The sequence below is a fragment of the Neovison vison genome, chromosome 2, assembly GCF_020171115.1.
Source record: "Neovison vison isolate M4711 chromosome 2, ASM_NN_V1, whole genome shotgun sequence".
NCBI lineage: Eukaryota > Metazoa > Chordata > Mammalia > Carnivora > Mustelidae > Neogale > Neogale vison.
This window is the reverse complement of record NC_058092.1, coordinates 203,414,606-203,486,694: the sequence shown is the minus strand read 5'-3', so window position 1 is coordinate 203,486,694 and position 72,089 is coordinate 203,414,606. Positions and strand designations below refer to the sequence as shown.

At 38.9% G+C, this 72,089-nt stretch overlaps 1 protein-coding gene across 3 annotated transcripts; it reads left to right on the top strand.

The window, feature by feature from the left end:
- The first annotated feature begins 15,963 nt into the window (after positions 1-15,963).
- On the top strand, positions 15,964-62,481 carry BMS1 (BMS1 ribosome biogenesis factor). 3 transcript variants are annotated; one of them, XM_044240051.1, is made up of 23 exons: positions 15,964-16,032; positions 17,570-17,779; positions 18,745-18,935; positions 20,721-20,800; positions 24,659-24,847; positions 25,483-25,625; positions 26,333-26,454; positions 26,769-26,962; positions 28,816-28,955; positions 30,474-31,219; positions 31,420-31,521; positions 32,223-32,380; positions 37,957-38,038; positions 51,773-51,843; positions 52,457-52,630; positions 55,545-55,733; positions 55,823-56,003; positions 56,206-56,264; positions 57,257-57,379; positions 58,339-58,486; positions 58,833-59,008; positions 61,259-61,420; positions 61,942-62,481. In XM_044240051.1, exons 2-23 carry the CDS (start codon positions 17,604-17,606, stop codon positions 62,170-62,172), a joined length of 3,837 nt encoding a protein of 1,278 aa, XP_044095986.1. In that variant the 5' UTR covers positions 15,964-16,032; positions 17,570-17,603; the 3' UTR covers positions 62,173-62,481. The 3 variants fall into 3 exon arrangements, with proteins under 3 accessions (XP_044095986.1, XP_044095984.1, XP_044095985.1); XM_044240049.1 differs by having other exon boundaries at positions 51,770-51,843; XM_044240050.1 differs by lacking the exon at positions 15,964-16,032 and adding an exon at positions 16,280-16,298 and having other exon boundaries at positions 51,770-51,843.
- The last annotated feature ends 9,608 nt before the right edge of the window (positions 62,482-72,089 follow it).

Below are 72,089 nucleotides of genomic sequence, written 5' to 3'. Positions count from 1 at the left end.
TATCTGTTCAGAAGTGCCTGTGGGAAGGGAAAAGTAAAGATTGGAAAGTATACTTTAAAAGTGTAAATTTCAGAGAGAATTTCTGAATAAACTTAGCCCAATTAAGTTATATCAAAAACAGTGTGGGGGAAATTGCAAGAGAAAATAAATCTAATAAAAATTAAAAATTTCAAAGGATGATACTAATGGTTGCATTTTATTTGTAATGTAAGTTTTAAATGATTTATGAAATGGGATTTACTCTAAGGAATATGTTTTAGGCAGGATTTTTGTTGTGTGAGGCTCCTTTGAATTGAGTGAGAGCTTAGTTTGCAGATAAGGGAAATTGGAATAAATACTGTGGTGTTGCCCTCTTACCAATGTGAATTTATGGTTTCTAATATTAATAGATAAAAGTAATATACGAAAGTGCACATATGGAAGTAAACAAACACATTTCTTAGCTCTGTCCACTAGAGATGGCATAGCAGCAGCAAAAAACCAGTAGAAATAGATATAGCTAGTTCCTGCATTTTGGTTTCTAAATGCATTTTCTGCATTCTTCACTAAAAGGAACCAGAGTTCTTAGAGAAATAGCTGATTCCAGGAGTGGTTCAGGGACATTACATGAAGAGCCCGGAACATTTTTTGTATGAGAAAGAAATGCTAAAAAATAGTGGGACCATGTCAAAAGGACATGGCTTAAAAACAAAGGGACTTATACTAGCAGATTCTGTGACAATATAAGAATTGAAATAACTGTACAACATTGAGCAAAATAGGAATCCAGGAGTCTATACTAATATAAATGGATAAATGGGGGAAAATAATATGTTTTTCCTTAGAGAATAGTATCAATAAATGTAGAAGGATCGTTTCTCAGCCTTTTGGTTAAGATCAAGTGTAATAAATGTAGAAGGAAATAATAGAACTGAGGAATTACTGAGGCACCTGGGTGGCTCAGTGAGTTCAAGCGTCTGCCTTTGGCTCGGGTTGGGGTCCTGGGGTCCTGGGATCGAGCCCGGCGTCGGGCTCTCTGCTCAGTGGGGAGCCTGCTTCCTCCTCTCTCTCTCTCTCTCTCTCTCTCTCTGCCTGCCTCTCTGCCGACTTGTGATCTCTGTCAAATAAATAAATAAATAAATAAACAAACAAACAAATAAATAAATAAATATCTTTTAAAAAAAAAGAAAGAAAGAACTGAGGAATCACCATGTGGTTAACACAGTAATGGTGACTTTGGCTAAGTATCAGTGGATACTAGAAAAAGCTAATGGATGAAGAATCATATGGTCTCAAAGTATCTCCCTACAAAATATTTAATTATAAAAGGTGAAAAATATAACTCAAGAGAAAAACGTGGTAGACTCCCTCTTAATCAAGTAATCAAAGTTGACCCTATCAGTAATGGTTTAATCAATAGCATGGGCCACCTGTAAGCAATGTTATGTTCACCTGAGTGGATGTAGTGAGAAAACTCAATATTATAGTGACAATCCAGCCAATGGATAATCTGGGTCTAGTCCCAAGAAAATACCAGGAAAAGCAAAATTGAAGTACATTCTGCAAAATAGATTATAATCCTCAAAATCCCAAAGTAATCAAAGTCCAGGAAATCGAACTGTTTCAAATTGAGGGAGACTAGAAAGATTGGACATGTGAGTAAACTACATGACCCTTGAAGAATCCTTATTAAAAGGGCATTATTAGAACAATTGGTGAAACTTGAATTTGGTCTTTAAGTAAGATATATGCATGGGTTTTTGTACTGTTCTTTCCTAAAGATTAAAAGGTTTTTTTTGTAATTCAAAGAATAAACAGGGGAGTGAACCTTAACATCATGGCAGCATAAGACATCCCTTGTTATCGCCCTTTCAGCACCTAAAATTCAGCATCTAGCCATGACCAAAAGTACCTTTGTGGGAGCTGTGAGATTGAGCACAATTGTCCAAGGGACCAAGGAGGAGTCTTCCCCACCTGTGTATCATGTAATAAGCAGATCCCCATGTGGTCTCTGGAACTGACAGGAACCTGTGAAATGATTCTAACACCTCTTGGCTGCAGTCCAGGAACACCTGGAAAACACTGAATTGGGCAGACACCCACTGAGGAGCGAGCTTTGGTAGAAGGCTGGGTTTCCAGAGAAGAGATCCCAGTACTCTCTTGCACCAACAAAACAAATAAATTTGGACACATTTGTAAGAGGAAATTTCTTGCCTCACCCCTTTCCACAAGGCAGCGCAACTTAGAGAAAGAGGAGGCTAGGGATCCTCCCACAGGAGCAAAGGGAGAGGAGCAAGTGAGTACCCAGCTTCCCCAGCTGTGTGGGCTGGGGCTAAAGAAACTCATTTGTCCAGTATCACCCAGAGTAGAGCTCCAAGGCAGGGAGGGAGGAGATCTGGAAAGATGGAGATAACAATATCAAAGGGCTTTAAAGGGATGCAGTTCCTGCTGACAGCATTCTAGACTTTAGCAAGAAGCCCACTCATGAATCATTGGGAAAGTGTCAACTGAGATTCCCTCAACTGGTGTGTGGGCACCACTAATGCCCCAAGTGCCAAACCCACACCTTCCCCCACTTTGCAGCCAGCTTCTTGTGTGGACTTCGAGGGCAGTAGCAAGAGCAAGCTGCGTGGATGGGGTATGTGCAGAAAATAAGCCAGTGTCCGCAGGTATGGGAGAAACCACAAACTTAAGCTCTTTTGCCACATTTGGAAAACAAAAGATGTTACTGTCCGCTGAACTGGTAAGTTTTGAGGTCAAAAGGAGATATACAGACTTAAGAATTCTGCTAGAAGAGGGAGCAAGATGTGTGGAGCAGATGTATTCATACAGGAGCAGGGAAAGCACCAAAATAAAAACAGGACAAACAAAAAGTATCTTCCATCTAAAGGCAGCTAGTAGACATTGGAGGAGATGACTGCTGCTTCAAATGCAAACACAGCAAAGCAAACCCCCCAAGGAATATGAAGAATCAGGGAAACAACATCACCAAAAGATCATAATAATTCTCCAATACTAAATACAAAGACAAGGAGATATGCAATCCACCAGGTAAAGAAATCAAAATAGCTGTTTTGAGGAAACTCCTTGAACTAGAAGAAAACACAGAAACACAATTCAAAATCAGGAATCAATACATGAGCAAAATGAGACATTTAAGAAAAATAATAAGAAGGACCAAACAAATTCTGAAGCAGCAGAATTCAATGAATGAAATAAAGTAATAAAGAACATCAACGGCAGAACTGGTCAGGTGAAAGCTGGAGGACAGACACTTTGAAATAACCCAATCAGAGGAGCACAAAGGGTGAATAAGGGCAAAGAAAACCTATGTGACCTCTTGGAAACCATGAAAAGAACCAATAACAGAATTGGAATTCAGAAGGAGAAGAGAAGGAGAATGGGACAATAAGCTTATTTAAAGAGAATAATGGCCGAGAACTTCCCAAACCTGGGGAAAGACTTGGATATCCAGGTTCATAAAGCTAATCCATTAACCTATTATTTCAATTCCAAATGATCTTCTCCAAGACACATTAAACTGTCAAAATTCAAAGAGAGAGACCCGGCAAGCAGCTAGAGAAAAAAAAGTTCAGGCTATCAACAGATATATTCAAAGTGTTGAAAGAACAGTTACCAGTTAAGAATATTCTGTTGGGCAAAGATAGCCTGCAAAAATGAAGGGGAAGCAAAGAATTTCCTAGGCAAAAGCTGAGGGAGTTCATCACTACTGGACTTGCCTTTTAAGAAATAGTGAAAGGAGATCTTCAAACTAAAATGAAAAGACACTAAGTAACATGGACACCTGAACATATACAACACACTGGTAAGGTGTTGTAAGCGAGATTCAGAAAACTCTTAATTCTGTAATAGGATGTTGTGTTACTGCTTGACTAATATAAAGGTGAAAGGAAAAGAGTATGAAAATAACTTTCACTACTATAATTTGTTAATGAATATACAACGTAAAAAGGTAAATTGTGACATCAAAAACAAAAGAGAATAAAAGAGTAGAAATTTTTTTAAAGAAAAAAATTTATTTATTCACCCATTTGACACACACACACAGGGAGAGAGCACAAGTAGGGGGATAGCAGAGGGATAGGGAGAAGCAGGCTCTCCACTGAGCAGGAAGCCCAATGTGGGGCTCAATCCCAGGACCTCAGGACCATGACCGGAGCTGAAGGCAGATGCTTAACCTACCGAGCCACCCAGGCATCCCAATAGCACAAATAATTTTTGTGTTTTTTTTGTTTAATTTTATTTCTTTATTTGACAGAAAGAGAGATCACAAGTAGGCAGAGAGGCAGGCGGGGGCTGGGGTGGAGGGAGAAGCAGGCTCCCTGCTGAGTAGAGAGCCCAATGCAGGGCTCCATCCCAGGACCCCGAGATCACGAGCTGAAGGTAGAAGCCCAACCCACTGAGCCACCCAGGCATCCCCAGCACAAATAGTTTTAAATGAGATAGTTTGGTTTGGAATCATGGTAAACCAAGACACACATCTGTGGGAATCACCTTGGTTTGTAATTTAAACTACAAAACATTCCATTTTGGGGTCTATTTTAGAATGTTCAAAGAGTTCCAGAATAGGTTCCTTTAGCACATTAATGAAAGGATATAAAGATCAACAAAAAGTTGAATAAATAATAGGTTATTAGAAAGATGGATAATCCTTGATAAGTAAATTTGTAAGTACAGTAAAATGTACAAAATATCACTAAGTGATAGGATGCCGAGATTAGGTTTTGTTTCATTTGGAGGGTTTTTTTTTTTTTAGCTTATTTGGAGTACTAAACCCCACTGTTCCATTTCAACACAGTTAATAGTTCTTGGTTTATGGAGACAATTATGTGAAGATGAAGGTGATTTAGCATCTATATTGGATGAATTAGCTGAGCTATCTATACTAGGTAAAAGAAGGAAAGAGATGGTTACACAGCAGCCAGTCATTGAGATCTCTGTGTAGGGTTGTTAATGCAGAAAAACTTCAATCTTGGCCACTGTTGTAATAGGCTAAATATGTAAAAAGACATAAAAACTAGAATTTTAAATTCTTTTTTTTTAAAGATTTTATTTATTTATTTGACAGAGATCACAAGCAGGCAGAGAGGCAGGCAGAGAGAGCAGGGGAAGCAGGCTCTCTGTTGAGCAGAGAGCCTGATGCGGGGCTTGATCCCAAGACCCTGAGACCATGACCTGAGCTGAAGGCAGAGGCTTAACCCACTGAGCCACCCAGGCGCCCCCCAAAACTAGAATTTTATTCAAACATTTTCTGCAACTAATGCTAAAATATTTTAAGTTAAACTTTTAAGCAAAATAAGTTTATCTATTTCTTTAAAGATTTTACTTATTTATTTGACAGAGAGAGACACAGTGACAGAGGGAACAACAAGCAGGAGGAGTGGGAGAGGGAGAAGAAGACTTCCCGCTGAGCAGGGAGCAGGATGTGGCGCTTGATCCCAGGACCCTGGGATCATGACTGGAGCCAAAGGCAGATGCTTAAAACTGAGCCACCCAGGCACCCAGCAAAATGAGTTAAAAGGAAATCTGTGGCATTCCATTCCTCTGATAAAGAGAAGATCACTAAGAGTTGGAAAAAAGCTGCTCTTAGAGCTCACCTCCTCTCAGTAAGAGCACTACATTCCTAACCCTAAGGCAGCACATAGAGTCCAAATAAAAGGCTTTGTAAGATCAGACTCCATATTGGCTTAAGACACTTAAAAATCAAACGTATGCAGTACAGGCTGCAAATACTGGAGTCTTTGTCCCACAAAGTATAGTAATTACATTAAACGAACAAGCCAGACATTGAGATGTGACTTCCACTGATTTATGCCTGCCCCAAACAGTCTTCACCAGGCAGATCTCATGTGGTTTTAACAGTGGTGGCCTCTCAATGGCAGTGCTGCAGACCCTCTTTCTGTCCAAGCAAATCTGTTGTTATAATGCAAATTTTTGTTGATTCACACAAATACTTTGGCAAGGGTATCAGCCCCGGTACTGGTAATACATGCTTTTGATGGAGCGCAAACAACATATGTTGATTTATCTAATTTCTTCCTATGTACTGTCTAAATTCCACAATCTAATGAAACAGCCATGGCTCCAGACAGCAAATAGATTCTGTTAGGGTCTACTACTAGACTTGTAACAGCATCCACATGAAAAATCATAGAATGGGCCATTTTACCTATTTTATTGTCAAAAATTTGATGTGTCTATCTTCATTAGCAGTTTTTTTGTAACAGGAAGTGTGGGATGACTTACTACTCTGTTAATGTGTTTATTGGATTGTAAACCAGAATCTATTTGTGATGAAATCATCACCAGTGACTGATAATTCTAAATCATAAATTAACTGTACTTTCAGTGTTGAAAGAGGTTATCATATGAACTGGATCCCAGCTACTGGGTGAACTGATGTCGGTATTATACACACCTTGTCTCTAAGTGAAACTACATGGCAGTTTCTCCCAGATTCCATAAGCTAACAGTGCCATCTGCTGAACAAGATAGTAACTGATTTTTTTTTAGAATAGAAAAAGTAAGGAATATAACAGCTCAGTGTAAATTAAGAGAGAACAGGAAATTGATAGTATTGTAAAATGCAAGAGAACAAGGAATTATTCTTCATCAAAATTTGTCAAAGGTTATTCTTATAGCATGAATGAGAGAAATTGATTATAGGAGTATTTAGGAAGTATTTATTTTTTTTCTAAAGATTTTTTATTTATTCATTTGACAGACAGAGGTCACAAGCAGGCGGAGAGGCAGGCAGAGAGAGAGGAGGAAGCAGGCTCCCTGCCGAGCAGAGAGCCCGATGCGGGACTCGATCCCAGGACCCTGAGACCATGACCTGAGCCGAAGGCAGAGGCTTTAACCCACTGAGCCACCCAGGCGCCCTTAGGAAGTATTTAAAGATACTCGATTATAACATAAAATGTGATGGTTTCTCTTTTAAACTTAGCAGTGCATATCTCAATGACCTGGGGAATATATAATCTAAATAATTAAGCCCAAGGTGTCCCTTAGGTTGTTTTTTTTTTTTAAATTTTATTTATTTATTTGACAGAGATCACAAGTAGGCTGAGAGGCAGGCAGAGAGAGAGAGAGGTGGAAGCAGGCTCCCCATTGAGCAGAAAGCCCCATGCGGGGCTCAATCCTAGGACCCTGGGATCATGACCTGAGCTGAAGGCAGAGGCTTTAACCCACTGAGCCACCCAGGCACCCCCCCTTAGGTTGTTTTAATGAGAATTTCAGATAAAAGAATAAGACAGACATATGGATTGTCAAAAGAAATTAAAACTAAAAAATTAAAATTAAATCAGATAATTTTGATGACTTCCTCTTTAAGTACTATTATCCTAAAAATAGTCACTATAATTTAAAAAATAAAATATCAAGAGTCAAGATCAACCTAGCAACAAGAAAGCATAAAGAAGTAGAACATATAAAATGGGTCAGATAATATGTAAAATGTAATATAGTACTAGCAAAACATATACATTAATATTTTATTGATTTTTGATAAATTAGATATACATATGTAAGATATATTTGGGAATCCAGTCTTCTGTGCTCATGTCTCCCAAGGACTGTGATGCCCAAGCTCTCCTCAGCTGGTGAAATCTTGCATTGAAGAGTAAGCTGGTGGGCCTTCTCTGCATACAAGCTGTGTCCTTTCAGGGCGCCTGGGTGGCTCAGTGGGTTAAAGCCTCTGCCTTCAGCTAAGGTCATGATTCCAGGGTCCTGGGATCAAGCCCTGCATGGGGCTCTCTGCTCAGCAGGGAGCCTGCTTCCCCCTCTCTCTTTGCCTGCCTAACTACTTGTGATCTCTGTCAAATAAATAAATAAAAATCTTAAAAAAAAAAAAAAGCTGTGTCCTTTCTCAAACCTACATGTACCTGGTCAGATGCCAGGAGACGTAGCCTGCTTCTCTGAGGACCAGAGTGCATTTGGACCTGATGGTGCTCCAGTGGGTAATGGTTGACGATTCAACAACTGAAGTGGCTCATTGACCAACCTCAGATCTTTGAGTTTAAAAATGTGCAAGGTGATATCTCAATGTAGTTTTAATTTGAATCTCCCTGATGGCTAGTGATGATGAACATTTTTTCACGTGTCTGATAGCCATTTGTATGTCTTCATTGGAGAAGTGTCTGTCCATATCTTCTGCCCATTTTTTGATGATTGTCTGTTTTGTGTGTGTTGAGTTTGAGGAGTTCATTATAGATCCTGGATATCAACCTTTTGTCTGTACTGTCATTTGCAAATATCTTCTCCCATTCCATGGGTTTCCTCTTTGTTTCCTTGACTGTTTCCTTTGCTGTGCAGAAGCTTTTGATTTTGATGAAGTCCCAAAAGTTCATCTTCGCTTTTGTTTCCTTTGCCTTCGGAGACATATCTTGAAAGAAGTTGCTGTGGCTGATATCGAAGAGATTACTGCCTATGTTCTCCTCTAGGATTCTGATGGATTCCTGTCTCACATTGAGGTGCATGATCAGTTCAAAGTGGCCTTTGAATCCATCAGAGATTTGTTTGTTGATTTGCTTTGGTATCATGAAGCATAGTGTTTCTCTTGTGCACACGTTTGGAGCTTGCGGGGCTCAGATGAACTGCTGTGTACAGGGCACCCCAAAACCCTCAGAGAACACCTGTGCAGAGCATTGCTGGGCAACAGCTCCCATTCCATAATGTCTACTATTACAAAACAAGGAGACTGATTGCTTTTGTTCTTCTGTTATTTAAGGAGATGAGCACAGTAAATATGGTCTCAGGCTTTAGGTGCCTGGGTTTGAATTCAGCTTGATCATCTACATCTGCTGTGATGTGGAGCACATTACCACTTAGCCAAGCCTCAGTCCCTTGGCTGTAAGATGCAGGTAAAATTTCCAAGAAATGGTGGGTGAAAGAATTAAAGAAGATGTTAAATGAAAAACTGTTAGCACATTGCCCATTGCAAGGTATGCTGTCAAAATAAAATTAAGCAAAAGTGTTTTCCTTTACAAACATCCTATGACCCTATGAGAGGTGACCTGGCAAAACCAAAACCAATATAGTCACCTCCATGTAAGCCTGTCTGTACTCCCTAATCCTCCCAAGGGATCAGAGAGGAGTAAGAGCTCCTGTCCAGGAGTTGGGCCGTCTACTTTGCTTTTGAAAGGAATACAGTTGAACAAAGTTAACCACGTAGAAAAAACTATTATTGCTTATTATTGGCAAATCACTTATGGAATGGCCTGGGTTATTTGCCATTCCAACCTTCTTTTGCAAGGAGAACTCTTCAAGGGGGGGATCTTAGACTTCATCTAGTCCACATTTTCCTTTTATAAAACAGAGAACAAGTCCAGAAAGGTCAAAAAACTATCTCAAGTTCATTCACTCCTATTTCCCTGCTTTCCTTGTAATAGAATATTATGGGACTAGGAAGCTCAAATGCCCATGCTTGCTTTTCACCCAGGATTTCCTAGAGGCCAGGACTCCAAGACCCCACGACCACTTCCTCAGGTAGGACATGCTGGGCTTTCGGAGGGAAGGAGTTGATCAGTGGGAGGGGTGGGGAAACTCAGCACAGTAAACCCTGACCAGAGAATATGGCTTCCTAGCATATTCTTTTGTCTTCACCCCAGTCTGCTGGTTCAGCACTGGGAAAGGCTGCAGCTAGCGAGTGGGAACACTCATGGTGTTCTTGGTAGTATTTGAGGGCAGGCCCAGCCTATGGAGCACATTTGTGGACTCCTTCCTGCAGGTGTCCATTCCCTGCTGTGGCCCCGCCCAGGCTGCTAGAATGTGCTCCGGGTGGTGTGGGGGTGTCCCTCATATATGTCTATGATCTTTACCAGAGCTCCGTCCCCCAGAACTGAAATGAGAGCCTAATAGCAAAAGCACTTTTAACCTGCCTCTCAAAAATCTGAGTTATCTATAACAAAATCTTGCTCTACAACCATTAGCTCCCTGACCCCAGGAGGTCAGCTCCTATTACCTGCAGCTGCCAACTTGGTGGCCACAGATACGGAAGGCAGAGCCCAACCTGTGCGGAGCATGTGGTGTTTGCACTTGCAACGTTTTTTTCTTTAGTTGGCACTTTTGACTATCACTTTCTGCTGTATTTGTCCCAGGTCGAGGATTGGGTTCCTTCTCACCCCTTCAGGTTAGACCATGGGGAATAAGATCTGAACTGCAGATCTGCGGGGTCCTTTGGGAGTGCTCTGTGATGGCTCTTCCCACATGGACAGGGGAACACACAGAGTGAAGTGGAGGCAGAATGAGTCACCAGATTCTGGGATGCAAAGGCAAACTTGACCCAAGCAGCTCTTCTGCCAGCAAGGCATTAGACTGAAACTTGACTGCCCTTGCTTCAGCTGCTAATTTGTCCAGTCTTCCCTGCTGTTCTTAGGACCCAAAGCCTTACCCCCAGCAAGGCCACTCCACTGTGGTATTGTCTCCCTGGCACAGAGAGCACCTTTGCCATTCACCCCAGCTCCCTCACTGACTCAGTCCAGCATCTCGGCACTGCCTAAGTCTAAGTGGCTGTCCTGGGTATAAATAGAAACAAAGCACTAAATCAAGGTGACAGATTATTAAGTTTTCCTTGGACTTGGACCTTTTATCACAGAAAGATAGTTTTTTAATTAGATTTTCTGGGGCCCTCATTATAGCCACCAGCACAATGAGATCAACATAAGGTTGGCTCAAATTTCCATCAACTGTGGCAGTGAAAGCACACCCTGAGATGTTTGTGAATTCTTGGGGGATTAATGTGCTCACGATCGTGTGTGAGAAATGTTCCTCTGGCAAGCTCCCTGCACATGCGAGGTTGGAAGGCCACTGGCTCCCACTGCCCCTACACTTGGTGGAGTCCAGCCTCTGCATGGTAAGAACCCACTGTGTGGCCCAGAGGGAGTGCTGTGACCTGGGCAAGCCCTGGGCAGAGACACCAGCCTGGACTTGAGAATATCCAAATCCCCCCGTGTGGGATAACTTCGGAAGGTATAGTTATATTCTGAGGTAGTAGGGATTAGGACTTCCATATATGAATTTTAGAGGGACACAATTCAGCTCATATCAGGGCTATAGGCCCCAGCTTTGGAACAAGCTTATTAATGGTTTCTAAGGATCTAAGTACAAAGTTGGAGATAAAGATTCCCAAATGGAAAGCAGACAGGCTTGAACACTTTAAAATTCTGTACATAGGGATGCCTGGTGCCTGGGTAGGTTAATCCTCTGCCTTGGGCTCAGGTCATGATCTCAGGGTCCTGGGATTGAGCCCCACATCAGGCTCTCTGCTCAGCGGGAAGCCTGCCTCCCCCTCCACCTGCCTCTCTGCCTACTTGTGCTCTCTCTGTCAAATAAAGAAATAAAATCTTTAAAATTCTGTACATAACCTTCAGCCTGTCTGCCTGGGTTAGGAAGGGCTGGAACTGGCTGACACAGAGAATACTTAAAAAGTAAAATCAAGGGCGCCTGGGTGGCTCAGTGGGTTAAGCCGCTGCCTTCGGCTCAGGTCATGATCTCAGGGTCCTGGGATCGAGTCCTGCATCAGGCTCTCTGCTCAGCAGGGAGCCTGCTTCCCTCCCTCTCTCTCTGCCTGCCTTTCTGCCTACTTGTGATCTCTGTCTGTCAAATCAATCAGTCAATCAATCAATCAATCTTCAAAAAAAAAAAGTAAAATCAAGAACATCATCAAGGCCTGGGTACTAGTCACATGTGAAAGGCCCTCGAGGTGATGGGTGCATATGTGGCCAGGAGGGGGCACTGTCCCCTGCTCCCCCTAGACCAGAAACTATATAGGTATAGTGGGCCAGACAACAGCAGAGGATCTCCCAAAGCGACCTGCTGTTAAGTCAATGGCTGAACTCTAAGGCACATTTCAAGGCCAGAGTGGTGACGGACCCTTCCTGGGGGCTGCTGCTGGGGGCCAGGTGCTCTCCCCTTCAGGAGTCAAGCAGGGACCTCTGGGCAGAACCTCCCACACAGGTCTGTCTGGGCAGTCTCTAGATGCTGTAGGACAAGGAGGGCACTGTGGTCACAGTTCTGCCTTGCCCTCTCTAAAGTCTGCTGTTGCCAGTAGTGGTGGCATCACCAGTCCCTGGAGCTCCCACTCAGGGGGAGAAGAGACCCAGGACTTTGAGGGAAATGGCTCTACAACTTAAGGACATCAGAGTTGAATGGCCCTAGGCCACAGCCATTTTATCCTCTTGTGCTCTCAACAAGAAAAGTGAGACCTAGAGAGGGAAAAGATGTGCCCAGACCCCGTGAATCAGGCTTTCCGGACTGCTCCAGCCCTGGTGCAGAGACCATGTTGGGGGCTGAAGAAAGGCCTCCTTGCTGATGAAGTGGGTTTGGATGGACACACAGGATGTGGTAAGGGATGAGATCAGAGAATGAGCCATGGTGACTTGAGAGGTAAGAGAGCTGATCAGTGAGGGGATGCTTCTTCCAGAACTCTCTAGGTCAACCACAAATGTTTGCACATGTCAGGGATCACCCTGGGCTCTTCTCTTTTATTGATATTACATCTAATGGTTTCAGGAGACATGTCTTGAAAAGAGAAAGAATTAGATTTCCAAAGTGAGTCATAATTATTGTATACGTAATGTGTTACGTATAATGGAGTGTATCTAAGATCTGATATGCTCAGAAACGGCCCTTGTGCCAGGTGGTACAATTTTGACTTTCCAGCTGATCCAGGCCACCTCTCCATCTTCTTGTTGCTTTTCAAGAGAAAGCTCCTCCATCATTATGGACAAACCTCTAGGGCCAGCAAGACTCGGATTCTGTTTCCACAGAATGCTGGGTCTTCTTCTAAATATGGAAAATAACAACAGGAATGCCATATTCTTATACATTTTTGGTCTATATAATTTTAAAACCAAAGTTATAAGGTTGAAGGTAAAAGAAGGTAAAGAAGTGGGGTGGGGGTGCCTGGGTGGCTCAGTAGGTTAAAGCCTCTGCCTTCGGCTCGGGTCATGGTCTCAGGATCCTGGGATCAAGCCCCGCATCGGGCTCTCTGCTCAATGCGGGAAGCCTGCTTCTCCCTATCCCATTCCCCCTGCCTGTGTTCCCTCTCTCGCTGTGTCTCTCTGTCAAATAAATGAATAAAATTAAAAAAAAAAAGAAAGAAAGAAAGAAAGAAAGGAGAAGTCAAGACTGTGAGTGGGTGTGCTGGGAGCAAAGAGAACCAAGAGAATAGAAGAGGAACTGGAGACTATTCCTTTGTGAAATTTTGCTACAAAGAGGCACGGAGAAAAGGTGTAGTATCTGTTATAGGAAATGGGCCAAGAGGAGTTTGTTATGAAGATGGGAGAAATAACTACATATTGTACGGTGATGGAAACAGTCCAGTAAAAAACTGATGATATTGCGGGGAGGGAGCGCCTGGGTGACTCCTGGATGGCTCAGTGGGTTAAAGCTTCTGCCTTTGGCTTGGGTCATGATCTCAGGGTCCTGGGATCGAGCCCCACATCAGGGTCTCTGCTCTGCGGGGAACCTGCTTCCTCCTCTCTCTCTGCCTGCCCCTCTGCGTGATCTCTGTCTGCCAAAAAAAAACCCCCCAAAAACTGATGATGTTGGGGGAGAGAATAGACTGGGAGGAGTGACACCCTGGAGATGAAGGGATCTTGCACTCAAGAACAGGATTCCTTTCGGTGGACATAGCGGTAGTTCACCTGCAGAGGGGGGCATGAGTGGATGTGGTGGTGAAAGTCTGACATGGTAGAAGTCTCCAGTTCCATTTTTTTGTGTGTGAAATCAGAAGCAAGGAAGGGAGAGGTGGTGGGAAGGACTGAAGAGAGAAGAGGAGATGTGAAATACTCACTTGGAAGAATGGCACAGTTGAGGCAAAGTTAGCATTACTGAGCTGAGGGTGGTCAGTATGGTTCTGGGTTTCCCCCCAGCCATTCATTGTAGTGTGCAGTAGATGCAGAATTGGGTTTACCCACGGCTCTTATTTTACCAAGCAGATATGATGAGGTGACAGAGAGGTGAGGCAGTATACAAGAGACTGACAAGGATTGCCCATAGAGTTTAAGTTAATTTACTAGGGAAGGAAAAGTCATCAAGGGAGGAAGGTAATAAGATCTGGGTCGGAGATGCTGGATTACAGTTGGCTTTAGGGCGTTAGAGGGAGTAACCTGGTAAGATAGAAGGCGGCAGTCAGTGTGGGATGCTTTGGGGACTGCGACGCTTAGACCTAACAAGGTCTAGGGTCTGATCACAGGCAGAGTGAGGGGCTGATTTTAAGACAGGACAAGAGTGCGACTCATGGAGTCAAGAGAATGTTGGGATTATCTACCAGTATACTGAAAGCTCCAAGAAGTGAGAGGGATACTGTTGGAGGGAGTTAAATAGTTATGATGAAGTTCTCGAACCTAAGTCAGGTTCGGTGGGGTGAGGTTCGGAGCCGACGGCTAAAGAAAGAATTCTTAAGACGTCTCTGGTGCAAAAAGGTGGTTTATTAGAGCACGGGGACAGGACCCATGGGCAGGCGGAGATGCGGCTGCCCCGAGTTGTTAGGGTAGGCGTGTTATATACCTTGCGGTTGGGGGGAGGTGGTGAAGGGATGGGAGATTTCGACAGAGCTCTCACGTGCTAAGGTGGGCCTACAAGGTGCGGGGGGGAGTCCTTGCCCTTATGGCTTGATCAATGTCGTTTTTAGGTCAGGCATTAACATCAAGATAGTTGGGAGATTCTTAGTGGGGTATTATGACCCTGCTGTCATTCACATTCCCTTCTACCTCAGTCTCCTCCAGTTTATGGTGGGGAGGGGGACATTAGGGCTTCAGGAAATGAGAGTTATTTGCCTCTGGAAATTTGTGCTATTGATAAGGTAACCTCCCTGTTTTGATCTCTAGGATACCTGTAGAGCAAGGGAGATTCCTGTTCTGCAGGATTGCGATCCCTGCAAGTTAACTATTTATCATTTTATGGCAGTCAGGGGTGCCTGAGGAATGCTACACATATGGAGGGGAGCGGGTGAAGAGGGGGTGTAAGGCGCCAGCTTCTACTCTGTCCTCAGCCAGCCTCCTGCTCCCTCATCAGTTATACACTCTTGGCAGATGAGAGAAGTGTGTGCCCTGTAGGGTAGCCCTCCCTAGCACCGCAGAGTAAATACTTGTGGGATACTGAGGGACAGAATGAGCTCACGGGGAACAGCATGAAGCATGAAGGAGTAAGCCTAGGTTCGTGAGGGTAGAACTGAGTCTCAGGAGCACTGGTGAGATCATACTGAAAAGAAAACCTCCCCGACAAGAGGGAGACATACACTCTGAAAATGTACCCATCTTTGTAGCCACGAGGACATCCCAGCTCATCTGAGATGGGGGTTAGATGAACTTCAAGGCAGGCCCTCAGGTGGGAACGGGCAGGGCCCTGGCAAGGTAAACCTGTGTCGGAAGAAACTACAGGAGGCTGCGTTCTTCCAAGGAAAACCCCCTTCTCAGGAGCAGAGAACGGGCTGAGTCAGTTTGTCCCTGCCTTCAGTCTTGGTGCGGGCAAAAGAGGGAATTACAGCATTAAAGAGGTCCGAGAATGTCCAGCTCTTTGAGGATGAGCAGGCAGATGAGCCAGACAGACTTCCGACCATCGGATATTCCAAAAGGCCATGGAGGAACCCGACGCCGGCGGCATTCGGGGGGACGGAGGGGAGCCATGACTCCGGTTGACCGAGACTAAATATGTCACTTCGTCTTTCGTCCTACACCAAGGAATGGGCTCCAGGCCGCACTGTCGCCACGGCCTCCGGGGGAACTGGAATGTGCTCCGCGAAACGACTCGGAGTCCCAATGCAAGGCTGGCGACGCCACCGCCGGCCCATCGGCCTGGAAAGGGCGAGGCGACCCGCGGCCCTCAGGTTGGCTCGCTTCGCGCAGTCGTCGCCTGCGCCCGTCCTCAACCAATCAGGAGCCTCCTTCTGGCTTTCCCTCGAGTCGTCCTTTGGCCGGTCTCTTTCTTCTGCCCCCTTGTTTCCTGCCGGACTGTGGAGTCCGCGCGTAGGGTAAACTTCCGTTTCCGGCGCTGTCCATGCGGGCCTGAGAAGTAGCAGTTGTGAACCCGGTAACGGCCGCGGTAGGGGAGGCGGTGGCGGTGGGTTTCCGGGGACTGGGGCTCTGAGAGTTTTGCGAATCGTGCAAGGTCGGCCAGGACAGTCTTTGCCCCTGAAGAGCGCCTCAGGCGCTGGCCCAGTCGCACACAGTACCTGCCGGAGTCTTGCTCCGAGGTCGTTGGGAGCGGCGGAATGAATTCGTGCCGAGAGCCCAAACAGGGTGGGGAGGTGGCAGGGAGAAGAGAGAGGTCGTGTCTTGGCGGGATAATCCTAGCAGGTGACTCAGACCTGGGCCAGATCTGTTGATTCCAAGTTGTGCGTTTTCCATCCCTCTCCCCGCCCCCAAAGAGGGAGAAAAGTGTCAGTACAAGTTTGGAATCAAAATGTAGTAGGGAAGAAAAATAAGGTCCTGAAATCACATAGCTGTTTAGTTTCAAAACAGTTCCTAGAACTCGGCTCTCCGAACTCCTGGCTGCTGTTTCATGACATTGTGCTGGTATATGTGGGCTTCCTATTTGCGCTGGTGTGTCTCTGACCGATCTAAGTGCAGCCTTCTCCTGTGGTCCCTTCACTACAGGGCATGAAAGATACTCTTTGGATTTCCTTCGCTGCTAGATCACAGCTGTTGTCCTCTCTTGGCAAAATGCCTAGTACCTCATAGGCAGACACAAATATTTATATAACTAAAATTAATTTAGTACCCTGAGTGAAGTGACCTTTTTTTTTTCCTCTTTTCTTAGTTTCTTTCTTTCTTTTTTTTATTAGCCAAATACTCAGATTGTATGTAGCCTGGTTTCCCAAGAAAGCTCACTAATTCAGTGGTTCTCAGTGTATGGGCCATGACCTCCTGGGACACTCATAAATCTTTGTTAGGTTTCTGCAGATCCATGTGATTGATCTCCAGGCATTGTTCACAACCAACCATATCTCACACATCTAGAAGTTACTGGTTTTTTTAAATGCATATAAGTGGTTATTATAATTTAAAAGTTTTATAGAATCCACAGGTACTAAAAGTAACACATGCTATCATGTGGGAGGATTATTAAAATGCTTTAATCTGTTAAAATGTCTTAAAGATGGTTTAAGTTTGGAAACCACTTCATTAGTCTAATTGATATTTTGGGCTGAGCAGTCCTGTATGGTAACTACTTGTCACGTATGGCTATTTAAATTTAGAATGGAATTAATTAAAATTATATTCAATTTCAGTTTCTCAGTTTCAATGAGTACATTTTAAGTTCTCAGAAGCCACATGTGGTAAGTGGCCACTGTGTTGAAAAGTATAGGTATAGAGTATTTTCATTATTACAGAAATAGTGCTGATATAGACACTTAAGATGAATAAAAAGTAACTTAAGCAGAAGTAACTAACAAATCTAATTTATAACATAACAGAAATGAAATTGGGAATAGTATTAAGCAGCGTCTATCCTTGTTGCAGGAATACCTTATCTCTTCGTAAAGAAAGAAATGAAATTTACTCTTTTTCCTTGGGTGTTTTCTGGATTGTAAAATGCTTCCCACATCCCTGCCTCACCAATGTAGGTTAGAGTTACTTGTGAATTGGTAAAAAGCCACTATGGAGACTAAGGACCAGAAGAAACACAGAAAGAAAAACAGTGGGCCCAAAGCTGAGAAGAAAAAGAAACGACATCTGCAGGATCTCCAGCTTGGAGACGAGGAAGATGCCCGGAAAAGAAATCCCAAAGCTTTTGCAGTCCAGTCTGCTGTGCGGATGGCTCGATCCTTTCACAGGTATGTTTAGCTGGAGTCTAGTTGTTCATTCCATTTATTCTTTTTAAACAGTAGGAACCTCCCCAGATGATGTTTGGATTCATGAGTCTTTAGCAGCTTTGAGGGACATGCTGTATTCCTTTCACTAAAATGTGACCAGGACGCCTAGGTGTGACTCAGTTGATTAAGGATCCAACACTTGATCTCTGCTCAGGTCTTGATCTCAGGGTCGTGAGTTCAAGCTCTGCATTGGATCTGTGTTAGGCATGGACCCTACATTAAAAAAAATTTAAAAATAGATAAAATGTGAGCAAGTAGTCTTTCTGTGGAAGCTGCCTTGTCTCCATTATCAGCCCACCGATTGGCTTTTTTTGTCCAAGAGAAAAAAGCTTGAGAGCTTTTCTTTATAGAATTTCTCTTTGGGACTGGTAGGTGGCTCTGTCGGTTAAGCATCTGACTCTTGATGTGAATTCAAGCCTGGCATAGGACCCCACACTGCGCATGGAGCCTACTAGAAAGAAAGAAAGAATTTGTAAAATTTCAACAGTTTCTGTGGTAATAGGTGTGCTTGTATTTTTTTTCTGGATATGTTTCATGTAATATGTAATAATAGCTTTATTTAATGAGTTCTTATTATATGTCAGGCAGTGTACTTTAAACATTATTGAATTAAATTCTATTAAGAGAGCCAAATTTAACTCCAGAGCTCCTACTGTTATTCATTATGATACACTATTAAACTATTTTTAATATTATAGTCAGGTAATAAAGCAATCAGATTTAAGCTGTGTAGATTTTTTAATACTCTACTGTTGAAGTCAGTCTGTTACATGTTTACTAAAGGGGTTATTTGGATTGGGTCTAGAAGTTATCAAGTTAATTGTATCCATATTGTCTGTTCTGCTGTTTTTAAAATCTTTCCTTGTAAGAATGATGCCTTTTATATTTTGAAAATGGATTTAGTTTTTCTTTCTTTTTACAAATAGGACTCAGGATTTGAAGACAAAAAAGCATCACATTCCAGTGGTTGATCGAACTCCATTAGAGCCCCCACCAATAGTGGTAGTAGTGATGGGGCCTCCAAAAGTTGGAAAGAGCACTTTGATCCAGTGCCTCATTCGGAACTTCACCAGGCAGAAGCTGACAGAGATCAGAGGCCCTGTAACGATCGTGTCAGGTAGGAGTGTGCTACCCCAGGCTGATAGGGCATATTTCATCTGAGGGACAGGCATGTCTTTGCTGAACATTTTCTTGACTGGTAAATATTAAAGTAATGCTCTCGCTTTTTGTTACCTCTCTTATAATACTAAATTGGCTATACCTTCAAAAAAGGATAGATTCCCCAATGTAATAATGATGTAGATGTATACCTTATTCTGACTGCTATCTGGATTTGCCAAGTGTGTTCCTCTGAAGTTTGGCAGGCCCGGGCAGCCTGGGTTGTTCATGGTGACCACCTTCATTTAATAGGTAGTAAGTATCTGTTGTGTGTCAGGCATGCCTTCTTGACCTCATGAAGCCACATTGTTAGGGAAGTGAGGGAGCTTTCTTTTTCTATGAGAATTTGTCTGGTCTAGAAGTTGGTGACCTTTCTGTTTGAGGGAAGATGAAACAAATCCCCAAAATGGCAATGGAAGAATCTGAAATTTCTTTCCTTTTTTAAAAAGATTTTATTTTTAAGTAATCTCTCCACCCAGCATGGGGCTTGAACTCACAACCACAAGATCAAGAGTTGCATGCTCTATTGACTGAGCCCCTAAAATTTCTTTCTTTTTTTTTTTAAATTAACATAGAATATATTATTTGCTTCAGGGGTACAGGTCTGTGAAATCATCAGTTTTAGTTCACAGCACTCACCATAGCACATACCATCCCCAATGTCCATAACCCAGTGAAATTTCTGATTATAGCAATAATATAGTTGGATGGAGGCTTTTCTTTTCTTTTTAAGATTTATTTACTTATTTTAGAGAGAGAGCATGCAAGCGCAAGTGGGGGCAGGGGTAGAGAGAGAGAATCAGCTAGATTCCCCACTGAGTGTGGAATCTGGAGCCCAATGCAAGGCTCGATCCCAAGACCCCGAGATCATGACCTGAGCCAAAACCAGGAGCAAGGTGCTTAACCAACTGAGCCACCCAGGTGCTCCAAGCCTTTTTTTTTTTTTTTTTTTTTAATCTAAAAGGCATTCCTGTCATTTTGACAGATTTCTTTTTAATATATATATATATTTTTAAATAGACTCTTACCCCATTGTGGGGCTTGAACTCCTGACTTGGAGATCAAAAGTCACATGCTCCACTGACTGAGATAGCCAGGGACCCCTTTGTTTATTTGTTTATTTATAGTAAACTCCACCCCTAACGTGGGGCTTGAACTCGCCACTCTAAGATCAAGAGTCTCAGACTGATTCCTTGTACCTTAAGTTAGAAATAATGATTGTTCCATGAAAATTCTCTTACATTAAGTTAGAGGATGTTTTTAGCTTAATGGAAACTTGGAAAACTTTAATATAGATAGAAGTGTTGGCCTACTGCTGAATGGCAGGATCATGGTCATAATGAATGTGCTATGTGCTCTTTCCAGTCAGAATTTTAACTCTTTGAGCACTTTATTCATGTGTATAGACTTTCAATATTATTTTAAAATAAGGGAACATAGCAAGAAAACTTTACTGGATAGAATTTAAAATGGTAATTAGAATAAATGGATACATTATTTCAGGATTTTTTAAAAGTAAAATTGGGGGGGGTAGTTCCTAGGTGGTACAGTCAGTTAAGCATCCCAGCTCTTGATTTAGACTCTGGTCATGATCTCAGGGTTGTGAGATCAGGCCCCATGTGGCGCTCCGCTTGAGATTCCCTCTTTCCCTCTCCCTCTGCTCCTCCCCCTACTAGCATGCTTGCTCTCTAAAATAAATAAAATCTTTAAAAGAAAAATAAAATTTTTGTCTTTTCACTTCCAGGTAAAAAGCGTAGACTCACCATTATTGAATGTGGGTGTGACATTAATATGATGATTGATCTGGCTAAAGTGGCGGATTTGGTAAGTCAGTGGGGGCAGTGTGAATTTCCCATGAGGACTTAACAGCAGTGTGGTCAATTATTTATCTCATGCTGAAGGAAAGAAAGGCTTATTGTTAAAGGGATGGTGAATATAATCAGGGATACCATCCATGTGTTTGAACTGATGATAATAATATGGTTATAATATATAATTATATAATATTGTGATAATTGTTGAGCAATATATAATAAAAATGGAATATGCACAATGAAATGTAGTCTCAAACCTAAAAACAAATTACAGAAAAAAACCTTTAACAAACATAGTTAATTAAGATATACATACAGATATATAAACACGTAAATATATAAGTAGTAAGACTATTTCTTGAACCCTTACTAGGCAATGTGCTAACAACTTTCTAGAAATGTAGTTCATCAAATCCCCCAAGTATGCCTTAGAGGTAGTAGGTATTATCTCCAGTTTACAAAGGATGAAACTGAGGCCCTAGAAGTTAAGTAGTTTGTCGGAGGATGGGAACTTGGCTCTTGGTGGTGTCAGAAACTCCAGTTTTTAATGATTATGACAAAATAAGTACATGAATTGCTTTTGAGAAATTGTCAGAGTTTATAATAGAAAATCTAGACAGTGCATAGTGTATGAAAATTGTGCAACTTTGATTGCATTTAATGGTAATGTTCATTAATCACATTTTATTTAATTATTTTTTATTTATTACATTTTAAATTAACAAAAATCTAAGAAAACAATAAAGCCGTATTGTTTAGGAAGAGTAGGGTAACGGAGGCTGTTTTTTGGTTGGTTTTTTGGTTCAACATTTTCTGGAAAGCTCTTTGGTGACATGAGCTACACATTTTATCCTTTGGCCCAGAAAGTGTCCTAAAATATAAAATAAAAAGCAATTTAATGTGATATTATGGCTGTGCCATTCTAATGTCAGAAAACTCAATGCCATTCAAATTTTGAACATGTAATGCTACTATTAATAAAAAATGTGTCATTGTCAACATAAACTAGTATAAACTAATGTTTTTGAAATTATTTAAATAATTTAGCATATGAGTAATTGGTTTCTTTTTTATGTAAAATATACCACATTTTTAATTTTAAAGATTTTATCCAAGTTCATAATTTCAAAAGAATAGATATATTAAGAAAGATGTCTTTTGATGAATACCCAACTTTTGTAGCAAATGGACGGGACTGGAAGAGATTATGCTGAGTGAAATAAGTCAAGCAGAGAGAGTCAATTATCATATGGTTTCACTTATTTATGGAGCATAACAAATATCATGGAGGACAAGGGGTGTTAGAGAGGAGAAGGGAGTTGGGGTAAATTGGAAGGGGAGGTGAATCATGAGAGACTATGGACTCTGAAAAACAATCTGAGGGGTTTGAAGTGGCGGGGTGTGGGAGATTGGGGTACCAGGTGGTGGGTATTATAGAGAGCACAGATTGCATGGAGCACTGGGTGTGGTGAAAAAATAATGAATACTGTTTTTCTGAAAATAAATAAATTGAAAAAATTTAAAAAAAGAAAAGCAAAAAAAAAAAAAAGAAAGATGTCTTTTTTTTTTTTTTTTTTTTAAGATTTTATTGTTTGACAGAGAGAGAGATAACAAGACAGGGAACACAAGCAGGAGGAGTTGGAAAAGGAGAAGCAGGTCTCCCACTGAGCAGGGAGCCTAACTTGGGGCTCGATCCCAGGACCCTAGGCTCATGACCTGAGTCAAAGGCAGACACTCAACGACTGAGCAACTCAGGTGCCCCAAGAAATATGGCTTTCATATACATCTTTTTAAGACTTAAAAAGGAACCCATGCGGGACGCCTGGGTGGCTCGGTCATTGAGCGTCTGCCTTTGGCTCTGTTCTTGAGCCCAGGGTCCTGGGATTGAGCCCCACATGAGCTCTCTGCTCAGCAGGAAACCTGCTGCTTCTTCTCTCACTCCCCCTGCTTGTGTTTCTCTCTTGCTGTCTCTCTGTCAAATAAATAAATAAAATATTTTAAAAAAGGAACCCATGCATTTGGTAAAATAATAAAACTGTATTACAGAGTACAGTGCATGTTTTCTCTTCTCTGCTCTGACCCCATCTCTCAATTTCCCTGAAAGCAATATCCTAGATTTGTATATAAATACACATGCTACCCTTTTAAAGCATATGCTATTTATTATACATGTTCTGTACTTTGCTTTCTTTTTCACTCAGTATGTCTTAAAAATATATAAGTACTGTAGCTCAACCTCATTCTTTTAAAGCATTATGTTGCATGTACGTTGATTTTTAAACTTTCTTTAAAATGTTGATTGTTCTGCCTTGGGTTGTAAAGCCTAAGTCACAGCAGAGGCATGTACATACATGGATTTGTGTCTGTGTGTACGTGTGTGCTTTGAAGGAATAATACAGTCTTCATTTATCTTTAGTTGACAAGATAGTCAGCTAAGGGACTGTTGCTACCTATTCCTCTCTTCCCACAACGAATTGCTTGCCCCTTGGCATTTTGTGGTGTCAAATGGGATACTGGGCTCTTCCACTGCCAGCCTGCTCACCTTCAGCCTGTTCAGTGGCATGGAAGAACTCTGTGTACCAGCTTGGCCTGTGGTCAAGCTGCAGTGGCAGCTGTGCTTTCTTGGAATGCTCAGTGGCCCACTTTCATGTATTTTTATGATTTAGGATTATGAATAATGAATATTCCTTAAGTTAACCAAAGATAAGTGTTTCTGGTTCTCTGTGTGTGTGTGTGTGTGTGTGTGTGTGTGTGTGTGAATTAGCTACAGAAAGATGGGAACAGAGATGTCTTTAATATCTTAAAACTAGACATATCCAGGAATCAATTCTGAAATTATTTTGCATGTTTAAAGAGTCAGATCTTAAAAATTGGTCTTACATGCCTATATTTTCTTAGATTAGCATTTGTAACTACTATTTTTTGGCTCAATTCTAAAGTGGTAGCTTTTTAATTTTTTTAAGTTTCTGAGCAATTGCATGTTACAAATTAACAAATAAGATAGCGCTTACTATATACCTCCCAGCAAAATTTTTTTTTCCCTGTGAGATGACTGAAACAAAAATATTTGGTTTTTTGGGGCGCCTGGGTGGCTCAGTGGGTTAAGCCACTGCCTTCGGCTCAGGTCATGATCTCAGGGTCCTGGGATCGAGTCCCGCATTGGGCTCTCTGTTCAGCGGGGAGCCTGCTTCCCTTCCTCTCTCTCTGCCTGCCTCTCTACCTACTTGTGATCTCTCTCTGTCAAATAAATAAATAAAATCTTTAAAAAAAAAATTTGGTTTTCTTACATTTTTGGTACTTTTCATTGATTACCACTTCATCCCATTTTTTGGATGTCAAAGATCTATTACTTCGTTTCTTGTTAGAGACCTTGTTATTTGGCCTAAAAATACCTTATAAAAATTTTTATTTCTTGAAGTGAGGACCTTCCAGGTGAGGGCCAAATTAGACCCAGCTTTTTCTGAGTTATTTCTAAACATCCAGTTTCTTGAAGTGGAAACTTATATTGTGGTGGATTTTGTCTCATGGCCTTTTAGAGAAAGTGAAAGGGTGGTATTTTCTCTGTCATGATGATCCCTAAGTAATCATTTGATTTAGTCCAGAATAGGAGTTGGCAAACTTTTTCGGTAAAGGGCCAGATGGTAAATTATCTTAAGCTTTGTGGGTCATAGTTTCTCTTGCAACTGCTTAACTTTGTCATTGTAGTGCAAACACAGGTGTATGCCATTCATAAATAAATTAATATGGCTGTGTTCTAGTAAAACTTTAGTTATAAAATAGGTCATGGGTCAGCTTTGGCTCAAGGACCATAGTTTGCTTATGGTCTATTTTGAGTAGTTTCCTTGAATAATTGTGTTTTTTGTTTTAGGTTCTGATGCTTATAGATGCCAGCTTTGGGTTTGAAATGGAAACATTTGAATTTCTAAACATCTGTCAAGTACATGGCTTTCCCAAAATTATGGGTGTTCTCACTCACTTAGATTCCTTCAAGTATAATAAACAACTGAAAAAGACAAAGAAGCGATTAAAACACAGGTTCTGGACAGAAGTCTACCCGGTAGGAAGAGAATTAATTATTGAATACTAACACTATAATTAAAAAAAAAAAAGGTTGAGTAGGATGGATTAATAAGCATTCCTTCAGGATTCACCTTTGGAGTTTCTTTTATATATCTGTTCATTGTCCCTGGAATATTTCCTTAAAATAGTCTATACTTCAGTGTGTCTCATTTGTCTCTGTAGTCCCCCAGCACCAGGCAGTACCTGGCTCTAAGTGTTTTAGATTTGGGATTATTTAATAGGGTTTGTCCGAAGCTTCTGCTAGTGATAGGACCAGGGACTATAGTGCACACATACTGGCACTCCACCGTCCACTGCATACTGCTGTGGCCCACTGGTCCTAGAGTTTTTTCCTCTGCCCAGGAGCCTCTCTGTCCTCTCTGTGCAGTACTCTAGACAGATGCCACTACTTGACTGGAGAGCAGTTCTGAAGCTAAATGTATTTGCACTTCTGCCTGTACTAAGCCCTGCTAAGATGAGTACTGAAAGAAGGCAGAGAAGTTGGGGAAGCACTGATAAGTGGTTTGTTAGAAGTCCCCCTTAGGATTGCTTCTTATTTAGAGGTCTTAATTTTGATGTAGTATTGACAAAACTTTAATTGAAATTTATGTTTTTTTCTTTTTTAATGTTTAGGGTGCCAAGCTGTTCTACCTTTCTGGAATGGTACATGGAGAATATCAAAACCAAGAAATTCACAATCTGGGCCGTTTTATTACAGTTATGAAGTTTAGGCCTCTTACATGGCAAACCTCTCATCCTTATATTCTAGCAGACAGGTAAAAAGTACATGTAAAGTTTTTCTTTCTGGCCTGCATATTTCAAAGCTACAAAGGTCATAAAAAGAACATTAATAGAGCTTATTTTGGAATAATGAGGGAGAAATATAGTTAGTGGAGAATACCTACTTTTTTGTATTATTACCCAAAGATGCTGTGGCTTCAGAAGTAAAGTATGAAATGTTTAGAAAAATGTGAGGCTTTTGAAGCATTTAAGGCTATATAATATGGTCCTATCCTGCTTTTTCAACCTTCATCTCAGTGATAACTGATTTGGACCATGGTGCTCTTGTCACCCAGATGTGCCCTTGTGCATTCTTTCCTTTATGTTTTTTCCATATTGTTTTCTCAGCCTGGAATCCCTTTCTCTACTTGCCAGAACCCAGGACATACCAGAAAACCTAGGTCAAAGCTTACTCCTCTTCCATAAAGGATTTTTCTGCATATGTATTCATCTCTTCCTTAACCCTAGGTGTATGTTATTTCCCACTTCTGGTATCTTACTCACAGAAGGTATATTATGTAGAGCCTAAGAGCAGTGCAATCATGTGTTTGCTTCTTTTCCTCTGGTAGATGATGAAATGCACTTCCTTATTTCTGTATTTCTTTTAATTTTCTCAACAATGTGTTCAGTCTTTGACACTTGAAGGGAGGTACAAAAACATTGACATTTATTTCTGCCATATGATTGGGTTTTATTTTTCTAGGATGGAAGATTTGACAAACCCAGAAGATATTCGAACAAATATCAAGTGTGACCGAAAGGTGTCTCTTTATGGTTATTTAAGAGGAGCACACTTGAAGAATAAAAGTCAAATTCACATGCCAGGTATCCTTTTCTTATAAAATGTACCAAACTTGTGGAACTCTTGGGACGAGTTACTTCATTTCTCAGGAAAACTGAAAAATGGCCGAACAAGATAGAGCCACATTGCCAGAAATTTTAAGACTAACTCAGCTCTGCCTCAGCTAGCAAAGGTGTTGAGTTGACCAAATCCCCTCTGCCCTGATGATGGTGGTTAGCTAGAGAGGCAGAGTGCCAGTGACAAACGATATCCTTGTGGCTGAAGCCTTCCACCTGTGGGCTGTTTTAGTTGACAGCTGATACACTTACAGCTCAAGCCATCTTCCTCTGTCTTCCAGGTGTAGGAGATTTTGCTGTGAGTGATGTCAGTTTCCTCCCGGACCCCTGTGCACTTCCTGAACAACAAAAGAAGCGCTGCTTAAATGAGAAGGAGAAGTTGGTTTATGCACCGCTCTCTGGAGTTGGTGGTGTCCTATATGACAAAGATGCTGTCTATGTCGATCTTGGTGGCAGCCATGGCTTCCAGGAATCGGTAAGAGGAAAGTTACAGGAAGTATTATAGTCAGCTTTTATATACTGAAACTTTTTAATCTTTATTTGTATTTATGGTAAAAGCTACAATATTTTAAATACACAGAATCCTCAATTGCACCAAGAGAAAGTAAAAGTCATGTTCTTCATTCTGTTGCTAAGACATACAGGGGATCCTAGGTCTTTTAGCATGAACGTTGCAAGTGGTTTGGTGCTTGTACTTCCTATCTGTCTTTATATAAGCATACTTCATTTTATTGTGCTTTGCTTTATTGTATTTCATCAGTATTGCCTTTTTTACAAATTGAAGGTTTGTGGCAACCGTATATTGAACAAGTCTATCAGTACCTTTTTTCCAACAGCATTTGCTCACTTTGTGTCTCTGTGTCACATTATGTTAATTTTCACAGTATTTCAAATGTTTTCATTATTATTATATTTGTTATAGTACCTGTCATAAGTGATTATCACTAATGATTAGGATTTTTAGCATAAAGTATTTTTTAATTAAGGTGTGTACATTTTTTTAAACATAATGCTATTGCAGTCTTCATAGTTACAGTATAGTATAAACATAACTTTTATAAGTACCAGGAAACCAAAAAATTCATTTGACTTGTTTTATTGTGGTCGTTTAGAACCAAACCCACAGTATCTCTGAGGTATGCCCATATAATATCAGTGTGTTTTCTAGCTCTCTTTGGTCTTTCTTTTTGTTTTCCTCCCTAAATATATACCTATTTATCTAGATTATATTATGTATATTTAGATTATTATATGTATATTTAGATTATTAGGTGTTATATGTAAATACCATGTATTTGTACACATATAGATGGTCTTCGTGTGTGTATGAGAGAAAAGTAATTTTTATTTTTTTTAGAGAATTTATGTATGTATTTGAAAGAGAGGGAGAGGGCTAGACAGAGAGCACGAGAGAGAGCATAAGCAGTGGCGTGGGGGCAGAGGGAGAAGCAGGCTCCCCTCAAAGCCTGCTCAAGCTGAGGGTCCCAGGATTGTGATCTGAGCCAAAGGCAAACAGTGAGCCGACGGAGCCACACAGGTGTACCCCATACTTTATTTTTTTATTTTTTTAAGTGGGCTCTATACCCAGTGCGGAGCCCAACATGGGACTTGAACTCAACTCTGAGGTCAAGACCTGTACTGAGATCAAGAGTTGGATGCTTAATTGGCTGAGCCACCCAGGCTTCCCATAATATTTCTTATATGGGCTCCAACTTTAAATGCTCGTGCAACTTTTGGTGGGCACCTAAGAATATGTGATTCCATTGTTCCCTGTTAGTATTTGTAGAGCTGCTACAGTCTTCTTTATAGCTGTATGGTATTTCATTGTCTGAATAAATCTTATTTATTGAACCAACCCTTGGAAATCTTTGGGGAGGTTACCCCCAGCTTCCCCTGGTTTGAACATTGCTGCAGTTAGCACCCTCAAGCATGCAGTTTTGGTCACTGGGAGGGATCTTTCAATGCAGTAAATTCCTTGAAGTGAAAAGTTTGAATCAGAAGCAGCAGAATTTTTTTTAAATGAACCCCAGATTTTCATTTCTTTATTCTGCAATGGAATTTTATTGGGAAGACTACATGTTTTGTGTAGCATTGGCACTTAAGGTTTTTCTAGCTAAGTAGGTTATCAGGTTATATACTCCATGAACTTGAAAAAGTTTAATGAAGAAAGAGGTCAATTTTAGACCTTGAGATTTTTTTTTTGAGGCAATAAGAAATATTTTCTGGAACTATGTTTAGGATAAATTTGAGAAACTGATTGAAACCAGTATGTCTCTCTTAAGAATTCTTGTGTGTTCCTCACTTTCATTTTCTGTGTGGCCTTAATAGGACGAGGTGAGGCCAACCCATGAACTGGTACAAAGTCTTATTTCCACCCATTCCACTATTGATGCCAAGATGGCTTCAAGTAGAGTGACACTTTTTTCTGATTCCAAACCACTGGGGTCAGAGGATATAGATAATCAAGGGTAAGTTTACCATTTTTTTGTTTTGTTTTGTTTTTCGTAAAAAATATGTTACAGATGATTATTTCACCTATCATTCTGCCATCAACACACATTTTGGTGGGATTCATTCCAGGTTTTGGGGGTTTTTTTTGCTTTGCTTGATATATACATATGTTTCTGAGGGCTTTTCAGTTATGTGACCTTACATGGAGGTATTCTGAAATAATTATACAGGATCCAGTTTTTAGCAAACCCAGAATATTCCTCAGATACCACAAAATTTTTTCTATAGGTTGCTTTTGGTTTCTATAGGTTGCTGAGGCCACTTGGCTTTCTTTTATTTTATTTATTTATTTATTTTTAAAGATTTTATTTATTTGTTTGACAGATAGAGATCACAACTAGGCAGAGAGGCAGGCAGAGAGAGAGGAGGAAGCAGGCTCCCTGCCAGGCAGAGAGCCTGATGTGGGGCTTGATCCCAGGATCCTGGGATCATGACCTGAGCTGAAGGCAGAGGCTTTAACCCGCTGAGCCACCCAGGCGCCTCTTGGCTTTCTTTTAGTGGCCAAATTCCTAGTAGAAGCAGAGTAAGGAAGCTTGTTCAGGTGGCCATTGAGAAGCTACGTATCCTGTCTCTTAACGTTTTCCTTAGGTTATATTGTAGTATGTCCTGGGTCATTACCCACTAATGTGTAGCTTATTTGAATTATTTTTAGTTTGGGTTGGGAACTGGTATATCTTATACATAGTGAGTGTTTTGGTTTTATTTAGTGATTTATATGACTCCCAGTAAAAATAAGTCTGAAAATGATTGAAATTATCTTGTTTATAACTTATTATAAATATATACAAAGGAAAATTTTTTGGAAAAGTTTATTTGCTGCCTTCTAATTAGCAGGTGGTATCGGTGATAGTTTAGTACTGTATTCTTATATTAGCTGACATTCTTTAATAGGAAGCTCTCACTTCCACCCTTTTATTTTAATATCACTGTTAACTACTTGACTTTTAAAAGAGTTCCATTTGTTATTATCCCATTACTATCATTCTTTCTGATGCCTTGATTGTCTCTTCAGTCTCTCTTCCTGTGTCCTTTTGGCCCTTCCCCTTTAGCCTTTGAGCACTTACTGTCTCCTGACACAACAGGATGTTCCAGGCTTACCTTTGTATTTTCCTTGCTTTGGATCTGGAATCAGTTATTTAAGGATCATCTATTTCAAGCTTGGAAGTGATCACTTTTCTAAAAGATCCATCAGGCACTCACTTTCCTTTAGATAAATTTTTCCCTAATGTTAGACTTTTTGTTTTTTAAAGGTTACCTCATTATTCTCTATAAGTTCTTTTGAAGAAAGGTGTTGGGGAACTGTGCATGAGTTTCCTTAGTATCTATTCCAGTATTTATCAAATTGTTCCTTTCTATGCTATGTTATTTAAAATCATTCCTTAATATCTTCTGTTTGCATAAGTATTGGCTTGCTATGTCTAGAGTAGCCAGTTACTGTATGAACTGAGTTATTTTGCATTTACTTGGTTATACAGACAGTGGATGCCAAAAGAGGAAAAGCAGATGGATTTGAAAACTGGTCGAGTGCGTCGGAAAGCCATTTTTGGAGATGAAGAAGATGAGTCTGGAGACAGTGATGAAGAAGATGATGAAGAAATGTCTGAAGGCGACAGGTTGGTGGAGAGCTCTAGTGATGACGAAACAGAAGAGGAGGCAGATGCCGAAATGACAGATACGGTGTATGCAACGGGCAAAGGTGTCAAACGGCAGAGACTTGAGGAGATGGAAGAAGACCTCGAGGTGGATTTGCCAGCATTTGCTGACAGCGATGATGACCTTGAGAGGAGCTCAGGGGAAGAAGGAGAAGCAGAGGAAGCTGATGAAAGCAGCGAAGAAGAGGATTCCCCTGCAGGAGGGAGGAGTCTTTCAGAATCTCAAGTTGGAGACAGTAGTAAAGCAGGACTTTTACAAACTAAGGGTTTGAGTAACAGTTTGAATCTGGAGAAAGCAACCCTCACCACTTCAGATTCAGGCCACTGCACAGCTGAAGAGGCATTTGCATCTGAAGATGAAACTGAAGAAAGCTCCTCTCTCAGTACAGAGGAAGAGGGTTCGGAAAATGAAGAGGTTATTAGAAAAAAGTTTCCAAAGTCTTCTCCAGTGGCTGGTGGTCAGAGACTGGGGTCAGAGAACTTTATTGATGAGACCAGTGATGTGGAAGACTTACTCAAAGAGGAAGAAGATTACAAGGAAGAAAACAGCTATTCCACAGAAACTTCAGGTATGCTTAAATTCAGTGTAACTATTGTTATAACTTGGCACTGGAATGTTCTACAAATAGAATGTCTACATTTGGGAGTCTGGAGATTTTGTTAACTTCTCAAATACTGCACTCAAAGGATTTAGGGATGAATGAGCAGTGAGCTTGAGGCAGAAAGGACTGATAAAGACCTTAACCGATGTCGGCATTGGTCCTTTCAGGTGCCCTCAAGTGGAAGGAAGACCTTTCCAGGAAGGCAGCTGAGGCCTTTCTGAGGCAGCAACAAGCAACTCCAAACCTTCGAAAGCTTGTTTATGGCACAGGTAAAAGAGCCCTCGTTCAAATTTAGAAATGTTTTGTTTCTTACACCGTTTTCTGGAAAGGAAATGAGGAAATTGGTTGGAGGATTTTGGTGGTGCTTTTGAAATCCCTATGATATTCTTGGCTGTCATAGTTTATATGTAGCAGATGTTTTTAATCACCAGCTCATGGGTTTGCCATAAAACTTTTGATGAGAATACTCTCCATTTTGTTATTTTATATCTTCTATACAAAGTGCTTCAAGATATTCTTTTGGGTAGAATTTTGTTCCAGAAAAGAACAAAGTGGTGCATTTTATTTTGTATTGTGGTCCTCAGTTACTGTGTGATTAGAACAAGGCCAAATTGAATTGAAGGGTTGGTGTGTACTGATCTCCATTTAGGTTTGCCCAAGTACTCTTAGTGATTAGAGACTTAGCAGTCTTCGAGAGAAACTCTTTGTGCTCATTAAAAGCTCTGTCTTTAAATGCCCCTTTCGTTCCCTAACCCCCAACATTCTGTCTCCTCACTGAATTCTTTGCTCCTTCCTTATAGGAAGGCCTAAGTCCTCCAGACACATTGAGCAGTAGTTCACTGGCCTTTTCTCCGTCTATAGCTGATGTGCTCAGGGATACCGCCTTACCTACCACAAACAGGGACCTGTCGTCCCAGGTCCTTTAGGGTGAAGATTTGTTCTCACTTTTTCATCATGGTGGTCTCTTTAGTGACGGAGGATAATGAAGAAGAAGATGGTGATACCAGGGAAGAACTTGGAGGGTTGTTCCGTGTCAGCCAGCCTTCAAGAGAATGTAAGCACAAGCTTGACTCTTTGGACTGCTCCAGATTTCATGTGGAGGCTCCCCATGATTGGGATTTAGAGGAGGTAAGGCTGAATATGAATTGTATGTTTGACTTCTGAGACAATTAGGGAATTGTTCTAAAAGATTATGTGATTTTATTAGCTTTTCATTTTTGTGAGATAATAGGACATCCTCCCAGATATTGGACTGGATCTTAAGAAATAATGTGTTTTGAGTTTAGGGTGACTGTGTGCGTGTTATGGAAAAATGGAAACTGTACATAATCATGTTAATCTTTATTTTGAAGGATTGCACATAAGTTTTCATATATTTGAAATATTTTGTGTTTTATAACTAGGATATACCTCATGTCCCTGAGTGAGAATTTATAATTGCTACTATCTGTAAGCAAAAAAATCCATGACACTGGTAAATTTTCTTCCCCTGCTCACCAGTCTTTAGTCACACTGGAATTCATTGAGTTCTCAAAGTTGCCAGGCTTAATCCTATCTTAGACCTCTTGCCCCTCAGGTTTCTCTTCTGCAATGTTCTGACGTTCTTAAGGCTGGCCTCTTCTGATCTCTCAGTTTTGGTTAAATATCACTCCTCAGGCCTGATCACTATCATATTTCTTAATTTAATTCATTGAGTGCACTTACACACTTTATGAGATTTTATGTAACTTTTTTGTTTGCAGTACAACTTCATATAGATTATAGAAAACCACATAAAAACAACTGTTTAAGTTAATGGCTTACTAGGTGAGGACCGATGTAACCACTGTGTGTCCATCATAGTCATAGTCCTGTCCTCCCTGCAAAAGGAACTGTGACTCTTATGGTAATCATTTCCTACTTTTCTTCATAATTTCTTTCTCCAAGTTTGTACTATAGGTTAGTTTTATCAGATTTTGGGGGTTTGTTTTTTCACTATACATTTTCAGTCTCTTAATCTACAGTCCCTTCCACCTGTCTCTTCCCCCCCCCCTTATATTTTATTTGTTTAAGAAACTTAAGTGTTTGATGTGTAGAGTTTCTTATAGTCTGGTTTTTGTGGATTGCGTTGTGTCTTAGGTGCAGTTTATCAGGCTTCTTTCTTTGTATTTCCTGTAAAATGGTGCAGAGCAATACCAATAGAACTGTGTGTGATATGGAAATGATCTGTAGATCATTGAGCTGTCCATTGTGGCTACTTGTGTCTGTTGAGTACTTTAAGTGTAGCTAGTAAGACAGAAGAATTTAATTTTTAAATTTATTTTAGTTTTATTTTATATTAATTCTTTAGAATTTAAATAACCATGTAGTTTTAGCCACCCTATGGACAGCATATCTAGAAATTTGATTAGATTTAGTTTTTTTTTTTATTTTTGGAAAGACTGCTTCCTAGATGGTGATGTTTGTTCATTAGGAGGCACATAAAATCATCTTATGATAAAATCTGTTGATCCTTAATGTTTAGATCCATTAATTTATTAAGGATGTAAAATGGTGAGATTCTGTTCAGTTTGCTCTTTATTTATTACCTGGAATACCTCTATAAAGAGAAACCTCCACTCATCTACTATTTGGTTACTCAGTTCCTTATAAGCAGGATAAATACTTGATTCTTTTTATTAGTTTTCAGAATGATTTTTTTTCAAGTATCATTTTGAACTCCATAGAATTTAATATTGAATGTTTCTTTCCACTGAACTTGTTCTCTTTGTGGATACTCATGTTGTCCCATTTCTGGCCAGTTAGAATCTCTTTAAGTTGGTTCCTAAATTCTTTTGACTTGATCCTAATAGTCTTTAATTGCTCCTTTGCCATCTGATATGATGAGGTATTCCAGGATCATCTTCTGTATTTCTGATGCCAGACTTGGAAGCAGCCATAAGAAGTCCTGATTTCTTCTAGTACAAAATGGTATTTCAGCATCACAATCTAGGCATAGGAATACATACTGTTTTGGTCTGGTCATTGTTTCTAGGTCTTTCAGTGACCAGAGATAGAATTCATAGTTCTTTCCAATTCAGAACTGCAGAGTTCTTATTTAACCTCTTTTATTTTACATTTGCATCTCTGTTTTCCACTGGGAAATTAATTTCGTTTGACTCTGAAGATGATGAAATCAGAGAAGTGTATAATCACTCATTTGCTTTACCCCATTACATACAAAATAATGTCAGAATAGCATTACACATGTTACTGTTAATATGATTACTGAAAACAGAGGGTTTTTTTCCCCTCATATATTCCCCCATTTCTCTTTTCAAAAGTGCCTACAGGTTTACATTCCTACCAGCAGTGTATGAGGCAGGCTCCTGATTTCTCTATATCCTCACCAACACTTGTTAGTAGCTGTTTTTATTATTATTATTATAGCCATTTTGTTGGTGTGATTTAGTATCTCAGTTTTGATTTGCCTTTCTCTGATAGCTAATGATATTGGGCATCTTTTCATGTGCTTACTGGCCATTTGAAGAAATATCTATTCATATGGTTTGCCCATTTTAAAAAATTGTGGGTTTTCTTGGTCATTGTTTGTAAGAGTTGAATATATATTCAGTTTGTCACATAAATGATTTACAGATATTTTCTCCCATTCTGTGGGTTGTTTTTTCTTTAACCTTTTTTTTTTTTAAAGATTTTATTTATTTATTTGACAGATCACAAGCAGGCAGAGAGAGGGGGAAGCAGACTCCCCGCTGAGCAGAGAGCCCAATGTGGGACTTGATTCCGGGGTCCTGGGATCATGACCTGAGCTGAAGACAGAGGCTTTAACCCACTGAGCCACCCAGGCGCCCCTTCTTTAACCTTTAAAGTGCAAAATTAAGCATTTTTAAAAAGATTTTATTTATTTTATTATTAAAACATTTTTTTTTAAGTTTTTATTCATTTATTTGACAGAGAGAGAGAGAGATCATAAGCAGGCAGAGAGGCAGGCAGAGACAGGGGGAAACAGGCTCCCTGCTTAGCAGAGAGCCTAATGCTGGGCTTGATTCCAGGACCCTGAGATCGTGACCCAAGCCAAAGGCAGAGGCTTAACCCACTGAGCCACTAAGATTTTATTTATTTATCAAAGAGTGCATGAGAGCATGAGTGGGGTTAAGAGGCTGGAGGTCAGAGGAAGAGGGGTAAGCAGGCTTCCCGTTGGATAAGGAGCCTGATATAGGGCTCCATCCCAGGACCCTGGCATGATGACCTGAGCCAAAGGCAGACGTTTAACTGACTGAGCCACCCACATGCCCCAATAAAGTTCTAAGTTTTTTTTTTTTTTTTAAAGTTCTAAGTTTTAATGAGGTTTAAGTTACTTATATTTCTGTTATTTCTGTGTTTGGTATCATATCTAAGAAACCATTGCTAAATCTGAGATCATGAAGCTTCACTCTTGTGTTTTCATCTAATAGTTTTATAGTTTAGTTTTTAAATTTTGGTCATTAATCCATTTTAAGTTAATTTTAGTATTTGTAATGAGGTAAGTTCAACTTCCTTCTTTTTTGCCTATAGATAGCCAATTGTCCTAGCACCATTTGTTGAAAAGACTATTCTTTCCCCATTGCCTTGTCTTGGCACCATGAATGAAAATCACTTGACCATAGATACATAGATTTATTTATGGACTTTTAGTTATATTTCACTGACTTATATCTTCTTTATGCTAATACCTTACTCTTTGATTACTGTTGCTTTGTAGTAAGTTTTGAAATTGGAAAATGTGAGTTTTCTAGGTTTGTTCTTTTTTAAGATTGGTTTACCTGTATGGATCCCTTGGGTTTTCTATGTTATAGGATCAGCATTTTCATTTCTACAAAGAAGCCAGTTAGGATTTTAATAGGGATTGTGTTGAATCTGTAGATCACTTAGGATGGTATTGATATCTTTACAATATTAAGTCTTTTGTTCCATTAAAATAGGATGCCTTTTCTTCTATTTAGCTCTTTAATTTCTTTCAAGAACATTTTATAGTTATCAGAGTATAAGCTTTGCACTTCTTTATTGAGTTTATTCCTAGTATTTTAGTGTTTTCAGTGCCATTGTAAAAGGAACTTTTTTTTCTATTTCATATTTGGATTTTCATTGTTAGTGTATAGAAATAAAATTTATTGTTGTATATTGATCTAGTATTTTGCAACCTCGCTAAATTTATTTATTCTGAAAGTATTTCAGTGGACCCCTAGGATTTTCTATAAACAAGACCATATCATTTATGAGTTGAGTAGAGTTAGTTTTCTTTCCTTCCTTTTTTTGGTTTTTTTTTAAGGTTTTTTTTTTTTTTTTTTTTTTAAGGTTTTATTTATTTATTTGACAGACAGAGATCACAAGTAGGCAGAGAGGCAGGCAGAGAGAGAGGAAGGGAAACAGACTCCTTGCCAAGCAGAGAGCCCGATGCGGGGCTCTGTCCCAGGACCCTGAAATCATGACCTGAGCCGAAGGAAGAGGCTTAACCCACTGAGCCACCCAGGCACCCTGTAGTTTTCCTTTCTAAACTAGATGCCTTTATTTCAATTTCTTGCGTAATTGTCCTGGCTAGAATGTCTAGTACAGTGTTGAATAGAAGTGGTGAGAGGAGACTGTCTTGCTTTACTCCTTATCTTAGGGGGAAAGTTCTCAATTTTAACCATTTAATATGACGCTAGCTGTGGGTTTTTTATGGATGCTGCTTATCAGATTGAGAAAGTTCCCTTCTCCTCTTGGTTTGTTTAGTGTTTTTATCGTGGAGGATCTATTTTTTAATTTTTTTGGTCTTTGGTTCCCCTAAGTCAATTGTTAATCCTCAGAAATTAAGGATTTTCTTCTAACAGTTTGCCATCCTTCAGTGCCTATGAAGCTTCTTGGCATAGAGCAGATGTTCGGTAAATATTTAGTGAGTGATTATAGCATGAAGAAATGAGTAAATGAACAGATTTGCTTTTGCATCCATTGTAATCATGCTAGCCTCAAAACTGTTCTTTGAGAGTGAGGTTGTTTATGAAAAACATGATTCGTGACCAAAATATGATTGAGGTGAAAGCCAGGACCTATCTGAAGATCTCTGTAAGTGTGCTTTTAAAAGCCTTGGCAGTGAATGACATTTGCTGTCTTAGGTCGGTTTCCCCAGGAAAGAGATTCTGAAACAGTTGTGTACAGGGTTTTACTATATATTTAAGAGGGGTTCCCAGCATCTGCTACGTGTATATACTAGATGATTTATCAGGTCTGAGACTGGGAACCTCATCAGTACTTTCTGCTCTGTTGTGCTTATCGAGGACATTTAGCCTTTGTCAGAATATTATCATGGGTCAAGTAATTAAATTTTCAAATAGGCACAATAAGTCGGAATTAACAAATAGTAAAACCAGCTTTCTAAATGTTGGCTACTGCATTGCCTTAGGAATACTCATAACGTTTGAAAATCAGTTGCTCTATTAAATACCTGTTTACTTATAAGGTCAGTGAACTAATAGTACCTCCCCATTCACTGCTTAAGTAATGATATTTAAGCTTTTCTCTATGGTTATACTGTCTATATCAAAGATTAACATATCTCATATGTCTACTTGGAATGAGAATTTCCCCCAAAAAATGTGTCTTAAGAAAGTACTTAAAGGTTAGTTGTCACCTACCACTGTTTCCTAATTTCAGTTGTTTTGTTTGAATGATTGGAGCATGTCAACTAAATGCTGACTTTTCTGTGTAAGGTTATGAACAGTATCAGAGATTGCTTTGTGACTGGGAAGTGGGAAGAGGATAAAGATGCAGCCAAGATTTTAGCAGAAGATGGTAAGTAAAGAGCCATATTTTTCAGAGAAGACGGTCTTCTCTGTATTTTATTCCGTATCTTTAAAAGTTGGAAATAATAGACAAATGTGAAATGCTTTGAGAACATTGATAGGAGATTATGGGTAATATTCTGGTTCCTCTTTTTTTTTTTTTTAAAAAGATTTTATTTATTTATTTGACAGAGATCACAAGTAGGCAGAGAGGCAGGCAGAGAGAGGAGGAAGCAGGCTCCCCGCAGAGCAGAGAGCCCGATGCGGGACTTGATCCCAGGACCCTAGGATCATGGCCCGAGCCGAAGGCAGTGGCTTTAACCTACTGAGCCACCCAGGCGCCCCGTGGTTCCTCTTTTTATGATGATCTTATTTTCTTCCCCTGGTTAACTGACTTATTAGATGTGGTCATTGTGCCTGGGTGGCTCAGTGGGTTAAGCCTCTGCCTTTGGCTCAGGTCTGGTCGCAAGGTCCTAGGATTGAGCCCTGCATCTGGCTCTCTGCTCAGCAGGGAGCCTGGCTTCCCCCCTCTCTCTGCCTGCCTCTCTGATTACTTGTGATTTCTCTCTCTTTCTCTGTCAAAGAAATTAATAATTTTTTTAAAATCTTAAAAAAAAAAAAAAGATATGGCCCTCAAAGAAAAGTGGGAGGCTTTCCATAAATCTTATCATGTGCTTGTTCAAAATGGATTTTTGTGTGTGTGAAAAATAAGTAACATATTTTTCTTTTTAGTAATGAAGGTAGTATACATTATAGAACATCTAAAATAAAATGTCATACCAAGGGTGCCTGGGTGGCTTAGTGGTTTAAGCATCTGCCTTTGGCTCAGGTTATGATCCTAGGGTCCTGGGATCAAGCCCCACATTGGGCTCCTGCTCAGCGGGGAATCTGATTCTCCCTCTCTCTCTGCCCCTCCACCCTACTTGAGCACTCTCTGTCTGTCAGATGAATAAATAAAATCTTAAAAAAAAAATAAAATCATGCCGTAACTTCTGCCATGTGTTAAAAAACTTTTGTTAATTTTTTGAGGTTATTTACTTCCAATCATTTACAAAATTTTAAAATTTCTAATTGAATTCTGAAATTTGAAATTGAAATTTAAAATTTCTAATTGTATAAATTGCATCATTAAATTTTTTCAGAGGTTTTGTGTTTACAATTTAATTCTATCATACCCTATATCAATTCACAGTTTCTCATTTAAGCAATTTACCTTGTTCATATTATAAATAACTCTGCACTGGAGCACCTTGAAATAACTCTTGGATCACATTTTTTATTTTCATAAGTTAGGTTCATAAAATTTAGAATTGTCATTTTTTTGAACTGCCAAAAGTTTTTCAGAAATGTTGTTTTTGGCAATTTGATAAATGAAAATTGTTTCTTATAACTGGCATTCTTTCGATTGCTAGTAAGTGAGAATATTTAAGGTATGTTGGCTGTTGCATTTCTTTGCTGAATTCTTTGTTCTTTACTCATTTTTCTAATGATATATTAATGTGTTTTTCTATTGAATTGTAAAATTATTTAAAGGATATTTACTCTCCTTCATTGGTTGCAAATATTTTTCTGCTTTAAGCCACTTATCTACTTTATATATAAAATATAGTAGTTTGTACCCTCTAGAATTTTACATAACTGGAATCATACAGTATGTACTCTTTTTTTTTTTTTTAATTTTTTATTTTTTATAAACATATATTTTTATCCCCAGGGGTACAGGTCTGTGAATCGCCAGATTTACACACTTCACAGCACTTACCAAAGCACATACCCTCCCCAATGTCCATAACCCCACCCCCCTTCTCCCAACTCCCCTCCCCCCAGCAACCCACAGTTTGTTTTGTAAGATTAAGAGTCACTTATGGTTTGTCTCCCTCCCAATCCCATCTTGTTTCATTTATTCTTCTCCTACCCACTTAAGCCCCCATGTTGCATCACCACTTCCTCATATCAGGGAGATCATATGGTAGTTGTCTTTCTCTGCTTGACTTATTTCACTAAGCATGATACCCTCTAGTTCCATCCATGTTGTCGCAAATGGCAAGATTTCATTTCTTTTGATGGCTGCATAGTATTCCATTGTGTATATATACCACATCTTCTTTATCCATTCATCTGTTGATGGACATCTAGGTTCTTTCCATAGTTTGGCTATTGTGGACATTGCTGCTATAAACATTCGGGTGCACGTGCCCCTTTGGATCACTACGTTTGTATCTTTAGGGTAAATACCCAGTAGTGCAATTGCTGGGTCATAGGGCAGTTCTATTTTCAGTATGTACTCTTTTATGACTTCTGCTCAGCGTAATTATTTTGAGATATTCCATCCTGTGGCATCTCTGTCCCTTTTTATTACTGAATAGTTGATTTCTTTTATTAGTGAGTAGTATTCCATTGTGTGATGCACTGCAGTTTATCTCTTCATCTGTTGGTGACATTTAGGTTATTTCTGGGTTATGGCTGTTGCAAATAAAGCTACTGTGAACATTCTTGTACAGGATTTTGTATGAACAACTGCTTTCATTTCTGTTAGGCCCATTACCTCAGAGTGGGCTAAACAGATCATGTGGTAGATGTGTGTTTAATTTTTTAAGAAATAGCCAAATTGTTTTTCTGAGTAGTTGTACCATTTTGTATTGCCATTAGCCTTCATGAGATTTTCAGTTATTTCTACATCTTTGCCAATACTTGATATGGTCAGTCTTTTTAGTTGTAGACAATCTTTAGGTATAGAATGATATAGCATGGTTTTAATATGTATTCTCCTCATGACTAATGATGTTGAGCATTTTTAAGTGCTTATTTTCCATCTGTTTCTTCTTTGGTGAAGTATCTCTCAGATCTCTTGCTCAGTATTTTAATCTATTTAATTTACTTAAGTCCTTTATCACTTGTGATTTTAATTATTTTTGCCCAGTATGTGGTTTGTCTTTTCATATTTTTAACAGAAACACAGTTGATTTTTTTGCTAATTGATCTTCTGTTGTACAGCCTTGCCAAATCACTCATTAGTTATTTTTTAGTTATTAGTTTTTGTATATTTCATAGAATTTTCTTCAAAGACATCGTTTGTGATCTGTGATTCTGTGATTAAAGACAGTTTTACTTTAAAAAAAAAAAAAAAGGCAGTTTTACTTCTTTCTTTCCTATCTGGATGACTTACTGTTTTTCTTGCCTTGATACAGGCTTTAACTTCCAGTGTAGCATTGGTCAGAAGTCAAGTAGACATCCTTGCTTTGTCCTGATCTTGCTTATTTTTCCCTGTGAACTTCAGAATCATCTTTTCTATTTCCAAAAGAAAAATAGGTAGTGTTTTTTCTCTAATAAATTTCCTGTTTTGAGATAATTGTAGACTGAATTAAATTGACATGCGTGTATAAGAACTACTACAGAGAGATCTCTTGTATATTGTACGTGTCCTATATGGTATAAGACCACAACCTTTATATTAATGTTGATACCATCTTATATAGATTTCCTCAGTTTTACTTGTGCTCATGTTTAGTCTGTGTGTGTGTGTTTAGTTCTATTTTTTCACATGAGCTGGTTTATATATTTACAAACAGTTACGATACAGAACATTTCCATCACCATAGGATACTTTGTATTGCTCTTTTTAAAACACATTTAGCTCCTTGCTATCACCCATCTCTAAGTTCCTACCTGGCAACCGTTTCCTTTTTTCATTTCTATAATGTTATAATTTTGAAGAATGTTAAACAAACAGGATCATACAGTATATAATCTTTTATGATTGATTTTTTTTTTCTATTCATCATAATTCCCTAAAGAGGTCCATCCAAGTTGTTGCATGTGACTGTGGTTTATTCCTTTTTATGGCAGAGTAGTATTCCCTGATACGGATGTAGCAGTTTCTTTAACCATTCACCCACCGAAGTGTATCTGGGTTGTTTCCAGGTTTAGGCTATTGGGAATTGAACTGCTATGAACATTTATGTACAGGTTTTTATATAAATATGAACTTCTATTTTTCTGGGATAAATGTCTAGGAATACAATTACTGGGTTGTATGGTAATTGCATATTTAGCTTTATAGGAAACTGCCAAAGTAGTTGGGCCATTTTATATTTCCATCAGTAATATATGAATGATCCGGTGTCTCCATATCCTTGCCAATATTTGGTGACCTCCCTATTAGTATTTTAACCAATCTTAATAGTGGTATTTCACTGTGGTTTCATTTTATATTTCCTCAGTGGCTAATGATGATGAGCATTTTATCATTTTTGCCACATTTTATTGTTTGTAGTATATTCTTTTCTTTTTAAAAGACTTTATTTATTTATTTGACCCAGAGAGAGAGAGAGAGAGATCACAAGTAGGCAGAGAAACAGGCAGAGAGAGAGGGGGAAGCAGACTCCCTGCTGAGCAGAGAGCCCAATATGGGGCTCAATCCCAGGACCCTGGAATCATGACCTGAGCCGAAGGCAGAGGCTTTAACCCATTGAGCCACCCAGGTGCCCCGGGTGTGTACTCTTTTATAAAATGTTCATGGATGTCTTGCTCTCTTTCTTACTGGATTCTTTTTTTAATGTTGAATATTGGGAGTTTTTTTTTATATATTTTGTTCTGTTATTGGATATGTAATTTGCAGATATTTTCTCCTACTATGTGGCTTGTCTTTTCATTTTCTTTATAGTGCCTTTCACAGAGGAAAAGGTTTTAATTTTGTTGAGGTCCAGTTTATTATTTTATTGTTTTTAGGGATCATGTCAAATCTAGGAATTACTTTCTATTCCTAGATCCTGACAGTTTTCTTCTGTGTTTTCTAAGAATTTAACACCCTTGTTTTCTGTTTATGGCAGCAATCTTTTTCGATTTCTTTTAAAGATTTAAGATTGTTTAAAAAGATTTATTTATTTATTTATTTATTTAAAAGATTTTATTTATTTATTTGACAGAGATCACAAGTAGGCAGAGAGAGAGGAGGAAGCAGGCTCCCTGCCGAGCAGAGAGCCCGATGCAGGACTTGATCCCAGGACCCTGAGATCATGACCTGAGCCGAAGGCAGCGGCTTAACCCACTGAGCCACCCAGGCGCCCCAAGATTTATTTATTTTAGAGAGAAAGAGAGTGTGTGCACATGTGCAAGTAGGGGCAGAAGGAAAATCTTCAAGCAGACTCCCCACTGACGTGTAGGGCTCTTACAACCCATTAGATCACGACCTGAGCCAAAACCAAGAGTTGGCCGCTTAAGTGAGCCACCCAGGCACCCCTATTTTGATTTCTTTATAAGGTGTGAGGTTTAGGTTAATGGTTATATTTTTGCCTGAGGTGTATATTCCTGCAGCAGTTTTTGTTTTCATTGATTTGCTTTTGCGCCTTTGTCAAAAATTAGTTGAGCCTCTGTGTGGGTTTATTTCTGGGTTCTTTCTTGCATTCCATTGATTCATGTGTCAGTCCTTCCACCCGTACTATACTATCTTGGTTACTGTGGTTACATAGTAAACATTAATACTAAGTAGAGTGATTACTCTCACTTTATTCTTTTTCAAGATTGGTTTATCCTAGGGCCTGTGGCTGCATAAAAATGTTAGAATAAGCTTGTCTGGATCTACAAAAAAACTCCGGGGATTTTGATAGGAGTTGCATTAAACCTATAGGTCTTTATTATTTTGAGTATCCTAATCCAGGAGCATTTTTTATCTTAATTTCCTTCATCAGTATTTTGTAGTTTTTGGCATCCTAATGTTAAGTATATATTAATAAATTTATACTAAATTATTTCATTTTGATTGATTTTTATGTGTTTATCTTTTATCTTGCTAAACTCAGTTGTTAGCTGGGAGGGGTGTTTGTTGTAGATTACTTGGGATTTTTTTTACATAGTTGTGTTATCTGCAAATAGGAACAGTATTATGCTTCTTTTCAACCTTTGTGCCTTTTATTTTTGTTTACTTATTTATAATTATTTTATTTATTTTTTCATCGTGTTAAGTGTGCTCTTTAATCCCCGTCTTGCCACCTGCCTCCTCTCTGGTAATCATCAGTTTGTTCTCTGTAGCTAAGAGTCTGTTTCTTGCTTGTCTCTGTCTTTTTTTTCCTTTGCTCATATTTTTGTTCCTTAAATTCCACATATGAGTGAGGTCATATGGTATTTATCTTTCTCTGACTGACTGATTTCACTTAGCGTTATACTGTTATACTTAGCATTATACTAGATCCATCCATGTCATTGTAAATGGCAAAAATTTCATTCTTTTTGATGGCCGAATAATATTCCATTGTGTGTGTGTGTGTGTGTGTGTGTGTGTACACATACATACACACCTCACATCATCTTTATCTATTTTTCTATCAGTGGACACTTGGGCTGCTTCTGTAGTTTGGCTATTGAAAATAATGCTGCCATAAACAAGGGTGCATGCATCCTTTTGAGTTAATGTTTTTGTATTTCTGGGGTAAATACCCAGCTATGCAATTATGATTATATTTATATGTACATTGAATATATTTATATTTAAATTTTTTCTTATATAATGACTAGGATTAGAAAGAGGAATCTTGCCTTGTTCTCAGTATTTTTCACTGTTAACGTATGATGTTAGTTTGGTTTCTCTGTGGATGCTCTTTATGTGCTCCATTCCTCTGTATTCCTGGTATACTGAGAGGTGTTCTTTCTTTCTTTCTCTTTTTAATGACGAATGGGTGGTGAATTTTGTCAAATGCCTTTCAGTGTCAGTTGATATGATCCTACGAATTTTTTATTCTTTACCCTTTTGATATAGTGGATTACATTGTTTAATTTTTGAATTTTGAATCAACTTTGCATACCTGGAATAAATTCCACTTGGTCATGATATATAATTCTTTTTATATGTTGTTGAACTTTAGTTGATTTTTTTTTTTTTAAAGATTTTATTTATTTATTTGTCAGAGAGAGTGAGCACAGGCAGACAGAGTGGCAGGCAGAGGCAGAGGGAGAAGCAGGCTCCCTGCCAAGCAAGGAGCCCGATGTGGGACTTGATCCCAGGACTCCAGGATCACGACCTGAGCCAAAGGCAGCTGCTTAACCAACTGAGCCACCCACGCGTCCCTATTTGATGGTATTTTGTTAAGGAATTTTGCATCTAAGTATATGAGTGAAACTGGTCTATAGCATTGTTGATTTTTTGTTTTGGGGGATTTTTTTTTGGGTACTGTCTTCATTTAGTTTTGGTTTCAGTAATACTGGTTTCATAAAATGATTCCAAAGTATTCCCAATTTTTCTGTTTTCTGGAAGAGATTGTGTAGAATTGGAATGTTAATTTCTTTTTTTTTTTTTAAGTTTCTATTTATTTATTTATTTTTTCTATTTATTTATTTGACGAGAGAGAGAGAGAGAGAGCAAGACAGGGAATACAAGCAGGGGTAGTGGGAGAGAGAGAAGTAGACTCCCCGCCGAGCAAGGAGCCCGATGCAGGGCTCGATCCCAGGACCCTGGGATCATGACCTGAGCCAAAGGCAGCTGCTTAACAACTGAGCCACCCAGGCACCCCTGGAATGTTAATTTTTAAAATGTTTGGTATAATTTCCAGTGAAATGGTGAGGGCCTGGAGATTTCTTTTTTGAGGAGCTTATAATAATGACAAGTTTTTTTTCTTTAATGGCTATAGGATAATTTAAATAATTTAGTTTCTTTATTCTGTCTTGGCTGAATTTTACTTTCTTATGGTTTTCAAGGAATTTCAAAGGCTTTTGGCAAAGGGAAAGTTTCATAAAGTACCTTCTCCAAGAAGCTAGCTTAGGTATTCTGAGTATAATACTCATAGTATTTGTTTAATAACTTTCCAATGGCTGGGGGATCTGTTGTGCTAATCCCATTTTATTCTTGATAATTGGTGATTTGTGTCCTCCTCCTTTTTCTCTTCATTAGTAAGGTTTATTCATTTTGTTGATTTTTTTTCCCCAAATAATCAGCTTTAGGTCTCATTGATTTCTGTGTTCTAGTTTTCAATTTTTTTTCTCTTTATTATTTCTGTTCTTTGCTTGTTTTAGGTTATTTTGTACTTTTCAGTTTTCTTAGATTATTGGTTTGAGACCTTTTCTCATTTCTAACGTGAGCCTTTAGTGCTCACTAAATTGCTTTCTCTGCCCTGCCTCCCCTGTATTTTCATATGTTCTATGCATTTTCATTCAGTTCTATGCATTTTTATATTTCCTGTGAGACTTCTCATTGATCCATGCATTATTAGTGTTTTTTACTTACAAACAAACTACAAAATGTTTAGGAATTTTCTTCTTCCTGTTACTCATTTTCAGTTTAATTGCACTGTATTCTATACTCATTATGCATGTTTTATATTTGTTTAGATTTGCTTTATTACCCAGACTGTGCCCTGTCTTGACAGATGTTCTGTGGATGCTTTAAAAATTGTTTATTCTGATGTTGTTGGGTATCATGTTCTATATATGTCAGTTAGATTCTGTTGAGTTGGCTTTATTGTTCAAATCTTCTGTATCTTTGCTAATTTTCTGACTAATTTTATCAGTTCCCAAGAGGAGGATATTGAAGTCACCATGTATTATCTTGGACTTATCTATCCCTTTCAGATCTGTCAGTTTTTGCTTCTTATATTTGAGGCTCTGTTTGGTGCACATATGCTTAGGATTGTTATGTCTTTCTGGTGGATTTACCCTTTTGTTGTTGTGTATTATGGTCACCTCTTATTCATGCAATTGGTGAAGGAAAGATTCCAGCTCTACCGTTATAGGGATGGCCTAACACACAATATCTGACACTGGGCAGATGCTGTTGACAGCAGTTTATTAGTCACATACACTCAGAGCCTGAGGGAAGAGAACACCTCATGCCATGCAGAGACTGAACAGTCAGGGGCTTTGAGAGAAAGAGCTTTGTACCTAAATGAGCATAGGATGACCATTAGTTCCCTTGACAGGTTGTGATTAATGTGTTTGAATAAATTCATGGGCTGGCAGAGAGGTAAAGTCAAACCTGTTAGGTTGAGGGATAGGTGGGGTGCGGGTGGTCCAACTGAAAAAAGAGCTATCAAGATGGGGATCCTTTCCCATAGGATGAGGCCATATCTGGCAGGCCTGCTCACAGCTAGACCTTTGGGACCCTGTGAGGCTCAAGGATGTCAAGGTAGCCCATGAAATTTTAGCTGTTACAGTTAAGTAAGTCCTTCTCTGGCTCTGATAATTTTCTTTTCTTTAAGATTTATTTTATGAGATAATAATTTAGCCATTCTTGCTTTTTTTTTAAAAGATGAGTTGCACAGTATATCTTTCCCCTTCTTTCATTTTTGCTTACTTGGGTTGTTAAATCTAAAGGGAGTTTCTCGTTATGTGCCTCTGTCCTCTCTGTCAATCTGTATTTTGATTGGTATATTATGCCATTTACATTTAACGTACTTATTGATATGGAATTGTGTAAGTCTGATATTTTACTGTTTTGTTGTTTGTTTACTCTTATTCTAATTCTTCTGTCTTTCCTCTGTTTTCATTTTCTTTCTTCTATATTGATATGTTTACAGTGTTTCTGAGTGTCTCTGTCTAGTTTTTGTAGTCGTCACTTATTGTAATATAATAGCCTACTGGTGCCAGTATTTGATCATTTTGAGTAACATGTGGAAACTTTTCTCCTACTTTGGTCCCTTTGTCTTTCCCCCTTTTAAGTATTACTGGTTTGTGTATTAGGTAGTGCTATAATTTTTTTTCAGTCTCCAAATACGATTTTAAAAACTCCTCAGAAAAAGGTTATTTTATTGTATGTATCTATATTTCTGATCTTTTGTTTGTTTTTTCTTTTTTTCCCAGTGGTCCCAAATTTCTTCTTTTATAATTTACTCACTACTTAAGAACTTTCTTGAGCATTTTTTTTTTTTAAGATTTTATTTAGTTGAGAGAGAGAGCCAAGTGAGTGAGAACAGATATGGAGTAGAGGGAGAGAGAGAAGCAGACCTTCCTGCTGAGAGGGAGACCAATGCGGGACTTGATCCCAGAACCAACCCTAAGATCATGATCTAAGCTGAAGTCGGACACTTAACCAACTGAGCCACCCAGGTGCCTCACTTCAGTCATGTTTTAAGATTGGGTATGGTAGTGACGGATTCCTGTAGTTGTTTTCCATCTGAGATTGTCTTTATTTACAATTCTTCATTTCTGAAGGATAGTTTCACTGGATATAGAATTCATAGCTGACAGTTCTTTCCTGCAGCGCATGAAAAATGTACCACTTCCTTCTGGCCTCTGATTTCAGAGGACTGAAAACGACAATGGACTGTCGTTTTGAATTGGTGTGAATTTGTCATTTCTTTCTGTCTGCTCTCAAGATTATTTGTTTTTCAGTTTTTGGAAGTTTGACTGGTGAAGATTTCATTGGGTTTACTCTGTTTGAAATTTGCTCACCTTCTTGAATCTGTTAAGTTTATGTCTTAGCAAATTTAGGAAATTTCTGTCATTACTTCTTTCAAATCAGGTATCCTTGTGAGAGCATATAACTGGTGGATCTTTTTCCTGCCCCACACGTCTATGAGGCTCTGCTCCGTTGTTTTTTGTCTGTTTTCCTCTGTGTTGTTCAGACTGGATGAATTCTGTTGATCTGACCTCAAGTTCTCTGATTCTATCCTCTGTCATCTCTACTCTTACTATTGAGTCCATCTAGCAAGCTTTTAAAATTTCTTCTTGTATTATTCAGTACTATAATTTCCTTTTGGTTCTTCAGGGTTTTTTGCTGAGTTTTTCAATTTTTTGGTTGTTGCCAAAGGATTTGTAGGTGCTTGATGAAACATTTTTGTACTGCTTTAAGATACTAGTCAGATAGTTTCAAAATCTGATTCATTTTATTGTTCGTGTCAGTTGTCTTTTCACTTTTCAGTTAAGATTTTCCTGGATTGGGGTATGACAGGTGATTTTCTCTTGTATCCTACATAGTTTGGGTTTTATGTTAGGAGACATTGGTCCTGTGTAATCTTTATTTTAGTCATGCAGTCCTCTTGTTGAGATTTAGTGTGCAGATCCTGATATACTTTATGGGCTGTGGTTCCAACGACAATTTAACTTTAGAACCTTTGTGGTGCTATTTTGATCTGCTTAGTACCGGTCTCTGCAGGTGCTGCCTGAGAAGACAGGGGCTTCCCTAGTCTGGGCCCCCCATGTTGTGACTAGGTGGGGAAGGTTGTCTTGGCCTGTAGGGCTAGTTTTCCTGCTGTAGGGATATCTTCACTGGTCCTGCCAGGGCACACATTGCTTTTAGATGGTGGTGGAGAGCCTCAGGCCTGGCACAGAATCTCCCTTTGCCAATAATCCTTGGCTACCTGGTTTATCTTGGTGGAGGAAAGGAGATTCAGGCTCTTCAGGGAAGGCAAACAGTTCTCTCATCACTTACTGCCAGGGGGGCTTTCAAAGCACCCACTTAACCAGTGCTGCCTGGTTAACCTAGTGTTCCTGCTAAGATCTGAGTTTGATCTGAGGGAACATTGAGTCTATCTGGTCTCCCTTCTGTTGCTAGTTTTGGGGTTGGGAAGCAGTGTTCTGAATTGCCTTTCTGTGGGTTGTGGTCTAGTGAGCCATCGGCCATTACATCATTCCTCTGGTCCTGGGGACCCTCACCGGCCCTTTTTTTCTTTATACTTTTCAGAGTTCTTTTGTTTTCCTTGGGGTCTTGTGTTTTTTTTGGAGTTGGTTATACTTAGTTGGGAGGAACAGAAGAAATAAGTCTACACTGTCTTTTACAGACGAGAAATCTTTGTTGGTATTTTTTTTTTAATTTTAGTTCCAATATGGTTAACTTACAGTGTTGCATTAGTTTCAGATGTATAATATAGTGATTTAACAGTTACATGTATTATTCAGTGCTCATCATGACAAATGTACTCTTAATCCCCTTGTTTTGCTCATCCCCCCCAACGTCCTCCCCTCTGGTAACCATCTGTTTGTTCTTTATAGTTAAGAGAGATTTTTGGTTTGTCTCTTTTTTTTCCCCTAGCTCATTTGTTTTGTTTCTTATATTCCACATATGAGTGAAATCACGGGTTATTTGTCTTTCTCTGACTAACTTATTTTGCTTAGTATTGTACTCTCTAGCTACATTCATGTTGTAGCAAATGGCAAGATTTCATTCTTTTTGATGGCTGAATAATATTCCATTTTATGTATGTATACACACACACACACACACACACACCCTTCTTTATCCATTCATCTATCAATGGGTCCTTAGGCTACTTCCATAATTTGACTCTTGTAAATAATGCTAAATAATAAACATAGGGAGGCATATATCCTTTCAAATTAGTATTTTCATATTCTTTGGGTAAATACCCAATAGTGGAATTACTAGATTATATGACAGTTCCATTTTTAATTTTTTGAGAAGCCTCCAAACCATCTTCCTGCATTAGTTTGCATTCCCAGCAACAGTGCACAAAGGTTCCTTTTTCTCCACATCCTCGCCAACATTTGTTTGTTGTGTTTTTTATTTTAGCCATTCTGACAGGTGTGATTTGGATCTCATTGTGGTTTTGATTTGCATTTTCCTGACAGTGATGTTGAGCATTTTTTCATGTGTCTGTTAGTGGAGAAATGTTTGTTATGTCTTCTGCCCATTTTTAATCGAATTATTTGGGTTTTTTTGGTACTGAGTTATATATATATTTTGGATACTAACCCTTTATTGGGTATGTCATTTGCAAATATCTTCTCCCATTCAGTAGGTTTTTTGGGTCTTTTCTTGGGTCATGTTTTATTAGAACTATGATAAAAGGATAATTGACATCTTTCTGATACTGAGTCTTCTTTTTCAAATACATGGTTATCTTTATTTGTTCAGTAGATAGCATTAATCACACCTACTTCATTGGGTCATGTTGAAGAATGTGGTTAAGGCACATAAGATACTTAGAGCAGTGCCTTGTCTGTAAAGCCCTTGTAAGTGTAGCTAATGTCTATTCCATGTGTTCTTTGGTAGTATATTAAAGTTCTTTAAGTTTTTTAAATAAAGTTTTTTGACACATTTCTTGTAAGGTTTATTCCCAAGCATTTTGTCCTTTTTTGTTTTTCTTACAGATGGAATCTTCCCAACTATTGTATCTTCTTTGGCTCTTTGGTTCTTTGGCTCTTTCTTATATGAAAATGTTTTATCTAAATATTACTTCTAAATATTGCTTCCCAAAGGAGTTTTAGCATCTTTTTCTTTTAAGGATAGGACCCAGAGCTAAACTTAGAGCTCTAAAAACAAATGGATGAGCAAATTAATGAGCTCTTCATGTGGTTCAGCATTATTTTGGGTACCACTATTACTCTAAGTCCTGTATTTTATGTAATCCAAGATTTTTCTTAGATATGCCATACATTGTGTTGTGTTACTCTTACTACTGAGACTCTGTCCTATGTGCTATTAATCAAATCATGGTTTTTTCATATCACTGTTGGTCTTGGGGACTCACCTGCAAAGCCATGCATATATCTCTCTGTGCATCCCTGCTGCAAATTGTTTGCCACCTGCATTGGAAAAATAGCTCTTGGCTAAGTGGGGTATCGAAGTAAAGTAAGGAAATATGGGTTGGGTCCGTGCGCTTCATCCGAACAGGTGATGAAATACTGACATTTCAAAGAGGAAAAGAAGCCTGTGTAAGTACAGGATTCTCCTGGAGTGTGTAGCAATAAGAAGGGTAAAAATGAAATTTGGGTTTCAGAGTACACAGTGCACTGGGTGGCGCTATAGTGTCATACGCAAGCCCTATTCATGGAGGACATTTGGTTGTTCTTTTCCCAGAAGAGCTCTACGGTGACTTTGAAGACCTGGAAACAGGGGACGTGCACAAGGGAAAACCAGGTGCAGATACTCAGGTATGATTTTTATCATAGCTGGCTGTCAGTCACTGGTCCTTGATCTGTGGTCAATATGTAATGAGAGAGGCCCATATTAAGCAATGTGAATCTTACTTATTATCTCTGTAGATTACAGAATAAATGGATTCCGTCCTAAAAATATGGAGGTTGGGAACAGATCAAAGTTGTTGGTTTGTTTGATCTTTTGGGTTTACTACCTCTTCTTGTGTTTATGATTCTTCAGTCGTTTAAAGTTTAGCTCCTGAGTCACCATCTTTCTCTCCACTGTTCCTTTTGCCATCATTCTCCTCTATTCCCTATTCTCCCTAATATTTCTTTAGAACAGTGTCTAGGGAGAGTCTGGATGGGGACACTTGCTTTTACTTTTATTTATATTTGACATTCCGAACCAGATAAAGGAGTGACAGTGTATCATAATGTAGATATCTAAATGTCTCGTGTCATTTAGAGCCAAAGGCTGTGTTTTGGTTTGGTTTGTTTTTTGTTTTATTTTCATGATGATCATAACCAAGATTTTTGCAGCCCAGACAGAACTTTAAAAATCTGCTTTCATGTTTAAAGAAAAGATCTCCACAAACTTTTACAAAATTTTCTCTTCTGGAAATTTAAGATTGAAGATGCAGAAGAAGTTAAGGAAGAAATTGACCCCAGTGCAGAGGAAAGTGCCAAGAAAAAGCATTTGGATAAGAAGAGAAAATTGAAGGAGATGTTTGATGCAGAATATGATGAAGGAGAAAGCACATATTTTGATGATCTTAAAGGAGAAATGCATAAACAGGCACAGGTGAGAACACTGGGTTCCTATAAGCTTTATTTCAAGGCTGTAATACAGTGTTGTGAATACATAATTTTGTTTAGGTCTCTGCTTCCTGACCTGCTTCTGTGCCTCAGGTTTGGACTCCTAGGTGAAGATGCAGATAAGTGTGTTTATTCATGCAGTCATCTGATTGTTTTTTCAGTCAGAAATTGACCAGAAAGATTATCAGTGTCTATTGTATATGAAGCATTGAGGAAGCAAAAATGGCTGAGACAGGCAGCAACTGCTGAGGATCTCTCAGTGGAGTGATTTTTTTTTTTTAAAGATTTTATTTATTTGACAGACAAGAGATCACAAGGAGGCAGAGAGGCAGGCAGAGAGAGGAAGGGCCAGCTCTCTGCTGAGCAGAGAGCCCAATGTGGGGCTCGATCCCAGGACCCTGGCATCATGACCTGAGCCAAAGGCAGAGGCCCTAACCCACTGAGCCACCCAGGCACCCCTGATTTTTTTTTTTTTTAAGATTTTATTTACTTATTTGACAGAGAGAGAGCACAAGTAGACAGAGAGGCAGGCAGAGAGAGAGGGAAACAGGCTCCCTGCTGAGCAGAGAGCCAGATGTGGGGCTCGATCCCAAGGACCCTGAGATCATGACCTGAGCTGAAGGCAGTGGCTTAACTGATTGAGCCACCCAGGTGCCCCAGTGGAGTGATTTTTAGATGCAGGCATTGCCTTAGCATTCTGGTTACTGCTCCCTGGAACCATAATTAAATAATTTGAATGGGTAGATGATTCTTACATATACTGGTGCTTATGCACACACCAGTGCTTTCCAGGGAAGCTTTTCTAAAAATTCACCTTGGTCAGAGTTCAGAGGGTATTTCAAGTGTCAGGTCAGATGTGGAGATAAAGGGAACATGTGGAATGCTAAAACGAAGATGGTCTGGCCCCCCTGCCTGAGATGCTGAACAGACTGAGTTGATGAACTCACTCTTAAGGAGACACAAAGATATGTATGCAGTCGATGGTGAGTGTTTGAGTTGTGTTTTGACAAGGGGGACAGCAATAATTCCTGTAAGCTAGAATATACTTAAATACATCTTATGCAGGTTAAGTATATGATTTCTGAAAATGAGGTTGGTGGACTTTGCCCAACCCAAGCTTTCATCTGTTTAAAGAAAGTATCTCCCTGTTAGTAATTAACATAGTGGTTCTAAGTCTGTACTGACTTTGATAGAAGTAACTAAGACATGTAAAGCTAGTTCTGAAGTCTTTGCTTCAGTCCATTTATAACTTAAAATCACCTAGCATCTTGTGTCCTGTTTTAAAGGACTTTGAATTTTTTACTCTGAGTGAAATGGGGACCCATAGGGGGTTTTGAACAGAGGAGAGACATGTATGACCTGCTTTCCTTTGAAAGGATTGCTGTGGCAAGAGTTCAGTAAAATTAAATTGACTCACCGTGGGGGGTGGGGAGGTGTTGGAGGTGAAAGAGAAAGAGTCAAATTCTGGATATACTTTTTAAAGGTAGATCAAAAGTAGATTAACTGTGCGGTGTGTGAGAGGAAATAAGGATGGCTTCTGGAAGGATTGAGTTGCCAGTAAAATAGGAAAGCCTCTGGTTGGTGCAGGTTTGTCTAAAAAGATAAAGTTTAGAGCTTGGGTTTGAGATCTCTTTCAGACAAGTGGAGCTTCAAGTAGTCAGTGAGGAGCCCTGGAGAGAGGTTGGGGCCAGGGACTTAGATGTACAGTCTTCAGCATCTAGATGCTACCTAAAGCCATGAAGTAGACGGGATGCTCTGGGAAGTGAGCATGGTGTCAGGAGAGGAGAGGACTAGGACTGACGGCAGGTACTCCATTGTAGGAGGCTGGGCGGAGAGGATGAAGCAGCAGTGCTCAGGAAAGAGAAGAAATTGAAGAGAACATGAGGAAGCCACTATAGAAGGAGGGATAAATTATTTTAAATCCTGCTGATGTATTAACTACAATGAAGACAGAATTGACAACTGGATTGGAATGTGGAAGCCCTACATGATTTTTGGCAAGCATTTTTATGGAATGTGGCTTAAAGTCCAAGTTGGGATTTAAGAGAATGGGAGCAGAGGAACTAGAGACTGAGTATAGAAAACTTAGAAGCCATTTTACTTCAGAGAGAAGCAGAGAAATGGGGCAATAGTTGGAAATAGAATCAAAAGGAGATGTTAAGATGTGAGAAAATAACAGGCAAGACCTCTTGGAATAAAGTTCAGTAAGAGTGAATGATATCTAGCATGCAAGTGAAGTTTGGCATAAAATAAATCTATAGCAGCTGCCCAGTAGTACTTTCCGCAATAATGGAAATGTCTGTCTGTGCTGTCTTTTTTGTAGCCATTAGCCACGTGTTGATACTGATCACTTGAAATGTGACTACTGTGACCAGGGGACTGAATTTAACATTTTTGTTTAATTTTAATTAATTTCAATAATAAGTGAGAAATAGAATAGTAAGAGTAAAAGGCTAGATGTGAGTGTAAATCCTGGAAGGAGAGATGGCTGCAGAAATTCTTGTAGACTGCTTAGTTTTTGAGTGAATTCAGAAACAGTCAACTGCTGAGTGTGAGGATAAGGGAGGAGGAGATACTGAGTATCAAATATTGGAGAGTAAGAAAAGAAAGTGGACTGGGAAGCTGAGAGTATTGGCTGACCAGCATTAAGGGTTGCTTTCAAAGTTGTTTGCATTTGCTCTACCTTGGAGCAACAAAGGAGAAAAGAGTTGGGACATATCCTAAACAAACTGTACAGATAAGAAGGTATGTTATTTTTAAATGGGATGAGGCGTGATCACGTCTGTGTTCCTTTATGAGAAAGTGTTCATTTTTTAAAATGCTAATCTTACATTTATTAAAGACAATAGCATTGTGAGTTTTTTATTGTTTTTTTTTTTGTCCCCCTCTCTCTTATATAGCTTAACCGAGCAGAATTTGAAGATCAAGATGATGAAGCCAGAGTTCAGTATGAGGGTTTTCGACCTGGGATGTATGTTCGAATTGAAATAGAAAATGTCCCCTGTGAATTTGTGCTTAACTTTGACCCCCATTACCCAATCATTTTGGGTGGTTTGGGCAATAGTGAAGGCAATGTTGGATATGTACAGGTAGGTACCCTTTGTTGCATGCTTTGGCAGTTGGGGTTCTGGGGACATACTTACACCACTAATCTTACTGAAATCTCTTCTTCCCTCAGATGCGTCTGAAGAAACATCGTTGGTATAAGAAAATCCTCAAGTCCAGAGATCCAATCATTTTTTCTGTAGGGTGGAGGAGGTTTCAGACTATCCCACTCTATTATATTGAAGACCACAATGGGAGACAGAGACTTCTAAAATATACCCCACAGCACATGCATTGTGGAGCAACCTTTTGGGGTAATACATGATTGGAACAACTTGCTTATAGGTTAATTTAAGCCATTGTAGTTTTGTTTTTCTCCATGAAATTCCAATTCATAAGATTTTTTTCTCTCTCTCTTTTTTTTTTGGAATGAAGTACATATGTAAAACAGAACTCAAAATTTGTGATTCACTGTATTTACTTTCTTTCTTTTTTTTTTTTCCTATTCTTTTTAAGGTCCGATTACTCCACAGGGAACTGGATTCTTGGCAGTACAGTCTGTCAGTGGCATAATGGTAAATATCTTGAATGTTTTATTTTCCAGATTGTGTTTGAGAAATATGTCTTGAATATGGGATATGTACATGAAACTTGAAGTTCAAAATGACTCATTTCTAGTATTTGTAGCAAACTTCTCTTTGCTTTTAATTTTCCTACATCTTTTGAAGTAGGATTTGGGAATGAAGAGGTAGACTTATTATGATTCTGGTGACATTTTATATTTTTATGCATTTTTTGGACTTTTTCTTTCTTTTTTTTTTTTTAAGATTTACTTTAGAGAGACTGTATATGTATGCATGAAGTGGGGAGGGCAGAGGGAAAGAGAAAGAGGCAGAAAATCTTCAAGCAGACTCCCTTCTGAGCTTGGAGCCTTGATAGGGGACTCGATCCCACAACCCTGAGATCATGACCCAAGCTGAAATCAAGAGTTGGTTGCTTAACCAACTGAGCAACTACTGAGCAACCCAGGCACACCTTGTTTTTCTAAAAATAAGTAGTGTTCGCCATGTGCTAAGCACTGTACTAGGTTCTAAGGATACTTTGGACACTAGCTAGACATAAGACTACCCCCTAGTAATGCTGGTTGAGCAAAGTATGTTCACATAGTCTTCATTTGGTCAATCAGAGCAGGTTTTATTGGCCCTATTTGACAGAAAACAGAATAATGAGCAGATGAAATTTGCCCTGGGGGTCCACAATTTACTTCCTTAAACATTGTAACCAAATTTTCATATTCCTTTCCATTCCAAATTGGTCATTGTTTTGAAATTATGTTATTGCAAAATCATTCTCCAGAGAATACTCAAGACATCATCATTAGTTTGGCTTACATGTACTATAGCTTTAGATTGCTTTTGTTAAAATACTGCTTTGCAAGTTCAGGTATTCATTCTTAGCTGGTTGTAAGTGGAAATGCACTTTGGTGATTTATTGTATCATAGAGAAAATAATAGTTTTTCTCTTGCTGATATTATTCCTGTATTCAAATTTTGGGTGTTCTTCCCAGCCTGATTTCCGGATAGCTGCTACGGGAGTTGTCCTAGATCTGGATAAATCCATAAAGATTGTGAAGAAATTAAAGCTAACTGGCTTTCCTTATAAAATTTTCAAGAATACGTCATTCATTAAGGTCTGTATATCTTTATACTCACATATTTTACATGTATATTTTATTAAAGGAGGAATGAAATACTTCTAAAATACAGTCTGATGTTTGCAAAAGAGTGAAATTTTTCATAAACTTGGTCTTTGCTATTTTTGGTTTCTTTGTATTGGTCTCTATGTCACTTAAATGTGCTCAGAAAATTTTAAGGTGACATTAATAGAGATACATACTAATGGAGGCTATTCCTTATGCCATGTGAGACTGTGACAGAGCTAATATTGAAAATAACATAATCTCATTCACTCTTTTTTTTCCCTGCTTTTTTGGATTGTGTTAAGAAAGGGGGAAAATCATAGGTTTGTTAAACAGCTCAGTAGAAAAATGGACAGAATTTTTTAAAAAAGGAAAATAGACAAAGTATTTTGTAAAATACTTGTTGACAGGGGTATGGAGAATTGGATGCTCTTTATGCAGTATGATGTGGGAGGGTAGTTTGAGTCACATTTATTGAAAATCTTATTAGTGGGTATTTCCATAAAAGTACAGAGTTAAGATGATCATAAAGTATTCTTGTAATATCAGGTAATAATGTCACTGGCATTTATCCAGCTCTCTTTATTTTCTGAACATGTACACCTAAGTCATAGGATATGAGCTGCAGCCCAGCCCTGGTTGATGATGGCAAAGGCTCTCTAGGCCAGTTCAGTCCGATAAATATCTTTTTAATCTTTTCTTCTACAAAGATACCAGTGATGAACATGCTAATGAGTCTGCAATAGAATCTTGATTAATGTTTTTTTGGGGAAGATGACCTCGAATTGTATTCCGTTTGACCTAGTAATTCCACTGTTGGTGGGGAAAAAACATTTTGATTATTTTATTACTATTAAAGAAGTTTTTTTCTTTTTTTAACCAAGGACTCCTTTATGAACTAAAAAGTAAAATATCTGATTTTGTGTGTATTTTTTTTCATTTACCTATAGGGAATGTTTAATTCTGCCTTGGAAGTGGCCAAATTTGAAGGTGCTGTGATTCGAACTGTCAGTGGCATAAGGGGACAGATCAAGAAAGCACTCCGGGCTCCAGAAGGAGCTTTCCGGGCCAGCTTTGAGGATAAGTTGCTGATGAGTGGTAAATATAACTTCATGGTGTAATCGTAACAGCATGTTACCATTCACTATTGATTTCTAGTCAGTGAGGAGTAGAGGTTATAGTTCAGGTTTTAGAAACTTGGAATTGAGTTCAGCTTTCCCCTGTTGGAGCATCTTAGCAGTATGCTGAGTTACGCTGTGTGTGGAGCCGTGTGATTCATAGCCAGCAAAAGTTTTGTGATATTCAAGAGTAGTTTACTTGGTGAAGTCTTATTTCAAAAACCATGCCACCAACTAGAGAAGTTGGGGGTGATTGTTTTGTTCTTTTGTTTGACAAGATGGTTATAAGTCTTCTTTTGAAAATGTTAAACTGTGTCTTTTTCCAGATATTGTCTTCATGAGAACCTGGTATCCTGTCTCCATTCCAGCCTTCTATAACCCAGTAACATCTTTGTTGAAACCAGTTGGTGAGAAAGACACCTGGTCAGGAATGAGGACCACAGGTCAACTCCGGCTTGCCCATGGTGTCAAGCTAAAGCCCAACAAGGATTCTTTGTATAAGGTATAGTCACTTAACACATGAGCTCCATAGATAGGGTCATCCAGATGCTTTGTACATAATGTTTTCTGTGTTAAGAATTTTCAAGTAGAGGGGCGCCTGGGTGGCTCAGTAGGTGAAAGCCTCTGCTTTTAGCTCCGGTCATGATCCCAGGTTCCTGGGATCCTCTCTGCTCAGCAGGGAGCCTGCTTCCTCCTCTCTCTCACTCTCTCTCTCTCTGCCTGCCTCTGCCTACTTGTGATCTCTGTCTGTCAAATAAATAAATAAAATCTTAAAAAAAAAAAAAAGAATTTTCAAGTAGGAAATCTACCATTAAATTGAATGAACATGTATATTCATAGAATATTTTGGAAAGAATTCCAGAAAGTGGTAGTAGGGGTTTTCATGGGTTGGAAAGGAGACAAACTTTTCATTATATACTCTTTTAAACTATTTTTTCCCCATCAGATACACGTATTACTTTTAAAAAATTTATGTGCTAATTTTTATTAAAGCAATGAGTGGGTTTTTTGGGAAAATTTTAAAAAACTTTATAGTGAAGTGGTAACATAAATACAGAAAAATACACGGATCACAAGCATACAGCTCATGAATTTAACACATCCAAATTGCCATCACCCGGATCAAGCAATAGAGTTAGCAGCACAGCAAAAGCCTGCTTGTGACTTCTAGTCACTATCCCACCTCCACCTCAAAGAATGGCATTCTCTGGACTCCTGACATGTACATTAGTTCTGCCTGTCCTTGAGTTTTATAAAATACAGCATATACTATTTGCCTAGTTTCTTCTCCTTCAGTTTTATGAGATTCATTCATGTGTTTGTAGGCATTCAAATGTTGTTCCTGTCAAGTAGAAACTTATTATGTTATACTGTCAGTTTATTCATTGATGTACATTATTTCCAATTTGGGGCCATTATAAATGCTGCTCCGAACACTTACATGTGACTTGTTTGGTGTACATGGGCACACATTTCTTTTGCATTGCTCGCCCTAGGTTGGGATTGCCAGGTACGGGGTATGCGTGTGTTTGGCTTTCACTGTATGATGCCTATAGTATTCTGGTATAGTAGATTAGGTTAGATTCCCACCAACAATAGTTGCTAGTAGTTGGCATTGTCAGTATTTTTTTAATTTTAAGTTCTCAGTGTCTTTCAAAATCCCATTTCATTTGGAATTTGGTCTTTGAGAACTTTCATTATTTTCTACACAGGTCAGCAATGCATTTGGAAAGATTTGTTTTAATGCAGGATAAATATAAATTGTTTTATAATAAGAGGGGATTCAGGATATCAGTCTGCCATTCTGCCAGAAACAAATTTTCAGGCATTGCTTTTTTAATAAAGTAATTAATAATGAAATTTTTAATCATGTTACATGAATTTCTAATAAAATATAGGACATGGTACCTACAAGAACTACCTCTAAGCTTGTGGTGGTGCTTCCTCTTTTTTTCAGAATGTGCTTTCTTCGAGTTCCTCATTCTAAGCATTTTAGGTTCCTCCTAAACAGAGTACATTGCATATTATCGTGGATGATGTCTTTGATAATAAATTTAAAGACATACCAGAAATATTCTCTATATAGTTGGTGTTGACCTTGAGGGTAAAGATCTAGGGCAAGACTTTTCCACTACTATTTTTGAGGCGGTTAAGAATTTTGGTCATCTCAATTTAAGCACAGAAATTAGATTACCTTAAAAACTGAATGTAGAGAGTGTTTGGCCTTTATATGTCATTTAAATCTCATTTTACTCAGCTGGCCTTCCATCAAAAACAATAAAGTTAAACTTTTTAATGAGAGTCACGGATAGGAGCACTTGAGCTGCTGCTGATTAGAGGAAGTGAATCCATAGAGGCTGATAGTGAAGATGAACACCTAGATGATTGTTATTAGCCTAAAAGAAACTACCTCAGTGCCCCCAAAATAAGTTGTGGGTTTTTCATTAAAAGAAACTTTGGATATATTCATCTGCTCTCTTGAGATCCTGATAGTTCATACTGTAGACATGGATACAGTTGATTTTTTGGGAGGATTACAAGTATATTCTGTGTTTCTCTGTTTTGCCCAGAGCAATGTACATCCATGGAGGCAATCACGTTTGATGGATGATTGAATCCTCATTTCTTATGGTCAGCAGACTCGTGTTACTGATCATGTGGAAAAGTCAATCCATTGAGAAGATTTTCGGCAAGTTTTAGATGCATATAGAGCATAATTTAAATACATCACTGTTTTTATTTTTCCTTTCAGCCAATTGTGAGGCAAAAGAAACATTTTAATTCAGTGCACATTCCAAAAGCCTTGCAGAAGGCCCTGCCATTTAAGAATAAGCCCAAGACCCAAGCAAAGGCAGGCAAGACGCCGAAGGACAGGCTGAGACCAGCCGTCATACGGGAACCTCATGAGAGGAAGGTACTGTCAACAGATGGCTTCCTGCGCGTTGCATTTCTATGTGAAAATAATGCTTTCTGTAGCACAGTTGATATTTCTGTTGCGTTCTCATTTTTCTTCAGGAAAGGATATGAGCCAGACTTATTTGAGGTGCTAGAACTGGAAGTTCGAGGAAAGGCCAGAGTCCATTTCCCTCCTGTTGTTTAGTCATGCTGTGTCTTGTGCATTTTAATGGGGATTAATATGCACCCAGCTGGCAAATCACTCTTGGTTTTATGTAGTATCCTCAGTGATTAACAAAGGTAGTTTTGTGATAAAGGCCATTATTTAAGTATTTTACTCAGTAAATATGCTCCTACTTATGCTTCCATGCAATTATGATTTCCTAGTTTAGGATAAATTTTCCCTGAGTTAATACTCATTTGGATCATGGATTGATTCTAGGTTTGATACATGAGCTGAGGTGTTTATGTCCCCTGACTCTTAGAAGGAAAACGTGATGTCTGCGTACTCTGATGCTCACTGGGTTTTGTCCTTGTCAGATCCTTGCACTGCTGGATGCTCTGAGTACAGTGCATAGTCAGAAGATGAAGAAGGCCAAGGAGCAACGACACTTGCACAATAAAGAACACTTCAAAGTGAAGCAGAAGGAGGAAGAAGAGAAACTGAAACGACAGAAGGACCTCAGGAAAAAGCTCTTCCGAATTCAGGGTCAGAAAGAAAGGAGAAATCAGAAGGCCAGCCTGAAGGGGCCTGAGGAGCCATCAAAATGAGCTTCAGACAGACACTGTCATTTGGATCTGCAGAGATGGATGGTTTCAAATATTCCAGTACTTGTAAATGACCACAGGGCATTGAAGCCCAAAAAGACCTCTTTGTTGGATTTATTGCCCAGACTGTGCCTTTGAGAAGAGAAATGGAAACTCTGTTGATAGGACACCAGTTCATTCTCAGTATCTAGGTTATGTCAGGATTTAAAGGAGTATTATTTATGGTTTTGTAGATTCCTTCATATTCCTCTTACCTGTCTTCAGTTTAATTATTTGTGCTACAAAAATATCATTAAAATACTTTCCTATTAACTTTGGCTTAATAGTTTTCATTAGGGATGAATGCTTGATTATTGTGGATAATTGCTTATTCTGTCACCTTTATAATGAGTCTTCCTGGTTGCGGGGGGTGGATATTGACTTTAAAATTTAGAAAAGAGCGTATGGTTCAGTGCACAGCTGAGTTTCCCAGAGGTTCTGTGATGTGCAGTAGTGCAGTAGCCTGACTACAGATGAGAGAATCCAGCTGCTTCTATTAATTTATGTTAGCCATGTAATGGGCTAGTTTGTGTTCTTTTAAAACAAATTAATGAAAATACTTTAAAACTTTCATTTTTTACATAATAAAAATTGATAGATACAACCTACTTGAAAAAAAAACTTTAAAGTCCTTGGTCATTTTTAAGAGTCTGGCTCTATAGTGTAGGAGGTCTGGGAAGGCTTCCTTAAAGGAATAAAGTGACCTTTGGTGCATGATCTGAAGAAGCAGGTTAACTTGGCAAAAGGTAGGAGTGAGAAGAAGAGTGTAATCAGCCAGCAGGAATTGAATGTATCTGCAAAGGCCCTGTGGCACAAGGCAGCACAATAACGTGTGAGCCAGTGTGTTTGGAGCCAGGATAGGCAGAGGGTTGTAGGAAGCTATAGAGGAAGATAGAGAAGGAAATGGAGAGGCAGGTGATGAGGTTGCATTAAGATACTGTCTTTATTTCAAGATACTGGAAAGCCCTTTGGAGGATGTTTAGCTGGGAAAACATGGTCAGATTTGTATTTTTGAAAATTCCCTTTATTGGTGAGTAGAGAATAATGTGGAGGAAATCCAGAGGTAAATACTGGAAGGAGGTTAACACAGGAGTGCTAGAAGATGGTGCAGAGAGGGAGCTTTAGCAGGTAACATTGGAGGTATGTTGGATCTGAGAGCTGTGAGAACAAAGAGTTTCAGGAAAGATCCCTGGACTCCTAGGTGTCTGGCTTGCACTGAGGATTTTGGTGGCTGCTCTGCTGGGTAGTGAGGAACTCGCTTTTAGGGCGTGGTGCCTGTGGACAGTCACATGGAGACATCTGAAGAGGTCGTTAGGAGTACTGTCTAAAGCTCGGGTTGACCTAGTATCTGGGCTTACATGCATTCCTAAGAGACATCACCACCTTCCTGGAAGTTGATTGAGTTATCTAGGGAAGGATCAAAATTGAACACAGGTGGGCCTTAGTCTAACATGCTTCCCATTGGTTCAGTATTTTCAGATACCTCAAAATCACCAAGTCCAACCCATATAAGCAGAGCAGTGCTGCCCAAGAGGCCCAGTGATTGTGTTGCAGTTCACTTGACTAGAGCTGAGCAGGTCCAGCTCAGCAAGGCTGTGGACAGAAGCCAGACATGTAAGTGACATCAACAAACAGGACAGCCTCTCTTTCCCAGCCTCTTACACTACTGCTGGCAAACTTGACCATCCCAGTGTTGAGGTGTAGGAAGGGTCTGGGTGGTGGACTCCAGGCTCTGCCACTCACTGTGATAGGTGACAGGTAAGTTGCTGAGTATCTCTGAGTTTCAAGTTTCTTGTCTGTAAGATGGGGTTAATAACCAATCTTGCAGTATTAAGGATTTAATGAGATTACATGCAAAGTGACTGGTACAGAAAAGAGTTTCAAATTTTTATTTCTCCGCTGGTCCCATTTTAAAGAGGTGTGTAAGTCTCTGTATTTCAGCACAATATACAATATAAATTTTCCTAACCCTGGGTTGAGATTTTCTCCTGTTTTCTTCTAAAAGTTTTAAAGCTTTATGATTTTTATTTTGATTTTTTTGTGTAAGGTATAAGATTTGGATTAAGGGTTTTTTTTGGTTTTTTGGTTTTTTTAAAAATTTACCACCAGTTTTTCTGATGTCATTTGTTGGAAGACTAACCTTTCTTCATGGAAATATCTCTGCATCCTTATGAATATTTATATTGTGATTTACTAATATAGATTCATGTAACCACTACCACAATCAAGATATCAAACAATCCTCTCTCCCAAGCACTAACTCATGCAAGGAAGCCATCCTGCTAACTACTGATGTGCTATTCCACACCATAGCTTTGTTTTGAGAGTGTCAGGTAAGTAGAACCCCATAAGACTTGTAACTCGTGTAATAGCTACTTTTTCTAAGCATCGTACCTTTGAGATTCATCCCAATTGTTCTGTGTATCACTGATGCTTTCTGTTTGATTACTAAATAATATCCAACTCTATACGTAGGCCACAGTTGGTTATCCATTCACTAACGGAAGGACTGGTTTTTTCCAGTTTTGGGCAATTATGAATATAACTGCTATAAACATTTGTGTGGAGGTTTTTATGTAATCATAAGTTTCATTACTCCAGGGTAAATAGCTATTCATAGGAGTTGGTCATATGGGCTAATAGGACTGTCAGACTTCAAGAATGGCTGTACCATTTTTTTTTAATTTGACATTCTTTTTTTTTTTAAAGATTTTATTTATTTGACACACAGAGAGAGAGATCACAAGTAGGCAGAGAAGCAGGCAGAGAGAGAGGGGAAAGCAGGCTCCCCGCTGAGCAGAGAGCCCGATGTGGGGCTCGATCCCAGGACCCCGGAACCATGACCTGAGCTGAAGGCAGAGGCTTTAACCCACTGAGCCACCCAGGCGCCCCAACATTATTTTTTTTAAAATGAATAGACTTATATGTCTTTATTTATTTTTATTTATTTCTTTTCAGCGTAACAGAATTCATTGTTTATGCACCACACCCAGTGCTCCATGGAATACGTGCCCTCCATAATACCCACCACCTGGCTCCCCCAACCTCCCACCCCCCGCCCTTTCAAAACCCTCAGATTGTTTTTCAGAGTCCATAGTCTCTCATGGTTCACCTCCCCTTCCAATTTCCCTCAACTCCCTTCTCCTCTCCATCTCCCTATGTCCTCCATGTTATTTGTTATGCTCCATTTTTGCTTTCCTGCCACCAATGAGAGGGAGAGTTACAGTACTCTTCTCTTCATCATCACTTGGTATTGCCAGTACTTTTCGTTTTAGCCATTCTAGTGGGTATGTACTGGTTTTAATTCACATTTCCTTAATGACCAATAATAATGAGTATCTTTTAATATGCTTATTGCCTTTCATATATAGTGACCTCTTTGGTAAAGTTTGGTTTCAAGCCTTTGCCTTCTTTTTATTTGGATTGTTTGTTTTTTTAATGTCGATTTAGAGAGTTCTTTATATATTTTGGGATAAGTCCTTTGTCATATATGTGATTTGCAAACATTTTCTCTTGGTCTACAGCTGTCTTTTTGTTAGCAGTGTCTTTTGCAAAGTTTTAAACATTTGTCAAGTCTAATTTATTATTATTTTCTTCTTTTCTGGATTGTGTATTTGGTGTCATGACTAAGAACTCTTTTCCTAACACTGGGTTAAGAAGATTTTCTCCTGTTTTCTTCTGAAAGTCTTTTTTTTTTTTTTTTAAAGATTTTATTTATTTATTTGACAGAGAAAGATCACAAGTAGGTAGAGAGGCAGGCAGAGAGATAGGAAGGGAAGCAGGCTTCCTGCTGAGCAGAGAGCCCGATGTGGGACTTGATCCCAGGACCTGGAGATCATGACCTGAGCCGAAGGCAGCGGCCTAACCCACTGAGCCACCCAGGTGCCCCTCTTCTGAAAGTCTTAAAGCTTTCTGATTTTTTTAAGTTTTTTTTTTTTTTTTAGAGTTTATTTATTTGCCAGAGATCACAAGTAGGCAGTGAGGCAGGCAGAGTGAGAGGGAAGCAGGCTCCCTGCTGAGCAGAGAGCCCTATGCGATGTGCTCAATCCTAGGACCCTGAGATCATAACCTGGGCCAAAGGCAGAGGCTTTAACCCACTGAGCCACCCAGGTGCCCCGAAGCTTTATGATTTTTATTTTGAGTTTTTTGTGTAAGCTGTAAGGTTTGGATTAAGGGGTTTTTTTTGTTTGTTTGTTTTTTAAGTTACAACCAATTTTTCTGATGTCATTTGTTGAAAGACTAACCTTTCTTCATGGAAACATCTTTGCATCCTTATCAAAAATCAGTTGGGCATATTTGTGAGTGTATATTTCTGGGTTTTCTATTCTGTTCCACTGATCAATGTGTCTAACTCTTGGCCATACAATTGATTATGGTAGCTTTTTTTTTTTTAAAGATTTTAAAAATTTATTTATTTGACAGACAGAGATCACAAGTAGGCAGAGAGAGAGGAAGGGAAGCAGGCTCCCTGCTGAGCAGAGATCCCGATGCGGGGCTTGATGCGGGGCTCGATGCGGGGCTCGATGCGGGGCTCGATCCCAGGACCCTGAGATCATGACCTGACCTGAAGGCAGAGGGTTTAACCCACTGAGCCACCCAGGCACCCCTGATTATGGTAGCTTTATATTGTCTCAAAAGGGGTGGTGGGATTCCTTTAAATTTATTCCTCTTTTTCAAAATTGTTGGAGCTCATCTAGGACCCTTCCCTTTTGGTATAAGCTTTAATAAACTTGCTTACATTTATAAAAAATCCTGCGGTAATTTTGATTGTGTTAAGTCGAAATCAATTTGCAGAGAGTTGACAACTTTGCTCTGTTGAGTCTTCCTGTCTGTGAACTTGCCATATCTCTCCATTTACTTAGGTCTTCTTTGGTTTCTTTCATCACCATTTTATAGTTTTCAGCCTACAGATCCTATGCATGTTTTATTAGATTTATGTCTAGATTTTTAATAATTTAATAATTTGGAGTCATTGCAAATAATACCAATTATTGAAATTTTGCTTTCAAATTGTTCACTGCTAGTTTTTAGAGAAATGTTTGATTTTGATATGTTGTATTTATATCCTGCAACTTTACTAGACCCATTTATTAGTTCTAGGCTTTTGTTACCATTGTTTTTAGATGATTTCTTAGGATTTTATACATAGACCATTATGTTGTCTGCAAATAGGGACAGTTTTTTTTCTTCCCAGCTATATGCCTTTTTTTCTTGATATATTGGACTATTTAGGACTTATCATATAATGTGAAATTGGAGTGATGAGTGTGGGCATCATTGTTTTATTCCCAATTTTTTTGTAGATGCTCTTCCCAGTTTGAGGAAATTCCTTTCCATTCTAGTTAGCTGGGAATTCTTTTTAAATCATGAGTGGGTATTGAATTTTGCCAAGTGCCTTTTCTGCACCAATTTATATAATCATGTGGTTTTCGTCTTTAGATTGTTAATATGGTGGATTACATGGATTTCTTTTTCAAATAGTGAACTAACATTGCATTCTTGGGATAAACCCCATTGGGTTATGGCATAGTATTCTTTTACTGTTTTGTTATATTTGATGCACTGATGCTTTGTTGAGCATTTTTATATATGTGTTTGTAAGAGATACGGATCTACAGAGTGTTTGTGTCTTTATCTGATTATGGTGTCAGAGTAAGGCTGGCCTTATAAAATGAGTTAGGAAGTGTTCTCTCCCTTTGTATTTTCTGGAAGTGATTAAATGGAATTGGAGTTATTTCTTTAAATGTTGGATAGAATTTGGCTGGACTCTGAGAAGCAAACTGAGGGTTTTTTTGGGGGGGTGGGGTAAGCCTGGTGGTGGGTATTATGGAGGGCACATATTGCATAGAGCACTGGGTGTGGTGCATAAACAATGAAATTTGGAACACTGAAAAAAAAAAACAAAAGCAAAAAAAAAAAAAGAATTTGGCAGTGAAGCATGTAGGCCTATAGATTTAAAAAAAATGTTTTCTGGGGGCGCCTGGGTGGCTCAGCCATTAAGCATCTGCCTTTGGTTCAGGTCATGATCTTGGGGTTCTGGGATCGAGCCCCACATCGGGCTCCCTGCTTGGCAGGAAGCTTGCTTCTCCCTCTGCTGCTCCCCTGCTTGTGTTCCCTCTCACTGTGTCTCTTTCTGTCAAATAAATAAATAAAATCCTTAAAAAAATGAAATAAAAAATGTATTCGCTATCTTTAATAGTTATAAGGCTAGTCTTATAACTTAGATAAGTTATAACATAGATAAGTCTGTAAGTTATAGATAACTTATAGATGTAACTATAACTTATAGATAAGTCTATAACTTATCTATTTCATCTTGAGTGAATTTTTTGATTATGAAATGGAATTAGTTTATTTCATCTAAGTTACCAAATTTATGGGCATAGAATTATTTGTAGGATTCCCTTCCCATCATTTTATCATCTTTTGAGGTCTGTAGTGATAGTATCACCTTTATACCTGATATTAGTAATTTGTATCTTCTCTACTTTTGTTCTTTGTCAGTCTTCTTAGGGATTTATTAATTTTATTGGCTTTTTTTTTTTAAAGAATGAGCTTCTGGTTTTGATTTTCTCTATTACTCTTCATTTTCCTTGGTTTTTGTTCTTTATTATTTCTTTTCTTGAGCTTGCCTTGATTTTATTCTGCTCTTCTTCTCTAATATCTTAAGGTTGAAGCTTAGATTAATAATCTGAGACCTTTCTTCTTTTCTAATATAAGCACTTAATGCTATGCATGTTCCTGTAAGTGCTGTTTAGCTGCAAGTCCTAACAAGCCTTCTGTGAGTTCTGACAGTTGTTAGTTTCATTTACAAAGCTCTGGTGGTGTTCTTTTGGTCAGTTTCATGTGTGCATTATGCAGTAGCCTATATGGGATCTGCACATTGATCTATCTCTTCAGTGATACACTGTTTAGGGTCAGACCTATAGAGTTCAGGAGGGAACTCAGGAGTTCATAAACATTGTTCTGAACTTCTCCTACTCCATGATTTCCCTGGTACTTTCCTGTTGCCTGGGGCTCTCCAATTCCCTAAGTCTCCTACTCCATGATTTCCCTGGTACTTTCCTGTTGCCTGGGGCTCTCCAATTCCCTAAGGCTAATTTTGTTGACCATCCTTTCTTGTCCTTATTTGCTGTCTATATATTCTCTTTGGTCAAGTATCTGTTCATTTCTTTTTACAGTTTCAATTTTATTTGTTTAATGTTAAGAGTTCTTCATATGTTCTATTCAGAAATTCTTAGGTATATGATCTTCAAATATTTCATCCTCGTCTGTATTTTGTCTTCTCATCATCTTAACAGGATCTTTTGCAGAGCAATAAAAAATTAATTTTAATGCCGTCCAATTGTGCAATTTTTCCTTTTATGGATTGTACTTTTGGTATCAAGGAATAATTTTGCCTTGTCCTTTCTCTACCTTCTCCTCTCCTCCTCTTCCCTCCCCTTCCTTTACTTCCCTCACCTTCTACCAGTGCCTTCATCGTAAACTTCCCAGCCTCCAGAACTGTGAGAAAGAAACTTCTGTTGTTCAAGCCACCTAGTTAGCTTATGGTATTTTGGTTATAGCAACCCATGGACTAAATGGGAGATAAAATGAAACTCAGATACTTACTCCTAAAGTCATTCCTCAAGTCCTGTGCCTCCTGGCCAGTCTGCCGTCCTATTCCACCTCATAGCATCCTTTTATGATTGCCTGTTAGATTATTTCTAGTGTATTTAGTGATATTAGAGGGAAGGAGCAGACAGGCAAGTCTACACCATCTTATAATGGAACATCCAGTCTATTTTTTGTCATTTGAATATGTTGCCACAATATCTGGCCTTTGAAGAGTGTAATGCTTCATACTCCCACAAGCAGTGTCTTCATACGTCCATTTTCTTTACCCATGAAAACATCTGATGATACGACTTTTGTTTGTAAATTTGCTTCTGGTTCCTAATAATAATTATTAATAATAATTAATCAATATTGACTGCTAGCTATCCTATGAACCCAAACCTTAGAGATGTCACAACAGGGATAATTAATCGATAGAGCCCAGAGTCTAAGATAAAAAGCCATGAGAAAAACAATTTGAGGGGTTTGAAGTGGCGGGGGGTGTGGGAGGTTGGGGTACCAGGTGGTGGGTATTATGGAGGGCACAGATTGCATGGAGCACTGGGTGTGGTGAAAAAAATAATGAATACTGTTTTTCTGAAAATAAATGAATTAATTAATTAAAAAAAAAAAAAAGCCATGAGAAATCCCGAGGGAGATAGAAGATGAGAAGAGTAAATCCGGAGAGGGAAAGACCACAAACTGAACACCAGAGGGAGCAGATAAATAGACAAGACAGGAAAAGCATTTACATGTGCATAGTAAATATCCTCAAGAGGATATTTGAAATAGGCTAGAGGCAGTTATGAAGAAGAACCAGCTGCTGGAGATATTGTGTATTTACAATATAAGTACTGAAATGATAAACTTGATGAGAAGTTTAAAGATGAGTAGGAAGAAATGAATGAGCAGGGATCAGGTTGGGGCTCTTCTAGGAGAGATGAGGAAAGGCCATTAGAGACCTTCATTAGAGACATTCCTCTCATACAACTGCCAGAAGGAGAAGAAAAGATCAATAGATAAGAGGAATTACCTGAAAAATAATTGAGAATTTTCCCAATTCCTGCCAGTGGTAAATGTGCTCAATACTTTTAATTTTTGCCAGTCTGTCAGACACAAGAAGTATTTCATTATTGTTTAAATTTGCATTTTTATTAGATAACCAGAAGGCTCCAGCATGTTTTCCAGTGTTCATTTGCTATTCTCATAATCTTCTGTGATTTGTGCATATCCTTTGCTCATTTTTTTTGTTGGGCTGTTTTGCCATATTAATTTTGAAAAACCTCCTTATATATTTTGGATATAAATCTTGAGGTTGTTTATAAATCTTTTATTTTTTTCCTAATATGACACATACTAGTCTTTTGACAAGTCTGTGATCCTTTTCTTTATACAGAGGTTTTAAATGCCCGTACAATCAAATCTAGTATTTTCCTTTATGGCTTTGAGAGTTTGTGTCCTGTTTGAGTGATTCATTCCTACCTCTTTAGTTTAAAAAATGATCTTCAACTTTAAATATCCTCCTATTATAAAAGATCTTTCCACATGTTTTCTAAATTTTTAATTTTTATTCTTTAGCCTAAGAATAATTAGCAATTGTTAAATTATTAGTTTTCTTGTGACACCTGGCTGGCTTAGACCACGGAGCATGTGACTCTTGATCTTGGAGTTGTGAATTCAAATCCCACATTGAATGTAGAGATTACTTTAAAAAAAATCTTTAAAGACACGATTTCTTCTCTCTTCAAGTTACTTTTACAAGTTTAGTTATTGGTTTTATTTACTTTTATTGATTGATTTACACTTAGTTTAATTATTTTGAAAAAAGTAATGATTTTGAAGTAATATATGAATATATTCAGTTTGTAAGCATTCCAACAATATAGGAAGAGTGTAAACAGAACCAGTTCCCTCTGTTATTCTCTCCGAAACTCTCATCTCTTTATCTTCCTCACAGCTGACCTTGCTGATCTGATATGTATCTTCCAGATCTCTTTTAGACACTTAAATTTTCCTCTGTGGAGTATCTAAAAAAACAAACACATAGAACTGTTTTGTTTGGAAACTTTCTATTTTTGCTAGTATATGTGTCTTGGGAGACCTTTCTACATCATTGCAACGTGTCCCTCCGTGTGTGTATGTGCACAAGCATATGTGTGCTCGCGTGTACGCTCGTATGCAGACGTTTGTGTGTGGTCCTGTAGAAAGTGTGTTAATCTTGTAGAGGGAACTGGGAGCTTCCTGTTTTCTCCTGTGCTTTTGTAACTCCGTGATGACAATCCCCT

What these genes read in the sequence shown, in the direction of transcription:
- BMS1 (XM_044240049.1), top strand. Translation starts at nt 17,604, where the DNA reads ATGGAGACTAAGGACCAGAAGAAACACAGAAAGAAAAACAGTGGGCCC. An exon ending in TGGCTAAAGTGGCGGATTTG is followed by an intron (nt 20,801 to 24,658) that starts GTAAGTCAGTGG and finishes TTTTTGTTTTAG; the next exon opens with GTTCTGATGCTTATAGATGC. An exon ending in ATGATTGGGATTTAGAGGAG is followed by an intron (nt 32,381 to 37,956) that starts GTAAGGCTGAAT and finishes TTTCTGTGTAAG; the next exon opens with GTTATGAACAGTATCAGAGA.